The 72,089-nt window shown below is 38.7% G+C and overlaps 6 protein-coding genes and 1 pseudogene across 6 annotated transcripts; all 7 read left to right on the top strand.

The window, feature by feature from the left end:
• The first annotated feature begins 13,984 nt into the window (after nt 1–13,984).
• Nucleotides 13,985–15,304, top strand: LOC141540696 (ran-binding protein 3 pseudogene; annotated as a pseudogene).
• Nucleotides 15,305–18,896: 3,592 nt separating this feature from the next.
• LOC141540695 (ran-binding protein 3-like) lies at nt 18,897–20,216 on the top strand. Its single transcript, XM_074264703.1, has one exon. It carries the CDS (start codon nt 18,897–18,899, stop codon nt 20,214–20,216), a length of 1,320 nt encoding a protein of 439 aa, XP_074120804.1.
• Nucleotides 20,217–23,747: 3,531 nt separating this feature from the next.
• LOC141540694 (ran-binding protein 3-like) lies at nt 23,748–25,110 on the top strand. The gene has a single exon (XM_074264701.1). It carries the CDS (start codon nt 23,748–23,750, stop codon nt 25,065–25,067), a length of 1,320 nt encoding a protein of 439 aa, XP_074120802.1. The 3' UTR covers nt 25,068–25,110.
• Nucleotides 25,111–28,583: 3,473 nt separating this feature from the next.
• On the top strand, nt 28,584–29,946 carry LOC141540693 (ran-binding protein 3-like). The gene has a single exon (XM_074264700.1). It carries the CDS (start codon nt 28,584–28,586, stop codon nt 29,901–29,903), a length of 1,320 nt encoding a protein of 439 aa, XP_074120801.1. The 3' UTR covers nt 29,904–29,946.
• A 3,504-nt stretch (nt 29,947–33,450) lies between these two features.
• LOC141540692 (ran-binding protein 3-like) lies at nt 33,451–34,827 on the top strand. The gene has a single exon (XM_074264699.1). The coding sequence runs from the start codon at nt 33,451–33,453 to the stop codon at nt 34,768–34,770; it is 1,320 nt and encodes a 439-aa protein (XP_074120800.1). The 3' UTR covers nt 34,771–34,827.
• Nucleotides 34,828–38,316: 3,489 nt separating this feature from the next.
• LOC141540691 (ran-binding protein 3-like) lies at nt 38,317–39,679 on the top strand. The gene has a single exon (XM_074264698.1). The coding sequence runs from the start codon at nt 38,317–38,319 to the stop codon at nt 39,634–39,636; it is 1,320 nt and encodes a 439-aa protein (XP_074120799.1). The 3' UTR covers nt 39,637–39,679.
• A 3,503-nt stretch (nt 39,680–43,182) lies between these two features.
• Nucleotides 43,183–44,545, top strand: LOC141540690 (ran-binding protein 3-like). The gene has a single exon (XM_074264697.1). The coding sequence runs from the start codon at nt 43,183–43,185 to the stop codon at nt 44,500–44,502; it is 1,320 nt and encodes a 439-aa protein (XP_074120798.1). The 3' UTR covers nt 44,503–44,545.
• Nucleotides 44,546–72,089: the final 27,544 nt, after the last annotated feature.

The raw sequence follows: 72,089 nt of genomic DNA, 5'->3' as shown, positions 1-72,089 counted from the left end.
ACAAAGTTGTCCTGTGAATGGATCTGGACAAAATTTCAAAAGCAGAGAGATTAAACTGTGAACATTCCATAAAAGAGTGGAGTAAAGGCATAGGGTTGGAATTCTGTTTGAGTAATGTTAAGTAGGGTATACTGAGGAAAGATATAATTAAAACATAAAGGGATAGAGTCAAATTGTATAAATCCTTATAAGAAATTTTAAAGAATTTATACTTTATTCCCTAGGCCATTAAAAGATTTTGAGAAAAGAAATGGCATAATTATTAAACATTTATCAAGTATGTGCCATGCTACAGACACTCTTCTAGCCTAATGGTTAAAAAGATAAAAGGAATCAAATCCATGCTCATCTGCAATTTATATCCTAATGGAAAAGATAAAATAAAAAACAAATATATTAATAACAATAATAATAATACAATTAGCATTTGTATAGACTTTGAAGTTTGCAAAAAAGATGTATAAAATATTCTCTTTTTATCAGATACAATATATACAAGATAACACAATTTGTAAAGAAGGTAACAACAGCCTGAGGAACCAAGAAAAGCTTTATGCAGTTAAAAGGAAACCAGGGATTGTAATTTAAGAATAGGTTAGAACCAGGGATCTTGTTTTTTGGTTTGGTACTTTTTTCCCTCATCCAAGTTCAAAGACTTCTTAAAATATATACATGGACCCTCTCAGAGAGAAGAAGGAGAAATCTGTATACTCCAAATAAAGAACTGCCAGATTAGAGGAATGGAAAAACAAATCAGAGAATTCAGTTAGAAGGCTTTTGTAATAGTCAAGGTAATGAGATTCTGAACCAGAATGGGAATTGTCTGAATGGAGAGGAAGGATATGAGAACTGTTGTAGAAGTAAAATAGTGAAATTTGTTAACTGAGCAGATGTGCGAAATGAGGAAAGAGAAGAATCAAAAATGACTAAAGTTTCAGGCATGGGTGCTTCGGTCAATGACAGTGTTACAGACAAAAAATAGGGAAGTCAGGAGGAGGAATAGGTTTTGATGAAAAAATAAATTCAGTTTAAATTTGTTTCTTGCCTTAAATGATAACTCTTCAGTACTGAGTCCTGAGAAAAATACAATATAACAGTGATACAATACAAAAGTGCAAAGGGTCATCATAGTATAGCCTTTGCATAGATAGTGAAGTGAAAAAAAAACCTGGTTAAAATTGTTTTATCTGGAATTTTATCAACTAGAAATCAGTTCATGCTAAGTAACTGCATTTTTTTTAGTACCTCTGTTTCTCAATTACTTAAGTAGAGACACTTCATTTAGCTCATTGGAGATATGATTTTAAACAAAATCCCTAAATCCTTGAAGGAAAAGTGCTGCATAAATACATATTCAGTTATCTAACAGGTGTTGAAATTAATGCCTGATTTGCTTATTAGCTCCTCAGTGCTATCATTTTCTTATTCCAAAGGTTATTCCTAGAGTCTCTACTCTAAATCTTGTATTATCCTTCCATTTTCAACTAATTGATCAATTGCATATGCAAGACAATCTTAGAACATAATCATTCAATTGATGTTTGTTCCATAAAGAGAAGTAGAAGAAATTGGTATCTAAGAACTTGGTATCTAAGGAGACAGGAGTAATAACCATGAAAAGAATTTGAATATTTAGAGAAAATTTTATTAACAAGTGCAGAGTGGTAAGAAGATGCTGAAAAAAAAGGCATCAAGCAGAGTTGGCTGGATTTAATTGGGAATAATGGCTCACATTTACATGACACTTTAAAATTAACAAACTGTTTTCCCTTTGCAACTCCTCTGTAAAGTAAATGGAGTATCATTATCTCCAGCTTGTTTATATTATCTGTCAGGTCAGATGATAAAGCCAGAGTTCTGAAAGATTAAGTAATTTACCCATGGTTATACGACTAGTATCAGACTCAGCATTCTTGCTTAAGCCTATAAGATCCTAGATTTAAACTTGGAAGAGAGAGATCTTAGAAGTCATCATCTAGTCCAGCTCCCTATTTAGCAAATGAGAAAGCGGAAGAACAAAGGATTAAGAGACTTATCCATTTCACATAGCTAACAAGTGACTAGGTTTTGAATTCAAGTCTTCTGGTTCTTTTGTAAATGAAGATTTTTCCCATTGCACTCAAATCTGGGCAAGTCACTGTGGTAGAGTGGAAAAAAGTGCTATATTTAGTCACAGAATCATAGAAATTCAAGAGTTCCTGAGTAACTCAGACACTGGGTAATCTAGGGATTTTATACCTATAACTTATAAATTCCAAAAAGATCCACAAAAGATTTCAGGGTGTCCATGAATTTGGAAGGATAAAAAGTACATTTTTATTTTTACTAACTTTCAATTTAAATTTATCATTGCAATGGATATAGAATTTGGTCTGAAGCTAGTAAGACCTGAGTTCCAATTCAGCCTTAAAAACTTAGTATTTTGTGTTACCTTTGGCAAATCAGTTAAATTTCTTTGCCTTGGTTTCCTCATCTGTAAAGTGAGAATTATAATATCATCTACCTCCAGGGGTTATTTTGAGGATCAATTAAAGTAATAATTGAAAGATCTTAGTACAATACTTGATAATAGTAAACACTGTATAAATATTATAGCTTTTAAAATCATCATCATTATCATCATTATTATTATTCTGAAAAGGGGTCCATAATGTTTCCTCATACTGCCAAAGGGCTCCAAGACACAAGACATGTTAAATCCCCAGCATATACTTCATCTAATCCAACATATGATCAAACATTTCAACAAATAAATATCAATTCTCCATTGACAGAACCCACTACATCCTAAGGCTTTTCTTACACTTTTTTTACACTTCTAATTGTTGGGTGTCTTATTCTTATAGGTTGGGAATTTGCTTCTTTTCAATTTCTAGCTATTTGTTCTTCATTCTGGCTTCTATGTTGAGGCAAAACAGGTTTAATCCCTCTTCTACAAATTCCTAACCATTGAAAATAGAATAATATTTACTCTGGATCTTCTCCAAACTCAATATCTCCATTTCCTTGAGTCAATTCTTATGAAGGATGACTTCCAGACCAGCACCATCCTACTGTGGATAGTCTCCAGTTTTTCAAAGTGTGGTGCACAGAGATAAATACCAATTCCACAGGTGGTCTCATTACTATTACATGCATAGTATTCTAATTTCCCTCAAATCTGGACTTGTAGCTTTCATAATATAGTCAGTCTAAAGTTATCTTACTTTTGGGGAGCTACTATATTAAACTGTTTGATTCACTTAAGTCTGAAATCCATTAAACTTCCCACATCTTTTTCATATGAAATGTTTATCTACATAACAATATTAACCAGAAAAAAAATATCACAAGTTCATGAGACATGTAACTGGATCTATTATAAAAGGAATGAACATGGATGTAGGAACTCCTACAAAGGAGCATGGAGTTCAGCAGTGCAGGGAAAGTGTTTAAGTTACAGGGGAAAAGATTAAGGGAAAAGAACTAATCCCAAAGGAGAAAAGAAAAGCAATAAAAAAAAATAGCATTTTTTTCCCTTTTGGGAACTGCTTGACCATGAAGATAGGAAGTCTGCTTATCTGAAAAAGTTCCAGCTGCACAATTTTCTCATTCTGGTGCAAACTGACTGGTGTTTGATTTTGTAACTGGTTCAACTGTCAAGGGCATACATGTAGTCCTTACCAGAGGGGTAAAAACAACTAATTGTGTCAGCTCAGGTGGGGAGGTAGGTGTTGTCCTTGATAAGTTCTGGGCCTCCTGCATTATTACTCCAGGTCCAGTGTTTCTGGGAAATATCACAATTTAAGAAGACAAGTTCAACTGATGCTAAGTGAGTAGAACCAAGAGAACATTGCACAGCAAGATTATGTGATAATCAACTGTGATGGAATTGGTTTTTTTCAACAAGGAGGTGAATCACAGCAATTCCAATAGATTTGTGATGGAGAGAGCCATCTGCATCTGGAAGGAGGACTGAATGTGGATCACAATATAGTATTTTCACCTTTGTTGTTGTTGTTGTTTGCTTGCTTGTTTATTTTTCTTTTTTATCTGATTTTTCTTGTGCAGCATGATAAATGTGGAAATGTTTAGAAGAATTGTGCATGTTTAATTTACATTGGATTACTTGCTGTCTAGGAGAGGGAGGAAATGGGGACGGAAGGAGAAAATTTTGGAACACAAGGTTTTGCATCAGTGAATGTTGAAAACTATCCTTGCATGTATTTGGAAAAATAAAAAACTATTATTATAAAAAATAAGACAAGTTCAAGAAGCCCTTAATAATAATAATAATAATAATAATAATAATAATAATAATATATCCCCATCTTATACTTGTCCAGTTCAGTGAAGGACTTTATCCCCGTTAAATTTCATTTTATTAGATTTGTCCTATCGTTGTAGACTGTTAAAATATTTGGGAATTTAAAAGATGGTTGAATTCCAATACTGAAACTTGCTGTCTTTGGGTCCTTGAGAAATCATAATTTCTCTAATCTCTATTTCCTCATCCATTAAAACTAAAGGGTTGAATTTGATGATCTAACTGGTTCCTTCAGGCTCTAAAAGTTATGATTCCTAAAATTTCTTCTCTACAATATTTGTTTTGAGCTAGGTTTATAAAATGAAAGAATAAAGGAGAAAAAAAGGAATGGAATTTCTGAAAGAAGATCATACAACTTGGGCAAAGGACATATAATATATATATATATATGTATGTATATATGTATGTATGTATATATATGTATGTATGTATATATGGCAAATATTATATTATATATATCTAATTATTATCATGGTAGTTATGATAGAACTGAAGAAAGCACTGGATTTAGTATCCTAGGACCAGGTTTTCAAGTCTGGCTCAACTCCTTACTAACTGTAATCTTGGGTAAGGCATTTAATCTCTAAGCCTCTGTTTCCTATAATAGCAGATATCAATATAGTGCTTTAAAATCTGAAAAATTACCCTATATACATTTCCCCCTTTCTCCCTCCTCTCAGCCTCTCCCTATACAATCCATCCTCCAAACAACTGGCAAATTGGTATTACCAAATCACTGGTCTGATCATGTCTACTCTTCATCTCAGGAAGCTTTAGCCACTCCATGATATAATATACAAACTCCTCTGTTTGGCATTTAAAGTCTTTTAGAATCTAGCCCTTGACTATCTTTCCAGGCTCATTATACATAGCTCCCCTTTACTCACTCTAAATCCAGATAGACTGGCCTATTCTCTCCCCTTTAGATTGTAAGCTCCTTGAGAGCAAGGACTAACTTTTACCTCTTTTTTTGTATCTTCACTACTTAGTACAATATCTGGCACATAGTACATACTTAATAAATATTAATTAATTGATTTCCTATATATGATATATCATCTTATATACTTACATCTTCATATAAATTTATCTCCCCTTTTTCTCTCCTCAATTCTGTCTATTGTGATCCTCAGCTCCATATTCAAATATCATCTGCTTTAAAAGGCATTTTCTAATTCCCACCACTGCCACACAATAATTAGTGTCCCACCCCCAGATTACTTTGTTTTATGCTATATATACTCATCAGTAGGGACCTGGCCCAAGAGTCACTAAGATCTAATTTCTGTTCCTGCCTCTGGCTCATGTTGACTGTCTGACCCTAAATAAATCACCAGGAAAGATTTTAATTCACTAAGTTACACAGAAAGTGTTAATATGCATTGATAGAGGAAGTTCCTTACCAAGAAGTCTCTATATTAATGAAATCACAGGTCAAGTCCCAAAGCACTCCTACATTTGCTTATAAATGAAAAATTTTATCAGTTCCTCAGTGGAATATAAGATCATAATAAAAAGTTCTCTGCTTTTTATAGCCTCAGTTATATAATACAATACTTGTCTAATAAATGCTCGTTATCTCGTTTGATCTTTACATCCCTCTAAATAGAAGTTATTATCATTTGGTCAGATAGAATACTGGACTTGGACTCAGGAAGACCTGAATCCAACTTTGATCTCAGACATTGATTAAGTTGTGGGCAAATCACTTAGTGCTGTTTGCCTTGTCTTCATTATAGATAAAATGAGCTTCATAAAGAAATGGCAAACCACTCCAGTGTCTTTGCTCATCAAGAGTTGGACAAATTGTTGAATGACACAACAAAATTTAATCCTAGGAGAATTCATGTAAATTCAAAAATTAAATGACAGAGATTTGGTCTATCTATATAATTGAAAGATGCAGAATAAAATAATTAGCATATAATTGGTTCCCAACATGATTGAATAACTAAATTTAATAAAGTAGAGAAAAATAATCACACTTACATTATTCTGAAATAGCTATTTTAGTCACTTCAAAAATTGGACATGATTGACTATGAAGTGATCCTGATTCTTAAGATTAGTCTTTTTTTAAGAGTTGTATTAGGGATCAATGATTAAGAGGACAATGATTATGAACTTTAACATAAGCATTTGTGAACACAAATTTATACCCATAAATTGAGCTATAGTGATAACTGAATTTTTATATATTCGATTCCATTTCATTCAAATGTATTTTTTTATTTTAAATATATTAAAACTGTATTCTTCAAATAGATCCATAGTCTTCATCAGACTGATAAATATGTCCATAATATAATTTTTAAGTTGCCCTAGACTATAAGGAAGGATACTAAATATTTTGCAAAATATATAATTATTGCTTAGGATATAGAGTCATTTATTACCCTATTCTTTAATCTATTCTCTGCCTAGAACCGCAGATAATTAATTAATTTTATACATCAATGAAAAAATATCATGTGACCTGAATCAGTCATTTAACCTCTCTCTGCCTCAGTTTCTTCACTTATAAAATGGGCATAATAATAGCATCTACCTCCCAAGGTTATTGTGAGGATAATCAATGAAATGATATTTGTAAGTTTCTTGCAAAACTAAAAAATCTATATAAATCCTAGTCTTTGATCATCACCATCACCATCCTCATCTTCCAATGATATCACTGATATAGAAGGAAAGCCCCAGATCCATGATGTTTTACCACATACCTGTCATATTGTTGCCACAGCAGTGTTGTAAATTGATCTTTGCAAGAGCTTAATGTTCCTGGATACTGCCCCTATGGCCAGGCTTAGAAGGCAAGAGAGCTTTGTTAGGGTCACTGGAAATAAATTCTATCTTCCTGCCCTGTGGATCAAGAGATTGCCTATTTTGTTGTGGTAACAACAATGGTGATCAATTTTATCCTATCCTACATACTGAGATTCGGGATAAAAATCTGAACCTGGAGCTTCCTTGTGGGGGTTAAAACCAGGGAAGCAGACAAGCTCAAAAGAGATAAAGAGGGGAAAATGGACATTTAAGGAGGAAAACCTAAATGGCATTCACCGAAAGAGAAAGGAGAAGATTCATTAAGTTATGCATTGTAGGAGAAATAGAGTTCCAGGAGGGAGTACCATTTCTAAAAATTACAGTAATCTCTCACATTGCTGTTCTTACAAAAGAACTAAAGGGTTGGAAGGAAACATAATCCTTCTAGCCCTGCTATATTTTGGTTGTACCTAATCACAAAAACCTCCGAAATATATTCAGAAAATGAAATCTATACTTGGATATCCACAACTCATTAACTGAGAGTGGATATTTTATTCATTCTATGTAAACAAGCAAATGCCTGATTAAACAGAAGGCACCATTCAATACCTTCTTGGGGACTATCCCAGGCCTCAGTAAGAGATTCAACTGAAAAATGAAAAAAAGAAGACTCAACTAAAGCCATTTTATTTATTTCTCCTGATGGGAAAAAATGGATTTATTTTTAATCTTTCACACTACATATTGGTTTCTATCCAGGGCTTGTGTTTATTAGTTAACAATATCTTAAAAGATGGAAAGAACAGTAAGTCAATACTTAGCTGGCAGCTCTAGAAATAGATGAAGGAAGTGTCCAGATGGTTGTCTTGGCCTTAATACCAGGCCTTTTTCTAATAATGAAAGTCTTAGGGCAGTCAGCACATTTTACTCAATTATTTTATATAGTGCCAAGATGGAAATATTTCCCCAGTATTCTGGTGACTAAGATGCAATGCCAAAGGAGAAAGCACCACTAAGAATGCCACTGAAACTATCCTAGACAAATTTCATTTATATGACAAAGAACATTTGGAGACATTCTGACTATAGTTATGGATTAAATGATAGTCACTTTTCCCTAGGATCATATTTTTTCCAAAGTAACTCCCAAACCAGAAAACAATATAAAAAAATCAAGCACATAAATCATACTAAACTATAATTTTACTGACACCTTAAATCAATAAGCTTCCAAGTATCAGTTTGGCTATTCTAGCTAACAACAGACTTCCAACATACTATTCAAAAGCTTATGTTTACTGAAATCATATTGCCTTGGAAAATAATGTGGTATGGTGGGAAAACTATATTAGAATGTGAATCAGGAGACTTGGACTCAAATTATTCCGTTTCTGCTAGTAATTAGCTGTATAACTTTGGGCAAGCCCTTTTATCTTTCTGGACCTCAGTTTTCCCATCCAACAAAAGTTACTAGATAATCTCAAATTTTCTAACACTAAAATTTTGATACCAAAAAATTATCTTCAAATCAATGGCCTGTTGAATTAGGACTTGGAAATTATGTTCTTTACCAAGATGGGTCATTATACAGGAAATGGTTACTGTAATAGAATTAGATTACTTCAATAAATGGTATCTAATAATAGATCACAGAGGAAAGGCAAAAACTGTACAAAGCTCAATAAAGCAAAATAAAGAAGACAAAGCATTAAGTTAGAATGAATAAATGACTTCTTTTTATCCTAGTCTTCAAAGATCATTTACTCCTTGTTTTTTATTTGTTGTTTGGTTTTTGTGTCTTCATATATTTAAGAAGAGGTTTAACAAAGAAAACTTTTAAGTTACCTTTCCAAAATAGACTTCTAAAAGAATATGTAAGTGTTCACATTTCTAGGTGATTTAAGCATCTTCTTGAGTAAATTTGATGCAAAAATTAAAGCAATAAAAATAATAGCTTACATTTCTCTAGAATTTTACTAGTTACAAAATAGTTTATCTTCCATCTAATATGAAACTTGTAATTACCACATTAAAAATGTTATTCTTTTTTAAATCCCCCCCAGTCTTTTGAGGTAAAAAATGGAAAATAGGCTGGGTGACATCTATTTGCTGATTTACTCTTCTGTGAGTCTGTAGAATTCCTAGACTTCTCAGTAATACTTTAATTAGTAAGCACTCAGTAATTAAGTAATTAAATCATTTGATTAGCTGGATTTCTCAAAGTTTTGAAGATACTGATTCTATAAAAATCTTTCATAGCTCTCTTAACTGGTTTATAATTTTCCCCAATATGAAATGTGAGGATCCCCTAATTCTTTATTTTGAGCCCTCTTCTGTTGCTCTCTCTCTCTCTCTCTCTCTTTCTTTTCTTTCTCTTTCTATCTCTCTTCTCAATTTGTCAGAGAGCTTTTTGTCTAAATCTTTCTTTTACATCCATTATATCTACCTATTACCTCTGCCTGTCTGTCTGTCTCTGTGTGTATGTCTCTGTTTCTCTCTGTGTGTCTCTGTCTCTGTCTCTGTCTCTGTGTCTCTCTCTCTCTCTCTCTCTCTTTCTCTCTCTCTCTCTCTCTCTGTCTCTCTCTCTCTTTTTCTCTTATCAAATTGTCAGAGTGCTCTGTCTGGCACCTATTATATATATATATATATATATATATATATATATATACCTTGTATTTCTGAATGTCTATCTGTCTCTGTAATGGGGTGTGAGAATTTGAGGGTTGAGAGATCCCCTGACAGCAATGGGATCCTCTTTGGCTGGTTGCAGGTTTTGTGAAAGAATTCACAAACCCCAATGAATATAGGCTCCAGGTTTGTGGCAAGAACTGTTTATTTACACTAAAAAAAAAAAAACAACAGTAGGCTTTCTTAGGGGGCAAGATCCTGTTAGGACTATTACAAAGATGAGTTTACACTGAGAAGAAAATATCTTCATCAGTGGGCAAAATCCTGTTAGGATTTCTGCGAAGGTTTACACTGAGAAAGACTCAGCGGGCTTAAGTCCAAAAGGACATTAGCTAAAATTGGGGCTCAGAATCGTCTTTTATTAGCCTTCTGAGGTTGGAGGTTGAGGTTAGAGGCTAGGGTGATTAAGAGCTAATTTTTGATTCAAAAGAGGAAGGTGATTATGCCTCAAGCTAAGATCTCCAGTTGAATAAAATTACTTATCTGGGAGTTTCCCTAATGAATGGACAGAAGGGTGGGCTCCTCCCAGAGGCCCAGAAGATTTGAGACTCCAGCTCACCTTTCCCCCCAAGATTAAAGGGGACACAATTTACATCATCTGTGTATATCTGTGTCTCAGTCTCTCTGTTCCTCTGTATGTCTTTTTCTCTGTCTCTGTCTCTGTTTCTCTCTTTCTTTCTCCCTCTCCTTCTACAGAATCATCTTCCAAAAATGATTACCAAATCTATCAAGCATTAATCCCCTCTCCTCTTAATACTAGTCTCACAACTCCAATTGTACACTAGACATTTCCAACAGGACATTCTGATGGTACTGAAACTTAACTTCAAACTGAACTCATCTCCCCTCTACCATTTTAACTGTCCCTCTTCCCAATTTCTCTATTATTTTTTTTTTGAAGACATGACTTTTCTCCTAGCCTCTCAGGCTCAAAATCTCAGTCATCTTTCATTCTTTCCTCTCTCTCATTCCCTCTTTGTTCATGAGTTCCCAAGACGACTACTAATTTATTTTCAAGACTTAAAGATTCTAACTCTAAAACATTTCTAAACATCCTTCCACATGTCCATGCTACTACCTGAGTTCATCTTCAGCATCTGTAGTTTATATTCCTGTAATAACTTGATAATTAACCTCTCTGCTACCTGTTTCTAGACTCTTCTCTTCATATACTTGGCAAAATAATCTTTCTCAGGCACAAGTCTGATGGTATTTTTCCCGATAAGGAGGGAGGGAAGAAGACCTTTCTGCAACAGGACTCCAACCTAATTTTCTACCTTTGTTGAAGTTATCTTTACATCACAATTCTTTTCCAACCAAATTAAACCTACTAGCTCCCATGCCATCTCTTATCTCCTTGCATTCACAAAAGCTATTCTCATATTCCCTGGAATACATTTCATTTTCACTTTTGAGAACCTTTCTCTTCCTTCCCCTTCCAACTCAACTCTTTTGTGAGATATCACATGAATCCCTAATCCCTAGTAGTGATCTTTCTTTTATCTTCTCAATTTGTCAGAGTGCTTTCTCTGGATATTTCCTTTGCACCCATAATATCTACCTTGTAACCTCTAACCTAGTCCTCAACTGAAATAAACTATGATTTCTTTAAAGACAAGAACCATTTTAATTTTCAGTTTTCTATCCCCAGCATCTGGCCTAGAACCTAATATATTAGGAAATATTTAAATATTCAGTAAATTGAATTGAAGTCACAATCCAAATGAAGGGGATGGGGAAGGATATTAAAAACTTTTCAGAAATGTAATAAAAGGCTCATTTATTCTGATTTAATTTTGTGTATGCAAGTACCATTTTAACTCTGAGAATGTCTCTCTATACAATACCACCATGATTAAATCCTAGAAGAATTAAGGGTGTCCTTGTGAGTTCTGGATCTAGTATATATGCTTATTCATAAACCATGGATGAGATTAGAAGAGACAATTACCTTTATTCATTGGCTTAATCTGGGCCAGTCATTTATCTCTATCCACTAATCAACATGGAGGAATGGAAAAGTCTTGGAATTTGAATAACCCAAAGGCCAGAACTATTTGGTGGTCATTGAGGCAATAAAGCATTACTTGGTTCATAGCCTAGCCTTCAGAGATTAAAGTTTGGGAAGTATATGAACTGCTAACTATAAATTCAAATGAAATCTCTGAAAGATGCATGCAAGGAAATCAAGAAGAAAATTTAAAGAAATGTCTAAAGGCATTATTACCTAGATAAGAGAACCTAGATTTTAATCCTAAAAATCTTAATGACCAAGGCTGAGAGTCTCAGAAGGTTAAAGGAACAAGGCAGAAGTGCCTGAGAAAAGTGTAGAAATTTTTATTTATCTTTGTTTTGTTCTCCAGTGTTCAGACCAGAGATTCCATACTTTTCTTTAAAAGATAATCCAAGAAGAGCATTGCAGAGCCTGATCCTTTCTGAATAAAAAATAGCCATGTTCAAGAAAATAATTTAGGCAGCATCTGATGGAGATAATGTGTCCAGCAGAGTCACAACTTGCAAGGGTTTTGTATGCATCCAGAACAGCAAAACCTAGAAGCAGAGAATATGTCCAGGGAACAATGTGCAACAGACTGGTTGATTAGTTAATTGGTTGCTTGGTAACTTGGTTGCTGCCCTTTATTCTTGAAGAGGACCAAAACTATATCACTATGTTGCAGTCAAGGTACAGTTTGTCCAGCTGTGACTGATCAGACCTATATGAGCTCAGAATGTTCTACCAGAGATCAAGGACACATAGTCCATATGAATTTGGAATGAAGATGTCTCTAAATTTGTTTATCTTGAGTTTCTTTTGAGCTACTGTAATTTTTCTTTGCTCATAGAGCACACCTACTTTTTAAAGTGTGTAGCATGTACACTGGACAGTCTTGTGCCAGTGTCTCTCATGTCACATAGATGATTCCAAAGTTCTTCTGGGGGATCCTGAGAATGTCCTTATATGACTCCCTTTAACCACCGTGTAATTGGCTTCAGAGCAGTGGAAAGTCCTCCCACATAATAGCAGAAAAAAATAACAATCCTGAAGCATCAAAGATTTGAATTGCTACTCCTTATATGTGCCTTTGTCCCACATTTTCCCCACATATGACCCCAAAATTAGCCATAAAGTATTAGGATGACCAGGTGAGAATTCAGGTTGTCTGGACAGTGACAAGGTGAGAACTCAGGTTGTCGTGGACAGTGACAAGGTGAGAACTCAGGTGTGTCTGGACAGTGACAAGGGGGAGAACTCAGGTCGTCTGGACAGTGACAAGGTGAGAACTCAGGTCGTCTGGACAGTGACAAGGTGAGAACTCAGGTCGTCTGGACAGTGAAAAGGGGAGAACTCAGGTCGTCAGGACAGTGACAAGGGGAGAACTCAGGTCGTCAGGACAGTGACAAGGGGAGAACTCAGGTCGTCAGGACAGAGACAAGGGGAGAACTGAGGTCGTCTGGACAGTGACAAGGGGAGAACTCAGGTCGTCTGGACAGTGACAAGGGGAGAACTCAGGTCGTCTGGACAGTGACAAGGGGAGAACTCAGGTCGTCTGGACAGTGACAAGGGGAGAACTCAGGTCGTCTGGACAGTGACAAGGGGAGAACTCAGGTCGTCTGGACAGTGACAAGGGGAGAACTCAGGTTGTCTGGACAGTGACAAGGGGAGAACTCAGGTCGTCTGGACAGTGACAAGGGGAGAACTCAGGTTGTCTGGACAGTGACAAGGGGGGAACTCAGGTTGTCTGGACAGTGACAAGGTGAAAACTCAGGTCGACTTGATAGTTCTCTGGCTCAGACCTTTGGTTAGGGCCTTTAAAGGGAGTTTACACCTTAGGAATTCTAGGAGGAGCAAGCTCATTGGTGGAAGTCATGTTTCCCAGAAGCCCTTGCGTTATCCCACGCCCATTCTCTGGGAGGATAAAAGGAGGGCAGCATTGGGTCTGGGAGAATTGACTCAGGGATAGTGTGGTGACGCCAGGCTGAAAGGAGACCAGTTTGATTTGGGGAAAGACAAGAGCTGGAGGAGATTCAGAGCTCCCAAGAAACCTGTGCACAGAGGAAAAGATTTTACAGATCTCCTCCCAGAGAAGGATTATAATTGAGCAGACGACCGGACCCTCACAATTCAAGAACGTTACATATTAGCGCCCCACGTCAATTTTGGCTCCCGAACAGGGACAGACACGATCCTGATTCTGGGACAGTCTCTCTATCCCAGAAGTAAGCATGAGGAAACTGCAATCTCAAAAGAGATCCGCTGAAGGTTCAAGTCCAGGAGATAGAGAAGATTCTGACAGAGAAGATGGAAACTGCTGTCCTCCTGTAAAACGGGAAAGAACTTCTTCATTAACTCCATTTCCTCCATCACAGTCAGAGGAAAAGAGCAATGGATCCCAACTGAAGCCTCCCACACTTATCCATGGTCAGGCACCCAGTGCAGGTCTACCAAGCCAGAAAACTAAGGAAGAGCAGCGAAGTGTGCTGTGCTCAGCAGTATTACAAGCTCCCCAGCCAAAGGTACTTTTACAAACAGTTCCTAACAGTGGCACCAATGGTGCTAAGGTACCTTCAGACTGTCAAGGAGCAGCTCCATCTGAATCAATAAATAATAGTGCATTGAGGAATCCTTCTGAATCTGCTGACAAGCTAGGACATGAAAATGCTGCAACAAGTGACTTAGAGAATGCGGGGCATCCGAGCTCTGAAACACCCTCTCTAACCAACTATTTCCTACAATACATCAGCTCCGGTTTCGAGAACTCAACGAATACTGCTGGTGCCTCCAGCAACAAATTTATATTTGGACAGAACATGAGTGAAAGAGTGCTGAATCCACCCAAACCCAGTGAATCTAGTAGAGATGTCAGCAAGGACAATACTGCTGCTGAATCCGGCTCAGAATCCTCCTCCCTAGAAGCCACCCCTGAGAAAGCTAATAATGTTTCAGAGTCACTGGCAGAGTCAGCAGCTGCCTACACCAAGGCCACAGCCCGGAAGTGTTTACTAGAAAAGGTGGAAGTGATCACCGGGGAAGAGGCAGAGAGCAACGTATTACAGATCCAAGGCAAGTTGTTTGTGTTTGACAAAACATCACAGTCTTGGGTGGAAAGAGGCAGAGGACTACTCAGACTTAATGACATGGCTTCCACAGATGATGGGACGTTACCATCTCGACTGGTAATGCGGACCCAGGGGAGCCTGCGGCTTATGCTCAACACCAAGCTGTGGGCACAGATGCAGATTGACAAAGCCAATGAGAAGAGCATTCGAATCACAGCCATGGACACTGAGGGTCAGGGAGTCAAAGTGTTCCTGATCTCCGCCAGCTCCAGAGATACTGGGCAGTTGTATGCAGCACTGCATCACCGGATCTTAGCATTGCGCAGCAGGATAGAACAAGAACAGGAGACCAAGATCCCAGCTCCAGAGCCTCAAGTGACACAGTCAAATGAGGAGGACAGCGATGATGATGTTCTGGCTCCTTCTGCATCCACTGGAGAGTCCACCGGTGATGAAGGGGATGGGCAGACCGGCGGGAGCACATAGCAGCTGGAAGCTCATCCGCTTGCAAGGCTGCTGCTTGTCCACTCTCCCCCCTTCCCCCAGCAGCGCCGCAATCGTTCCAGGCAGTGTTGGCGGCTCCAGGACTTAGGAACCATGCATCCCTGTTCTGTTTGTTTGGTTTTTTGGGCCTGGATCAGTAGATTCCACACAAAGCAGACTCAGAAAACTGCCTGAATGTGGTTTGGGACACGAAAGCTCATCATATTGATGAGCAGAAAAATAACCTTCCTTCCCCCTTTTTTCATTGAAATGGCATATTGGCTTGTCACTCACAAGCCCTCCTTGGGACGAGTGATTTTATACATGCATATCCTGCCATTGAAGAGATTTACTCTTTAGGGCAAAAAAATCGAAGCCACACTCCTTTAGATTTGAGTAAAATTGGGAGCAGCTAGGTGGCGCAGTGGACAGAGCACCAGCCCTGAATTCAGGAGGACCCGAGTTCAGATCTGGTCTCAGACGCTTAACACTTCCTAGCTGTGTGACCCTGGGCAAGTCACTTAACCCCAGCCTAAAAAAAAAAAAAAAGAATTTTTTTTTCAATAAAATTATGTATCTGAAAAAAAGTTGCGCTATTTATGGGGCTAAATCATCTTATGTTAAAATGTGACTAGATAATTTGTCTTATGAAATCCTAACCTTGAATGATTGGAAATCCATAGCTAGTGAGTGAAATTGAGCAGAACCAGGAGATCATTATACACTTCAACAACGATACTGCATGAGGATACATTCTGATGGAAGTGGATATCTTCAACAAAGAGAAGATCTAATTCAGTTCCAATTGATCAATGATGGACAGAATCAGCTACACCCAGAGAGGGAACACTGGGAAATGAGTGTAAACTGTTTTCATTTTTTGTTTTTCTTCCCAGGTTATTTTTACCTTCCGAATACAACAACAACAACAAAATTCGGTTCTGCACGTATATATTGTATCTAGGTTATACTATAACATATTTAATATGTATGGGAAAGCCTGCCATCTAGGGGAGGGGGTGGAGGGAAGGAGGGGAAAATTCGGAACAGAAGGAGTACAAGGGATAATGTTGTAAAAAATTACCTATGCATATGTACTGTCAAAAATGTTATAATTATAAAATTAATAAAAAAATTTTAAAAAAGAATGAAATCCATAGCTGGGATGTGTTTAGAACCTGGACAAAACTTGTGGCTTTCAGACTTTCATGAATTATGTAGAATTCAAGTCAGACATAATATGGAAACAGGAGTTGACAAACAATTCATTTTTGACCAGCTAGCTGGTGAAGGTCGGTATGGAAAGAATTCAGAACAGATTAATTATCCCATGACAGTGTATGAGCAAATTTCTAAGGCTGCAATAAAAGCTTGGGGTGTCCTCCCTGGACAGAAAGATCAGGGAGAGGCTTTCACTAAAATACAGCAAGGTCTCAATGAACCTATTGCGGATTTTGTAGGACGTCTACAAACTGCTGTCAAAGAACTATTGGAGAAGATGCAGCTACAGAAATAATGACCAGACGTCTGGCTAAGGAAAATGCCAATGAGATTTGCAAAAGAATTATATGGGGATTAGACAAAGATGCTCCTTTAGAGGAAAGACTATGTGCCACAGTGGGAACAAATGCTTTTTACACCCAGACTATGATGAACATGGAAAGACAGGGTCCCTCCTGGCCAGGGATTTCTAGAGAAATTCGTCCATGTTTTCAATGTGGAAAAATTGGACCCCTAAGAGCTCAATGTAGATATGGAGATAGAGTGAGAAGACAGGGTGAAAGAAGACCTAAAACCCCATGTCCAAAATGTCCCAAAGGCTTTCACTGGGCCTCAGAATGCAGATTGACCCAGGGAAATGAGAAGTGGGGCCCAGCTCCAAGATATCAAGCAAAGGATAGGTGGGGAATGATTGCAACTGTGGTTACACCCAAAGAGCCTTTAGGAGGTCAGGACTCTGATGTGATCTATCAGCCGAAAAGCAATCACATGAAAGAAAGGGATTACCTGATCAGTCAGCCAAAAGGCAATCCGATTGCAAAAATAGATTACACTTGGGGAGAATGCAGGCCTTTTAAACCAACAGGGCTATGTCCAGTGCATACAACTCCAATGCAATTGCCAGATGATGAAAAGAGATTTAGAAAGTGGTAAATAGAAGGAAATTAGATAGGTCAACTGCCTGGGAGAGAGGGTTTACTTGTATTTTAATGAAAGAAGGATACAGATGAAGAAGGAAACAGATAGGTGGCAACAAGCACTCAGAGAGAGAGAGAGAAAAAGAGAAAGACCTTAAAACAAAGGAGAAGATCTAAGAAACATCTGACACTGAAAGAGCATGGCTGATAAGAAGACTGTTAAAGAACTTTAAAACCAGCAGGAATCATTGGATTTCCTAACATAAGATGAGATTAATGGACAATGAACTTATGGACATTTATGAATTCTCAATTTATGATTATTTGATCATGTTATTTGTTACATACTTCTAGCATGTATTATGTCACTATGTTACTATATTACTATGTGCTTATGTAATTTATGTAATTATGTGTAATACCTCCCATATTGATGGATTTATGTTTCAAGGTCATGACCACCCTATGTTCTAAATGAAAAGAAAGGGACAGATGTTAGGATTACAAGGTGAGAACTCAGGTCGTCTGGACAGTGACAAGGGGAGAACTCAGGTCGTCTGGACAGTGACAAGGGGAGAACTCAGGTCGTCTGGACAGTGACAAGGGGAGAACTCAGGTCGTCTGGACAGTGACAAGGGGAGAACTCAGGTCGTCTGGACAGTGACAAGGGGAGAACTCAGGTCGTCTGGACAGTGACAAGGGGAGAACTCAGGTTGTCTGGACAGTGACAAAGGGAGAACTCAGGTTGTCTGGACAGTGACAAGGGGAGAACTCAGGTTGTCTGGACAGTGACAAGGGGAGAACTCAGGTTGTCTGGACAGTGACAAGGGGAGAACTCAGGTTGTCTGGACAGTGACAAGGGGAGAACTCAGGTTGTCTGGACAGTGACAAGGGGAGAACTCAGGTTGTCTGGACAGTGACAAGGGGAGAACTCAGGTTGTCTGGACAGTGACAAGGGGGGAACTCAGGTTGTCTGGACAGTGACAAGGTGAAAACTCAGGTCGACTTGATAGTTCTCTGGCTCAGACCTTTGGTTAGGGCCTTTAAAGGGAGTTTACACCTTAGGAATTCTAGGAGGAGCAAGCTCATTGGTGGAAGTCATGTTTCCCAGAAGCCCTTGCGTTATCCCACGTCCATTCTCTGGGAGGATAAAAGGAGGGCAGCATTGGGTCTGGGAGAATTGACTCAGGGATAGTGTGGTGACGCCAGGCTGAAAGGAGACCAGTTTGATTTGGGGAAAGACAAGAGCTGGAGGAGATTCAGAGCTCCCAAGAAACCGGTGCACAGAGGAAAAGATTTTACAGATCTCCTCCCAGAGAAGGATTATAATTGAGCAGACGACCGGACCCTCACAATTCAAGAACGTTACATATTAGCGCCCCACGTCAATTTTGGCTCCCGAACAGGGACAGACACGATCCTGATTCTGGGACAGTCTCTCTATCCCAGAAGTAAGCATGAGGAAACTGAAATCTCAAAAGAGATCCGCTGAAGGTTCAAGTCCAGGAGATAGAGAAGATTCCGACAGAGAAGATGGAAACTACTGTCCTCCTGTAAAACGGGAAAGAACTTCTTCATTAACTCCATTTCCTCCATCACAGTCAGAGGAAAAGAGCAATGGATCCCAACTGAAGCCTCCCACACTGATCCATGGTCAGGCACCCAGTGCAGGTCTACCAAGCCAGAAAACTAAGGAAGAGCAGCGAAGTGTGCTGTGCTCAGCAGTATTACAAGCTCCCCAGCCAAAGGTACTTTTACAAACAGTTCCTAACAGTGGCACCAATGGTGCTAAGGTACCTTCAGACTGTCAAGGAGCAGCTCCATCTGAATCAATAAATAATAGTGCATTGAGGAATCCTTCTGAATCTGCTGACAAGCTAGGACATGAAAATGCTGCAACAAGTGACTTAGAGAATGCGGGGCATCCGAGCTCTGAAACACCCTATCTAACCAACTATTTCCTACAATACATCAGCTCCGGTTTCGAGAACTCAACGAATACTGCTGGTGCCTCCAGCAACAAATTTATATTTGGACAGAACATGAGTGAAAGAGTGCTGAATCCACCCAAACCCAGTGAATCTAGTAGAGATGTCAGCAAGGACAATACTGCTGCTGAATCCGGCTCAGAATCCTCCTCCCTAGAAGCCACCCCTGAGAAAGCTAATAATGTTTCAGAGTCACTGGCAGAGTCAGCAGCTGCCTACACCAAGGCCACAGCCCGGAAGTGTTTACTAGAAAAGGTGGAAGTGATCACCGGGGAAGAGGCAGAGAGCAACGTATTACAGATCCAAGGCAAGTTGTTTGTGTTTGACAAAACATCACAGTCTTGGGTGGAAAGAGGCAGAGGACTACTCAGACTTAATGACATGGCTTCCACAGATGATGGGACGTTACCATCTCGACTGGTAATGCGGACCCAGGGGAGCCTGCGGCTTATGCTCAACACCAAGCTGTGGGCACAGATGCAGATTGACAAAGCCAATGAGAAGAGCATTCGAATCACAGCCATGGACACTGAGGGTCAGGGAGTCAAAGTGTTCCTGATCTCCGCCAGCTCCAGAGATACTGGGCAGTTGTACGCAGCACTGCATCACCGGATCTTAGCATTGCGCAGCAGGATAGAACAAGAACAGGAGACCAAGATCCCAGCTCCAGAGCCTCAAGTGACACAGTCAAATGAGGAGGACAGCGATGATGATGTTCTGGCTCCTTCTGCATCCACTGGAGAGTCCACCGGTGATGAAGGGGATGGGCAGACCGGCGGGAGCACATAGCAGCTGGAAGCTCATCCGCTTGCAAGGCTGCTGCTTGTCCACTCTCCCCCCTTCCCCCAGCAGCGCCGCAATCGTTCCAGGCAGTGTTGGCGGCTCCAGGACTTAGGAACCATGCATCCCTGTTCTGTTTGTTTGGTTTTTTGGGCCTGGATCAGTAGATTCCACACAAAGCAGACTCAGAAAACTGCCGGAATGTGGTTTGGGACACGAAAGCTCATCATATTGATGAGCAGAAAAATAACCTTCCTTCCCCCTTTTTTCATTGAAATGGCATATTGGCTTGTCACTCACAAGCCCTCCTTGGGACGAGTGATTTTATACATGCATAACCTGCCATTGAAGAGGTTTACTCTTTAGGGCAAAAAAATCGAAGCCACACTCCTTTAGATTTGAGTAAAATTGGGAGCAGCTAGGTGGCGCAGTGGACAGAGCACCAGCCCTGAATTCAGGAGGACCCGAGTTCAGATCTGGTCTCAGACGCTTAACACTTCCTAGCTGTGTGACCCTGGGCAAGTCACTTAACCCCAGCCTAAAAAAAAAAAAAAAAAAGAATTTTTTTTTCAATAAAATTATGTATCTGAAAAAAAGTTGCGCTATTTATGGGGCTAAATCATCTTATGTTAAAATGTGACTAGATAATTTGTCTTATGAAATCCTAACCTTGAATGATTGGAAATCCATAGCTAGTGAGTGAAATTGAGCAGAACCAGGAGATCATTATACACTTCAACAACGATACTGCATGAGGATACATTCTGATGGAAGTGGATATCTTCAACAAAGAGAAGATCTAATTCAGTTCCAATTGATCAATGATGGACAGAATCAGCTACACCCAGAGAGGGAACACTGGGAAATGAGTGTAAACTGTTTTCATTTTTTGTTTTTCTTCCCAGGTTATTTTTACCTTCCGAATACAACAACAACAACAAAATTCGGTTCTGCACGTATATATTGTATCTAGGTTATACTATAACATATTTAATATGTATGGGAAAGCCTGCCATCTAGGGGAGGGGGTGGAGGGAAGGAGGGGAAAATTCGGAACAGAAGGAGTACAAGGGATAATGTTGTAAAAAATTACCTATGCATATGTACTGTCAAAAATGTTATAATTATAAAATTAATAAAAAAATTTTAAAAAAGAATGAAATCCATAGCTGGGATGTGTTTAGAACCTGGACAAAACTTGTGGCTTTCAGACTTTCATGAATTATGTAGAATTCAAGTCAGACATAATATGGAAACAGGAGTTGACAAACAATTCATTTTTGACCAACTAGCTGGTGAAGGTCGGTATGGAAAGAATTCAGAACAGATTAATTATCCCATGACAGTGTATGAGCAAATTTCTAAGGCTGCAATAAAAGCTTGGGGTGTCCTCCCTGGACAGAAAGATCAGGGAGAGGCTTTCACTAAAATACAGCAAGGTCTCAATGAACCTATTGCGGATTTTGTAGGACGTCTACAAACTGCTGTCAAAGAACTATTGGAGAAGATGCAGCTACAGAAATAATGACCAGACGTCTGGCTAAGGAAAATGCCAATGAGATTTGCAAAAGAATTATATGGGGATTAGACAAAGATGCTCCTTTAGAGGAAAGACTATGTGCCACAGTGGGAACAAATGCTTTTTACACCCAGACTATGATGAACATGGAAAGACAGGGTCCCTCCTGGCCAGGGATTTCTAGAGAAATTCGTCCATGTTTTCAATGTGGAAAAATTGGACCCCTAAGAGCTCAATGTAGATATGGAGATAGAGTGAGAAGACAGGGTGAAAGAAGACCTAAAACCCCATGTCCAAAATGTCACAAAGGCTTTCACTGGGCCTCAGAATGCAGATTGACCCAGGGAAATGAGAAGTGGGGCCCAGCTCCAAGATATCAAGCAAAGGATAGGTGGGGAATGATTGCAACTGTGGTTACACCCAAAGAGCCTTTAGGAGGTCAGGACTCTGATGTGATCTATCAGCCGAAAAGCAATCACATGAAAGAAAGGGATTACCTGATCAGTCAGCCAAAAGGCAATCCGATTGCAAAAATAGATTACACTTGGGGAGAATGCAGGCCTTTTAAACCAACAGGGCTATGTCCAGTGCATACAACTCCAATGCAATTGCCAGATGATGAAAAGAGATTTAGAAAGTGGTAAATAGAAGGAAATTAGATAGGTCAACTGCCTGGGAGAGAGGGTTTACTTGTATTTTAATGAAAGAAGGATACAGATGAAGAAGGAAACAGATAGGTGGCAACAAGCACTCAGAGAGAGAGAGAGAAAAAGAGAAAGACCTTAAAACAAAGGAGAAGATCTAAGAAACATCTGACACTGAAAGAGCATGGCTGATAAGAAGACTGTTAAAGAACTTTAAAACCAGCAGGAATCATTGGATTTCCTAACATAAGATGAGATTAATGGACAATGAACTTATGGACATTTATGAATTCTCAATTTATGATTATTTGATCATGTTATTTGTTACATACTTCTAGCATGTATTATGTCACTATGTTACTATATTACTATGTGCTTATGTAATTTATGTAATTATGTGTAATACCTCCCATATTGATGGATTTATGTTTCAAGGTCATGACCACCCTATGTTCTAAATGAAAAGAAAGGGACAGATGTTAGGATTACAAGGTGAGAACTCAGGTCGTCTGGACAGTGACAAGGGGAGAACTCAGGTCGTCTGGACAGTGACAAGGGGAGAACTCAGGTCGTCTGGACAGTGACAAGGGGAGAACTCAGGTCGTCTGGACAGTGACAAGGGGAGAACTCAGGTTGTCTGGACAGTGACAAGGGGAGAACTCAGGTTGTCTGGACAGTGACAAGGGGAGAACTCAGGTTGTCTGGACAGTGACAAGGGGAGAACTCAGGTTGTCTGGACAGTGACAAGGGGAGAACTCAGGTTGTCTGGACAGTGACAAGGGGAGAACTCAGGTTGTCTGGACAGTGACAAGGGGAGAACTCAGGTTGTCTGGACAGTGACAAGGGGAGAACTCAGGTTGTCTGGACAGTGACAAGGGGGGAACTCAGGTTGTCTGGACAGTGACAAGGTGAAAACTCAGGTCGACTTGATAGTTCTCTGGCTCAGACCTTTGGTTAGGGCCTTTAAAGGGAGTTTACCCCTTAGGAATTCTAGGAGGAGCAAGCTCATTGGTGGAAGTCATGTTTCCCAGAAGCCCTTGCGTTATCCCACGCCCATTCTCTGGGAGGATAAAAGGAGGGCAGCATTGGGTCTGGGAGAATTGACTCAGGGATAGTGTGGTGACGCCAGGCTGAAAGGAGACCAGTTTGATTTGGGGAAAGACAAGAGCTGGAGGAGATTCAGAGCTCCCAAGAAACCTGTGCACAGAGGAAAAGATTTTACAGATCTCCTCCCAGAGAAGGATTATAATTGAGCAGACGACCGGACCCTCACAATTCAAGAACGTTACATATTAGCGCCCCACGTCAATTTTGGCTCCCGAACAGGGACAGACAGGATCCTGATTCTGGGACAGTCTCTCTATCCCAGAAGTAAGCATGAGGAAACTGAAATCTCAAAAGAGATCCGCTGAAGGTTCAAGTCCAGGAGATAGAGAAGATTCCGACAGAGAAGATGGAAACTGCTGTCCTCCTGTAAAACGGGAAAGAACTTCTTCATTAACTCCATTTCCTCCATCACAGTCAGAGGAAAAGAGCAATGGATCCCAACTGAAGCCTCCCACACTGATCCATGGTCAGGCACCCAGTGCAGGTCTACCAAGCCAGAAACCTAAGGAAGAGCAGCGAAGTGTGCTGTGCTCAGCAGTATTACAAGCTCCCCAGCCAAAGGTACTTTTACAAACAGTTCCTAACAGTGGCACCAATGGTGCTAAGGTACCTTCAGACTGTCAAGGAGCAGCTCCATCTGAATCAATAAATAATAGTGCATTGAGGAATCCTTCTGAATCTGCTGACAAGCTAGGACATGAAAATGCTGCAACAAGTGACTTAGAGAATGCAGGGCATCCGAGCTCTGAAACACCCTCTCTAACCAACTATTTCCTACAATACATCAGCTCCGGTTTCGAGAACTCAACGAATACTGCTGGTGCCTCCAGCAACAAATTTATATTTGGACAGAACATGAGTGAAAGAGTGCTGAATCCACCCAAACCCAGTGAATCTAGTAGAGATGTCAGCAAGGACAATACTGCTGCTGAATCCGGCTCAGAATCCTCCTCCCTAGAAGCCACCCCTGAGAAAGCTAATAATGTTTCAGAGTCACTGGCAGAGTCAGCAGCTGCCTACACCAAGGCCACAGCCCGGAAGTGTTTACTAGAAAAGGTGGAAGTGATCACCGGGGGAGAGGCAGAGAGCAACGTATTACAGATCCAAGGCAAGTTGTTTGTGTTTGACAAAACATCACAGTCTTGGGTGGAAAGAGGCAGAGGACTACTCAGACTTAATGACATGGCTTCCACAGATGATGGGACGTTACCATCTCGACTGGTAATGCGGACCCAGGGGAGCCTGCGGCTTATGCTCAACACCAAGCTGTGGGCACAGATGCAGATTGACAAAGCCAATGAGAAGAGCATTCGAATCACAGCCATGGACACTGAGGGTCAGGGAGTCAAAGTGTTCCTGATCTCCGCCAGCTCCAGAGATACTGGGCAGTTGTATGCAGCACTGCATCACCGGATCTTAGCATTGCGCAGCAGGATAGAACAAGAACAGGAGACCAAGATCCCAGCTCCAGAGCCTCAAGTGACACAGTCAAATGAGGAGGACAGCGATGATGATGTTCTGGCTCCTTCTGCATCCACTGGAGAGTCCACCGGTGATGAAGGGGATGGGCAGACCGGCGGGAGCACATAGCAGCTGGAAGCTCATCCGCTTGCAAGGCTGCTGCTTGTCCACTCTCCCCCCTTCCCCCGGCAGCGCCGCAATCGTTCCAGGCAGTGTTGGCGGCTCCAGGACTTAGGAACCATGCATCCCTGTTCTGTTTGTTTGGTTTTTTGGGCCTGGATCAGTAGATTCCACACAAAGCAGACTCAGAAAACTGCCGGAATGTGGTTTGGGACACGAAAGCTCATCATATTGATGAGCAGAAAAATAACCTTCCTTCCCCCTTTTTTCATTGAAATGGCATATTGGCTTGTCACTCACAAGCCCTCCTTGGGACGAGTGATTTTATACATGCATATCCTGCCATTGAAGAGGTTTACTCTTTAGGGCAAAAACATCGAAGCCACACTCCTTTAGATTTGAGTAAAATTGGGGGCAGCTAGGTGGCTCAGTGGATAGAGCAACAGCCCTGAATTCAGGAGGACCCGAGTTCAGATGCTTAACACTTCCTAGCTGTGTGACCCTGGGCAAGTCACTTAACCCCAGCCTAAAAAAAAAAAAAAAGAATTTTTTTTCAATAAAATTATGTATCTGAAAAAAAGTTGCGCTATTTATGGGGCTAAATCATCTTATGTTAAAATGTGACTAGATAATTTGTCTTATGAAATCCTAACCTTGAATGATTGGAAATCCATAGCTAGTGAGTGAAATTGAGCAGAACCAGGAGATCATTATACACTTCAACAACGATACTGCATGAGGATACATTCTGATGGAAGTGGATATCTTCAACAAAGAGAAGATCTAATTCAGTTCCAATTGATCAATGATGGACAGAATCAGCTACACCCAGAGAGGGAACACTGGGAAATGAGTGTAAACTGTTTTCATTTTTTGTTTTTCTTCCCAGGTTATTTTTACCTTCCGAATACAACAACAACAACAAAATTCGGTTCTGCACGTATATATTGTATCTAGGTTATACTATAACATATTTAATATGTATGGGAAAGCCTGCCATCTAGGGGAGGGGGTGGAGGGAAGGAGGGGAAAATTCGGAACAGAAGGAGTACAAGGGATAATGTTGTAAAAAATTACCTATGCATATGTACTGTCAAAAATGTTATAATTATAAAATTAATAAAAAAATTTTAAAAAAGAATGAAATCCATAGCTGGGATGTGTTTAGAACCTGGACAAAACTTGTGGCTTTCAGACTTTCATGAATTATGTAGAATTCAAGTCAGACATAATATGGAAACAGGAGTTGACAAACAATTCATTTTTGACCAACTAGCTGGTGAAGGTCGGTATGGAAAGAATTCAGAACAGATTAATTATCCCATGACAGTGTATGAGCAAATTTCTAAGGCTGCAATAAAAGCTTGGGGTGTCCTCCCTGGACAGAAAGATCAGGGAGAGGCTTTCACTAAAATACAGCAAGGTCTCAATGAACCTATTGCGGATTTTGTAGGACGTCTACAAACTGCTGTCAAAGAACTATTGGAGAAGATGCAGCTACAGAAATAATGACCAGACGTCTGGCTAAGGAAAATGCCAATGAGATTTGCAAAAGAATTATATGGGGATTAGACAAAGATGCTCCTTTAGAGGAAAGACTATGTGCCACAGTGGGAACAAATGCTTTTTACACCCAGACTATGATGAACATGGAAAGACAGGGTCCCTCCTGGCCAGGGATTTCTAGAGAAATTCGTCCATGTTTTCAATGTGGAAAAATTGGACCCCTAAGAGCTCAATGTAGATATGGAGATAGAGTGAGAAGACAGGGTGAAAGAAGACCTAAAACCCCATGTCCAAAATGTCACAAAGGCTTTCACTGGGCCTCAGAATGCAGATTGACCCAGGGAAATGAGAAGTGGGGCCCAGCTCCAAGATATCAAGCAAAGGATAGGTGGGGAATGATTGCAACTGTGGTTACACCCAAAGAGCCTTTAGGAGGTCAGGACTCTGATGTGATCTATCAGCCGAAAAGCAATCACATGAAAGAAAGGGATTACCTGATCAGTCAGCCAAAAGGCAATCCGATTGCAAAAATAGATTACACTTGGGGAGAATGCAGGCCTTTTAAACCAACAGGGCTATGTCCAGTGCATACAACTCCAATGCAATTGCCAGATGATGAAAAGAGATTTAGAAAGTGGTAAATAGAAGGAAATTAGATAGGTCAACTGCCTGGGAGAGAGGGTTTACTTGTATTTTAATGAAAGAAGGATACAGATGAAGAAGGAAACAGATAGGTGGCAACAAGCACTCAGAGAGAGAGAGAGAAAAAGAGAAAGACCTTAAAACAAAGGAGAAGATCTAAGAAACATCTGACACTGAAAGAGCATGGCTGATAAGAAGACTGTTAAAGAACTTTAAAACCAGCAGGAATCATTGGATTTCCTAACATAAGATGAGATTAATGGACAATGAACTTATGGACATTTATGAATTCTCAATTTATGATTATTTGATCATGTTATTTGTTACATACTTCTAGCATGTATTATGTCACTATGTTACTATATTACTATGTGCTTATGTAATTTATGTAATTATGTGTAATACCTCCCATATTGATGGATTTATGTTTCAAGGTCATGACCACCCTATGTTCTAAATGAAAAGAAAGGGACAGATGTTAGGATTACAAGGTGAGAACTCAGGTCGTCTGGACAGTGACAAGGGGAGAACTCAGGTCGTCTGGACAGTGACAAGGGGAGAACTCAGGTCGTCTGGACAGTGACAAGGGGAGAACTCAGGTCGTCTGGACAGTGACAAGGGGAGAACTCAGGTCGTCTGGACAGTGACAAAGGGGAGAACTCAGGTTGTCTGGACAGTGACAAGGGGAGAACTCAGGTTGTCTGGACAGTGACAAGGGGAGAACTCAGGTTGTCTGGACAGTGACAAGGGGAGAACTCAGGTTGTCTGGACAGTGACAAGGGGAGAACTCAGGTTGTCTGGACAGTGACAAGGGGAGAACTCAGGTTGTCTGGACAGTGACAAGGGGAGAACTCAGGTTGTCTGGACAGTGACAAGGGGGGAACTCAGGTTGTCTGGACAGTGACAAGGTGAAAACTCAGGTCGACTTGATAGTTCTCTGGCTCAGACCTTTGGTTAGGGCCTTTAAAGGGAGTTTACCCCTTAGGAATTCTAGGAGGAGCAAGCTCATTGGTGGAAGTCATGTTTCCCAGAAGCCCTTGCGTTATCCCACGCCCATTCTCTGGGAGGATAAAAGGAGGGCAGCATTGGGTCTGGGAGAATTGACTCAGGGATAGTGTGGTGACGCCAGGCTGAAAGGAGACCAGTTTGATTTGGGGAAAGACAAGAGCTGGAGGAGATTCAGAGCTCCCAAGAAACCTGTGCACAGAGGAAAAGATTTTACAGATCTCCTCCCAGAGAAGGATTATAATTGAGCAGACGACCGGACCCTCACAATTCAAGAACGTTACATATTAGCGCCCCACGTCAATTTTGGCTCCCGAACAGGGACAGACAGGATCCTGATTCTGGGACAGTCTCTCTATCCCAGAAGTAAGCATGAGGAAACTGAAATCTCAAAAGAGATCCGCTGAAGGTTCAAGTCCAGGAGATAGAGAAGATTCCGACAGAGAAGATGGAAACTGCTGTCCTCCTGTAAAACGGGAAAGAACTTCTTCATTAACTCCATTTCCTCCATCACAGTCAGAGGAAAAGAGCAATGGATCCCAACTGAAGCCTCCCACACTGATCCATGGTCAGGCACCCAGTGCAGGTCTACCAAGCCAGAAACCTAAGGAAGAGCAGCGAAGTGTGCTGTGCTCAGCAGTATTACAAGCTCCCCAGCCAAAGGTACTTTTACAAACAGTTCCTAACAGTGGCACCAATGGTGCTAAGGTACCTTCAGACTGTCAAGGAGCAGCTCCATCTGAATCAATAAATAATAGTGCATTGAGGAATCCTTCTGAATCTGCTGACAAGCTAGGACATGAAAATGCTGCAACAAGTGACTTAGAGAATGCAGGGCATCCGAGCTCTGAAACACCCTCTCTAACCAACTATTTCCTACAATACATCAGCTCCGGTTTCGAGAACTCAACGAATACTGCTGGTGCCTCCAGCAACAAATTTATATTTGGACAGAACATGAGTGAAAGAGTGCTGAATCCACCCAAACCCAGTGAATCTAGTAGAGATGTCAGCAAGGACAATACTGCTGCTGAATCCGGCTCAGAATCCTCCTCCCTAGAAGCCACCCCTGAGAAAGCTAATAATGTTTCAGAGTCACTGGCAGAGTCAGCAGCTGCCTACACCAAGGCCACAGCCCGGAAGTGTTTACTAGAAAAGGTGGAAGTGATCACCGGGGAAGAGGCAGAGAGCAACGTATTACAGATCCAAGGCAAGTTGTTTGTGTTTGACAAAACATCACAGTCTTGGGTGGAAAGAGGCAGAGGACTACTCAGACTTAATGACATGGCTTCCACAGATGATGGGACGTTACCATCTCGACTGGTAATGCGGACCCAGGGGAGCCTGCGGCTTATGCTCAACACCAAGCTGTGGGCACAGATGCAGATTGACAAAGCCAATGAGAAGAGCATTCGAATCACAGCCATGGACACTGAGGGTCAGGGAGTCAAAGTGTTCCTGATCTCCGCCAGCTCCAGAGATACTGGGCAGTTGTATGCAGCACTGCATCACCGGATCTTAGCATTGCGCAGCAGGATAGAACAAGAACAGGAGACCAAGATCCCAGCTCCAGAGCCTCAAGTGACACAGTCAAATGAGGAGGACAGCGATGATGATGTTCTGGCTCCTTCTGCATCCACTGGAGAGTCCACCGGTGATGAAGGGGATGGGCAGACCGGCGGGAGCACATAGCAGCTGGAAGCTCATCCGCTTGCAAGGCTGCTGCTTGTCCACTCTCCCCCCTTCCCCCGGCAGCGCCGCAATCGTTCCAGGCAGTGTTGGCGGCTCCAGGACTTAGGAACCATGCATCCCTGTTCTGTTTGTTTGGTTTTTTGGGCCTGGATCAGTAGATTCCACACAAAGCAGACTCAGAAAACTGCCGGAATGTGGTTTGGGACACGAAAGCTCATCATATTGATGAGCAGAAAAATAACCTTCCTTCCCCCTTTTTTCATTGAAATGGCATATTGGCTTGTCACTCACAAGCCCTCCTTGGGACGAGTGATTTTATACATGCATATCCTGCCATTGAAGAGGTTTACTCTTTAGGGCAAAAACATCGAAGCCACACTCCTTTAGATTTGAGTAAAATTGGGGGCAGCTAGGTGGCTCAGTGGATAGAGCAACAGCCCTGAATTCAGGAGGACCCGAGTTCAGATGCTTAACACTTCCTAGCTGTGTGACCCTGGGCAAGTCACTTAACCCCAGCCTAAAAAAAAAAAAAAAGAATTTTTTTTCAATAAAATTATGTATCTGAAAAAAAGTTGCGCTATTTATGGGGCTAAATCATCTTATGTTAAAATGTGACTAGATAATTTGTCTTATGAAATCCTAACCTTGAATGATTGGAAATCCATAGCTAGTGAGTGAAATTGAGCAGAACCAGGAGATCATTATACACTTCAACAACGATACTGCATGAGGATACATTCTGATGGAAGTGGATATCTTCAACAAAGAGAAGATCTAATTCAGTTCCAATTGATCAATGATGGACAGAATCAGCTACACCCAGAGAGGGAACACTGGGAAATGAGTGTAAACTGTTTTCATTTTTTGTTTTTCTTCCCAGGTTATTTTTACCTTCCGAATACAACAACAACAACAAAATTCGGTTCTGCACGTATATATTGTATCTAGGTTATACTATAACATATTTAATATGTATGGGAAAGCCTGCCATCTAGGGGAGGGGGTGGAGGGAAGGAGGGGAAAATTCGGAACAGAAGGAGTACAAGGGATAATGTTGTAAAAAATTACCTATGCATATGTACTGTCAAAAATGTTATAATTATAAAATTAATAAAAAAATTTTAAAAAAGAATGAAATCCATAGCTGGGATGTGTTTAGAACCTGGACAAAACTTGTGGCTTTCAGACTTTCATGAATTATGTAGAATTCAAGTCAGACATAATATGGAAACAGGAGTTGACAAACAATTCATTTTTGACCAACTAGCTGGTGAAGGTCGGTATGGAAAGAATTCAGAACAGATTAATTATCCCATGACAGTGTATGAGCAAATTTCTAAGGCTGCAATAAAAGCTTGGGGTGTCCTCCCTGGACAGAAAGATCAGGGAGAGGCTTTCACTAAAATACAGCAAGGTCTCAATGAACCTATTGCGGATTTTGTAGGACGTCTACAAACTGCTGTCAAAGAACTATTGGAGAAGATGCAGCTACAGAAATAATGACCAGACGTCTGGCTAAGGAAAATGCCAATGAGATTTGCAAAAGAATTATATGGGGATTAGACAAAGATGCTCCTTTAGAGGAAAGACTATGTGCCACAGTGGGAACAAATGCTTTTTACACCCAGACTATGATGAACATGGAAAGACAGGGTCCCTCCTGGCCAGGGATTTCTAGAGAAATTCGTCCATGTTTTCAATGTGGAAAAATTGGACCCCTAAGAGCTCAATGTAGATATGGAGATAGAGTGAGAAGACAGGGTGAAAGAAGACCTAAAACCCCATGTCCAAAATGTCACAAAGGCTTTCACTGGGCCTCAGAATGCAGATTGACCCAGGGAAATGAGAAGTGGGGCCCAGCTCCAAGATATCAAGCAAAGGATAGGTGGGGAATGATTGCAACTGTGGTTACACCCAAAGAGCCTTTAGGAGGTCAGGACTCTGATGTGATCTATCAGCCGAAAAGCAATCACATGAAAGAAAGGGATTACCTGATCAGTCAGCCAAAAGGCAATCCGATTGCAAAAATAGATTACACTTGGGGAGAATGCAGGCCTTTTAAACCAACAGGGCTATGTCCAGTGCATACAACTCCAATGCAATTGCCAGATGATGAAAAGAGATTTAGAAAGTGGTAAATAGAAGGAAATTAGATAGGTCAACTGCCTGGGAGAGAGGGTTTACTTGTATTTTAATGAAAGAAGGATACAGATGAAGAAGGAAACAGATAGGTGGCAACAAGCACTCAGAGAGAGAGAGAGAAAAAGAGAAAGACCTTAAAACAAAGGAGAAGATCTAAGAAACATCTGACACTGAAAGAGCATGGCTGATAAGAAGACTGTTAAAGAACTTTAAAACCAGCAGGAATCATTGGATTTCCTAACATAAGATGAGATTAATGGACAATGAACTTATGGACATTTATGAATTCTCAATTTATGATTATTTGATCATGTTATTTGTTACATACTTCTAGCATGTATTATGTCACTATGTTACTATATTACTATGTGCTTATGTAATTTATGTAATTATGTGTAATACCTCCCATATTGATGGATTTATGTTTCAAGGTCATGACCACCCTATGTTCTAAATGAAAAAAAAGGGACAGATGTTAGGATTACAAGGTGAGAACTCAGGTCGTCTGGACAGTGACAAGGGGAGAACTCAGGTCGTCTGGACAGTGACAAGGGGAGAACTCAGGTCGTCTGGACAGTGACAAGGGGAGAACTCAGGTCGTCTGGACAGTGACAAGGGGAGAACTCAGGTTGTCTGGACAGTGACAAGGGGAGAACTCAGGTTGTCTGAACAGTGACAAAGGGAGAACTCAGGTTGTCTGGACAGTGACAAGGGGAGAACTCAGGTTGTCTGGACAGTGACAAGGGGAGAACTCAGGTTGTCTGGACAGTGACAAGGGGAGAACTCAGGTTGTCTGGACAGTGACAAGGGGAGAACTCAGGTTGTCTGGACAGTGACAAGGGGAGAACTCAGGTTGTCTGGACAGTGACAAGGGGAGAACTCAGGTTGTCTGGACAGTGACAAGGGGGGAACTCAGGTTGTCTGGACAGTGACAAGGTGAAAACTCAGGTCGACTTGATAGTTCTCTGGCTCAGACCTTTGGTTAGGGCCTTTAAAGGGAGTTTACACCTTAGGAATTCTAGGAGGAGCAAGCTCATTGGTGGAAGTCATGTTTCCCAGAAGCCCTTGCGTTATCCCACGCCCATTCTCTGGGAGGATAAAAGGAGGGCAGCATTGGGTCTGGGAGAATTGACTCAGGGATAGTGTGGTGACGCCAGGCTGAAAAGAGACCAGTTTGATTTGGGGAAAGACAAGAGCTGGAGGAGATTCAGAGCTCCCAAGAAACCGGTGCACAGAGGAAAAGATTTTACAGATCTCCTCCCAGAGAAGGATTATAATTGAGCAGACGACCGGACCCTCACAATTCAAGAACGTTACATATTAGCGCCCCACGTCAATTTTGGCTCCCGAACAGGGACAGACAGGATCCTGATTCTGGGACAGTCTCTCTATCCCAGAAGTAAGCATGAGGAAACTGAAATCTCAAAAGAGATCCGCTGAAGGTTCAAGTCCAGGAGATAGAGAAGATTCCGACAGAGAAGATGGAAACTGCTGTCCTCCTGTAAAACGGGAAAGAACTTCTTCATTAACTCCATTTCCTCCATCACAGTCAGAGGAAAAGAGCAATGGATCCCAACTGAAGCCTCCCACACTGATCCATGGTCAGGCACCCAGTGCAGGTCTACCAAGCCAGAAACCTAAGGAAGAGCAGCGAAGTGTGCTGTGCTCAGCAGTATTACAAGCTCCCCAGCCAAAGGTACTTTTACAAACAGTTCCTAACAGTGGCACCAATGGTGCTAAGGTACCTTCAGACTGTCAAGGAGCAGCTCCATCTGAATCAATAAATAATAGTGCATTGAGGAATCCTTCTGAATCTGCTGACAAGCTAGGACATGAAAATGCTGCAACAAGTGACTTAGAGAATGCAGGGCATCCGAGCTCTGAAACACCCTCTCTAACCAACTATTTCCTACAATACATCAGCTCCGGTTTCGAGAACTCAACGAATACTGCTGGTGCCTCCAGCAACAAATTTATATTTGGACAGAACATGAGTGAAAGAGTGCTGAATCCACCCAAACCCAGTGAATCTAGTAGAGATGTCAGCAAGGACAATACTGCTGCTGAATCCGGCTCAGAATCCTCCTCCCTAGAAGCCACCCCTGAGAAAGCTAATAATGTTTCAGAGTCACTGGCAGAGTCAGCAGCTGCCTACACCAAGGCCACAGCCCGGAAGTGTTTACTAGAAAAGGTGGAAGTGATCACCGGGGAAGAGGCAGAGAGCAACGTATTACAGATCCAAGGCAAGTTGTTTGTGTTTGACAAAACATCACAGTCTTGGGTGGAAAGAGGCAGAGGACTACTCAGACTTAATGACATGGCTTCCACAGATGATGGGACGTTACCATCTCGACTGGTAATGCGGACCCAGGGGAGCCTGCGGCTTATGCTCAACACCAAGCTGTGGGCACAGATGCAGATTGACAAAGCCAATGAGAAGAGCATTCGAATCACAGCCATGGACACTGAGGGTCAGGGAGTCAAAGTGTTCCTGATCTCCGCCAGCTCCAGAGATACTGGGCAGTTGTATGCAGCACTGCATCACCGGATCTTAGCATTGCGCAGCAGGATAGAACAAGAACAGGAGACCAAGATCCCAGCTCCAGAGCCTCAAGTGACACAGTCAAATGAGGAGGACAGCGATGATGATGTTCTGGCTCCTTCTGCATCCACTGGAGAGTCCACCGGTGATGAAGGGGATGGGCAGACCGGCGGGAGCACATAGCAGCTGGAAGCTCATCCGCTTGCAAGGCTGCTGCTTGTCCACTCTCCCCCCTTCCCCCGGCAGCGCCGCAATCGTTCCAGGCAGTGTTGGCGGCTCCAGGACTTAGGAACCATGCATCCCTGTTCTGTTTGTTTGGTTTTTTGGGCCTGGATCAGTAGATTCCACACAAAGCAGACTCAGAAAACTGCCGGAATGTGGTTTGGGACACGAAAGCTCATCATATTGATGAGCAGAAAAATAACCTTCCTTCCCCCTTTTTTCATTGAAATGGCATATTGGCTTGTCACTCACAAGCCCTCCTTGGGACGAGTGATTTTATACATGCATATCCTGCCATTGAAGAGGTTTACTCTTTAGGGCAAAAACATCGAAGCCACACTCCTTTAGATTTGAGTAAAATTGGGGGCAGCTAGGTGGCTCAGTGGATAGAGCAACAGCCCTGAATTCAGGAGGACCCGAGTTCAGATGCTTAACACTTCCTAGCTGTGTGACCCTGGGCAAGTCACTTAACCCCAGCCTAAAAAAAAAAAAAAGAATTTTTTTTCAATAAAATTATGTATCTGAAAAAAAGTTGCGCTATTTATGGGGCTAAATCATCTTATGTTAAAATGTGACTAGATAATTTGTCTTATGAAATCCTAACCTTGAATGATTGGAAATCCATAGCTAGTGAGTGAAATTGAGCAGAACCAGGAGATCATTATACACTTCAACAACGATACTGCATGAGGATACATTCTGATGGAAGTGGATATCTTCAACAAAGAGAAGATCTAATTCAGTTCCAATTGATCAATGATGGACAGAATCAGCTACACCCAGAGAGGGAACACTGGGAAATGAGTGTAAACTGTTTTCATTTTTTGTTTTTCTTCCCAGGTTATTTTTACCTTCCGAATACAACAACAACAACAAAATTCGGTTCTGCACGTATATATTGTATCTAGGTTATACTATAACATATTTAATATGTATGGGAAAGCCTGCCATCTAGGGGAGGGGGTGGAGGGAAGGAGGGGAAAATTCGGAACAGAAGGAGTACAAGGGATAATGTTGTAAAAAATTACCTATGCATATGTACTGTCAAAAATGTTATAATTATAAAATTAATAAAAAAATTTTAAAAAAGAATGAAATCCATAGCTGGGATGTGTTTAGAACCTGGACAAAACTTGTGGCTTTCAGACTTTCATGAATTATGTAGAATTCAAGTCAGACATAATATGGAAACAGGAGTTGACAAACAATTCATTTTTGACCAACTAGCTGGTGAAGGTCGGTATGGAAAGAATTCAGAACAGATTAATTATCCCATGACAGTGTATGAGCAAATTTCTAAGGCTGCAATAAAAGCTTGGGGTGTCCTCCCTGGACAGAAAGATCAGGGAGAGGCTTTCACTAAAATACAGCAAGGTCTCAATGAACCTATTGCGGATTTTGTAGGACGTCTACAAACTGCTGTCAAAGAACTATTGGAGAAGATGCAGCTACAGAAATAATGACCAGACGTCTGGCTAAGGAAAATGCCAATGAGATTTGCAAAAGAATTATATGGGGATTAGACAAAGATGCTCCTTTAGAGGAAAGACTATGTGCCACAGTGGGAACAAATGCTTTTTACACCCAGACTATGATGAACATGGAAAGACAGGGTCCCTCCTGGCCAGGGATTTCTAGAGAAATTCGTCCATGTTTTCAATGTGGAAAAATTGGACCCCTAAGAGCTCAATGTAGATATGGAGATAGAGTGAGAAGACAGGGTGAAAGAAGACCTAAAACCCCATGTCCAAAATGTCACAAAGGCTTTCACTGGGCCTCAGAATGCAGATTGACCCAGGGAAATGAGAAGTGGGGCCCAGCTCCAAGATATCAAGCAAAGGATAGGTGGGGAATGATTGCAACTGTGGTTACACCCAAAGAGCCTTTAGGAGGTCAGGACTCTGATGTGATCTATCAGCCGAAAAGCAATCACATGAAAGAAAGGGATTACCTGATCAGTCAGCCAAAAGGCAATCCGATTGCAAAAATAGATTACACTTGGGGAGAATGCAGGCCTTTTAAACCAACAGGGCTATGTCCAGTGCATACAACTCCAATGCAATTGCCAGATGATGAAAAGAGATTTAGAAAGTGGTAAATAGAAGGAAATTAGATAGGTCAACTGCCTGGGAGAGAGGGTTTACTTGTATTTTAATGAAAGAAGGATACAGATGAAGAAGGAAACAGATAGGTGGCAACAAGCACTCAGAGAGAGAGAGAGAAAAAGAGAAAGACCTTAAAACAAAGGAGAAGATCTAAGAAACATCTGACACTGAAAGAGCATGGCTGATAAGAAGACTGTTAAAGAACTTTAAAACCAGCAGGAATCATTGGATTTCCTAACATAAGATGAGATTAATGGACAATGAACTTATGGACATTTATGAATTCTCAATTTATGATTATTTGATCATGTTATTTGTTACATACTTCTAGCATGTATTATGTCACTATGTTACTATATTACTATGTGCTTATGTAATTTATGTAATTATGTGTAATACCTCCCATATTGATGGATTTATGTTTCAAGGTCATGACCACCCTATGTTCTAAATGAAAAAAAAGGGACAGATGTTAGGATTACAAGGTGAGAACTCAGGTCGTCTGGACAGTGACAAGGGGAGAACTCAGGTCGTCTGGACAGTGACAAGGGGAGAACTCAGGTCGTCTGGACAGTGACAAGGGGAGAACTCAGGTCGTCTGGACAGTGACAAGGGGAGAACTCAGGTTGTCTGGACAGTGACAAGGGGAGAACTCAGGTTGTCTGAACAGTGACAAAGGGAGAACTCAGGTTGTCTGGACAGTGACAAGGGGAGAACTCAGGTTGTCTGGACAGTGACAAGGGGAGAACTCAGGTTGTCTGGACAGTGACAAGGGGAGAACTCAGGTTGTCTGGACAGTGACAAGGGGAGAACTCAGGTTGTCTGGACAGTGACAAGGGGAGAACTCAGGTTGTCTGGACAGTGACAAGGGGAGAACTCAGGTTGTCTGGACAGTGACAAGGGGGGAACTCAGGTTGTCTGGACAGTGACAAGGTGAAAACTCAGGTCGACTTGATAGTTCTCTGGCTCAGACCTTTGGTTAGGGCCTTTAAAGGGAGTTTACACCTTAGGAATTCTAGGAGGAGCAAGCTCATTGGTGGAAGTCATGTTTCCCAGAAGCCCTTGCGTTATCCCACGCCCATTCTCTGGGAGGATAAAAGGAGGGCAGCATTGGGTCTGGGAGAATTGACTCAGGGATAGTGTGGTGACGCCAGGCTGAAAAGAGACCAGTTTGATTTGGGGAAAGACAAGAGCTGGAGGAGATTCAGAGCTCCCAAGAAACCGGTGCACAGAGGAAAAGATTTTACAGATCTCCTCCCAGAGAAGGATTATAATTGAGCAGACGACCGGACCCTCACAATTCAAGAACGTTACATATTAGCGCCCCACGTCAATTTTGGCTCCCGAACAGGGACAGACAGGATCCTGATTCTGGGACAGTCTCTCTATCCCAGAAGTAAGCATGAGGAAACTGAAATCTCAAAAGAGATCCGCTGAAGGTTCAAGTCCAGGAGATAGAGAAGATTCCGACAGAGAAGATGGAAACTGCTGTCCTCCTGTAAAACGGGAAAGAACTTCTTCATTAACTCCATTTCCTCCATCACAGTCAGAGGAAAAGAGCAATGGATCCCAACTGAAGCCTCCCACACTGATCCATGGTCAGGCACCCAGTGCAGGTCTACCAAGCCAGAAACCTAAGGAAGAGCAGCGAAGTGTGCTGTGCTCAGCAGTATTACAAGCTCCCCAGCCAAAGGTACTTTTACAAACAGTTCCTAACAGTGGCACCAATGGTGCTAAGGTACCTTCAGACTGTCAAGGAGCAGCTCCATCTGAATCAATAAATAATAGTGCATTGAGGAATCCTTCTGAATCTGCTGACAAGCTAGGACATGAAAATGCTGCAACAAGTGACTTAGAGAATGCAGGGCATCCGAGCTCTGAAACACCCTCTCTAACCAACTATTTCCTACAATACATCAGCTCCGGTTTCGAGAACTCAACGAATACTGCTGGTGCCTCCAGCAACAAATTTATATTTGGACAGAACATGAGTGAAAGAGTGCTGAATCCACCCAAACCCAGTGAATCTAGTAGAGATGTCAGCAAGGACAATACTGCTGCTGAATCCGGCTCAGAATCCTCCTCCCTAGAAGCCACCCCTGAGAAAGCTAATAATGTTTCAGAGTCACTGGCAGAGTCAGCAGCTGCCTACACCAAGGCCACAGCCCGGAAGTGTTTACTAGAAAAGGTGGAAGTGATCACCGGGGAAGAGGCAGAGAGCAACGTATTACAGATCCAAGGCAAGTTGTTTGTGTTTGACAAAACATCACAGTCTTGGGTGGAAAGAGGCAGAGGACTACTCAGACTTAATGACATGGCTTCCACAGATGATGGGACGTTACCATCTCGACTGGTAATGCGGACCCAGGGGAGCCTGCGGCTTATGCTCAACACCAAGCTGTGGGCACAGATGCAGATTGACAAAGCCAATGAGAAGAGCATTCGAATCACAGCCATGGACACTGAGGGTCAGGGAGTCAAAGTGTTCCTGATCTCCGCCAGCTCCAGAGATACTGGGCAGTTGTATGCAGCACTGCATCACCGGATCTTAGCATTGCGCAGCAGGATAGAACAAGAACAGGAGACCAAGATCCCAGCTCCAGAGCCTCAAGTGACACAGTCAAATGAGGAGGACAGCGATGATGATGTTCTGGCTCCTTCTGCATCCACTGGAGAGTCCACCGGTGATGAAGGGGATGGGCAGACCGGCGGGAGCACATAGCAGCTGGAAGCTCATCCGCTTGCAAGGCTGCTGCTTGTCCACTCTCCCCCCTTCCCCCGGCAGCGCCGCAATCGTTCCAGGCAGTGTTGGCGGCTCCAGGACTTAGGAACCATGCATCCCTGTTCTGTTTGTTTGGTTTTTTGGGCCTGGATCAGTAGATTCCACACAAAGCAGACTCAGAAAACTGCCGGAATGTGGTTTGGGACACGAAAGCTCATCATATTGATGAGCAGAAAAATAACCTTCCTTCCCCCTTTTTTCATTGAAATGGCATATTGGCTTGTCACTCACAAGCCCTCCTTGGGACGAGTGATTTTATACATGCATATCCTGCCATTGAAGAGGTTTACTCTTTAGGGCAAAAACATCGAAGCCACACTCCTTTAGATTTGAGTAAAATTGGGGGCAGCTAGGTGGCTCAGTGGATAGAGCAACAGCCCTGAATTCAGGAGGACCCGAGTTCAGATGCTTAACACTTCCTAGCTGTGTGACCCTGGGCAAGTCACTTAACCCCAGCCTAAAAAAAAAAAAAAGAATTTTTTTTCAATAAAATTATGTATCTGAAAAAAAGTTGCGCTATTTATGGGGCTAAATCATCTTATGTTAAAATGTGACTAGATAATTTGTCTTATGAAATCCTAACCTTGAATGATTGGAAATCCATAGCTAGTGAGTGAAATTGAGCAGAACCAGGAGATCATTATACACTTCAACAACGATACTGCATGAGGATACATTCTGATGGAAGTGGATATCTTCAACAAAGAGAAGATCTAATTCAGTTCCAATTGATCAATGATGGACAGAATCAGCTACACCCAGAGAGGGAACACTGGGAAATGAGTGTAAACTGTTTTCATTTTTTGTTTTTCTTCCCAGGTTATTTTTACCTTCCGAATACAACAACAACAACAAAATTCGGTTCTGCACGTATATATTGTATCTAGGTTATACTATAACATATTTAATATGTATGGGAAAGCCTGCCATCTAGGGGAGGGGGTGGAGGGAAGGAGGGGAAAATTCGGAACAGAAGGAGTACAAGGGATAATGTTGTAAAAAATTACCTATGCATATGTACTGTCAAAAATGTTATAATTATAAAATTAATAAAAAAATTTTAAAAAAGAATGAAATCCATAGCTGGGATGTGTTTAGAACCTGGACAAAACTTGTGGCTTTCAGACTTTCATGAATTATGTAGAATTCAAGTCAGACATAATATGGAAACAGGAGTTGACAAACAATTCATTTTTGACCAACTAGCTGGTGAAGGTCGGTATGGAAAGAATTCAGAACAGATTAATTATCCCATGACAGTGTATGAGCAAATTTCTAAGGCTGCAATAAAAGCTTGGGGTGTCCTCCCTGGACAGAAAGATCAGGGAGAGGCTTTCACTAAAATACAGCAAGGTCTCAATGAACCTATTGCGGATTTTGTAGGACGTCTACAAACTGCTGTCAAAGAACTATTGGAGAAGATGCAGCTACAGAAATAATGACCAGACGTCTGGCTAAGGAAAATGCCAATGAGATTTGCAAAAGAATTATATGGGGATTAGACAAAGATGCTCCTTTAGAGGAAAGACTATGTGCCACAGTGGGAACAAATGCTTTTTACACCCAGACTATGATGAACATGGAAAGACAGGGTCCCTCCTGGCCAGGGATTTCTAGAGAAATTCGTCCATGTTTTCAATGTGGAAAAATTGGACCCCTAAGAGCTCAATGTAGATATGGAGATAGAGTGAGAAGACAGGGTGAAAGAAGACCTAAAACCCCATGTCCAAAATGTCACAAAGGCTTTCACTGGGCCTCAGAATGCAGATTGACCCAGGGAAATGAGAAGTGGGGCCCAGCTCCAAGATATCAAGCAAAGGATAGGTGGGGAATGATTGCAACTGTGGTTACACCCAAAGAGCCTTTAGGAGGTCAGGACTCTGATGTGATCTATCAGCCGAAAAGCAATCACATGAAAGAAAGGGATTACCTGATCAGTCAGCCAAAAGGCAATCCGATTGCAAAAATAGATTACACTTGGGGAGAATGCAGGCCTTTTAAACCAACAGGGCTATGTCCAGTGCATACAACTCCAATGCAATTGCCAGATGATGAAAAGAGATTTAGAAAGTGGTAAATAGAAGGAAATTAGATAGGTCAACTGCCTGGGAGAGAGGGTTTACTTGTATTTTAATGAAAGAAGGATACAGATGAAGAAGGAAACAGATAGGTGGCAACAAGCACTCAGAGAGAGAGAGAGAAAAAGAGAAAGACCTTAAAACAAAGGAGAAGATCTAAGAAACATCTGACACTGAAAGAGCATGGCTGATAAGAAGACTGTTAAAGAACTTTAAAACCAGCAGGAATCATTGGATTTCCTAACATAAGATGAGATTAATGGACAATGAACTTATGGACATTTATGAATTCTCAATTTATGATTATTTGATCATGTTATTTGTTACATACTTCTAGCATGTATTATGTCACTATGTTACTATATTACTATGTGCTTATGTAATTTATGTAATTATGTGTAATACCTCCCATATTGATGGATTTATGTTTCAAGGTCATGACCACCCTATGTTCTAAATGAAAAGAAAGGGACAGATGTTAGGATTACAAGGTGAGAACTCAGGTCGTCTGGACAGTGACAAGGGGAGAACTCAGGTCGTCTGGACAGTGACAAGGGGAGAACTCAGGTCGTCTGGACAGTGACAAGGGGAGAACTCAGGTCATCTGGACAGTGACAAGGGGAGAACTCAGGTTGTCTGGACAGTGACAAGGGGAGAACTCAGGTTGTCTGAACAGTGACAAAGGGAGAACTCAGGTTGTCTGGACAGTGACAAGGGGAGAACTCAGGTTGTCTGGACAGTGACAAGGGGAGAACTCAGGTTGTCTGGACAGTGACAAGGGGAGAACTCAGGTTGTCTGGACAGTGACAAGGGGAGAACTCAGGTTGTCTGGACAGTGACAAGGGGAGAACTCAGGTTGTCTGGACAGTGACAAGGGGAGAACTCAGGTTGTCTGGACAGTGACAAGGGGGGAACTCAGGTTGTCTGGACAGTGACAAGGTGAAAACTCAGGTCGACTTGATAGTTCTCTGGCTCAGACCTTTGGTTAGGGCCTTTAAAGGGAGTTTACACCTTAGGAATTCTAGGAGGAGCAAGCTCATTGGTGGAAGTCATGTTTCCCAGAAGCCCTTGCGTTATCCCACGCCCATTCTCTGGGAGGATAAAAGGAGGGCAGCATTGGGTCTGGGAGAATTGACTCAGGGATAGTGTGGTGACGCCAGGCTGAAAGGAGACCAGTTTGATTTGGGGAAAGACAAGAGCTGGAGGAGATTCAGAGCTCCCAAGAAACCGGTGCACAGAGGAAAAGATTTTACAGATCTCCTCCCAGAGAAGGATTATAATTGAGCAGACGACCGGACCCTCACAATTCAAGAACGTTACATATTAGCGCCCCACGTCAATTTTGGCTCCCGAACAGGGACAGACAGGATCCTGATTCTGGGACAGTCTCTCTATCCCAGAAGTAAGCATGAGGAAACTGAAATCTCAAAAGAGATCCGCTGAAGGTTCAAGTCCAGGAGATAGAGAAGATTCCGACAGAGAAGATGGAAACTGCTGTCCTCCTGTAAAACGGGAAAGAACTTCTTCATTAACTCCATTTCCTCCATCACAGTCAGAGGAAAAGAGCAATGGATCCCAACTGAAGCCTCCCACACTGATCCATGGTCAGGCACCCAGTGCAGGTCTACCAAGCCAGAAACCTAAGGAAGAGCAGCGAAGTGTGCTGTGCTCAGCAGTATTACAAGCTCCCCAGCCAAAGGTACTTTTACAAACAGTTCCTAACAGTGGCACCAATGGTGCTAAGGTACCTTCAGACTGTCAAGGAGCAGCTCCATCTGAATCAATAAATAATAGTGCATTGAGGAATCCTTCTGAATCTGCTGACAAGCTAGGACATGAAAATGCTGCAACAAGTGACTTAGAGAATGCAGGGCATCCGAGCTCTGAAACACCCTCTCTAACCAACTATTTCCTACAATACATCAGCTCCGGTTTCGAGAACTCAACGAATACTGCTGGTGCCTCCAGCAACAAATTTATATTTGGACAGAACATGAGTGAAAGAGTGCTGAATCCACCCAAACCCAGTGAATCTAGTAGAGATGTCAGCAAGGACAATACTGCTGCTGAATCCGGCTCAGAATCCTCCTCCCTAGAAGCCACCCCTGAGAAAGCTAATAATGTTTCAGAGTCACTGGCAGAGTCAGCAGCTGCCTACACCAAGGCCACAGCCCGGAAGTGTTTACTAGAAAAGGTGGAAGTGATCACCGGGGAAGAGGCAGAGAGCAACGTATTACAGATCCAAGGCAAGTTGTTTGTGTTTGACAAAACATCACAGTCTTGGGTGGAAAGAGGCAGAGGACTACTCAGACTTAATGACATGGCTTCCACAGATGATGGGACGTTACCATCTCGACTGGTAATGCGGACCCAGGGGAGCCTGCGGCTTATGCTCAACACCAAGCTGTGGGCACAGATGCAGATTGACAAAGCCAATGAGAAGAGCATTCGAATCACAGCCATGGACACTGAGGGTCAGGGAGTCAAAGTGTTCCTGATCTCCGCCAGCTCCAGAGATACTGGGCAGTTGTATGCAGCACTGCATCACCGGATCTTAGCATTGCGCAGCAGGATAGAACAAGAACAGGAGACCAAGATCCCAGCTCCAGAGCCTCAAGTGACACAGTCAAATGAGGAGGACAGCGATGATGATGTTCTGGCTCCTTCTGCATCCACTGGAGAGTCCACCGGTGATGAAGGGGATGGGCAGACCGGCGGGAGCACATAGCAGCTGGAAGCTCATCCGCTTGCAAGGCTGCTGCTTGTCCACTCTCCCCCCTTCCCCCGGCAGCGCCGCAATCGTTCCAGGCAGTGTTGGCGGCTCCAGGACTTAGGAACCATGCATCCCTGTTCTGTTTGTTTGGTTTTTTGGGCCTGGATCAGTAGATTCCACACAAAGCAGACTCAGAAAACTGCCGGAATGTGGTTTGGGACACGAAAGCTCATCATATTGATGAGCAGAAAAATAACCTTCCTTCCCCCTTTTTTCATTGAAATGGCATATTGGCTTGTCACTCACAAGCCCTCCTTGGGACGAGTGATTTTATACATGCATATCCTGCCATTGAAGAGGTTTACTCTTTAGGGCAAAAACATCGAAGCCACACTCCTTTAGATTTGAGTAAAATTGGGGGCAGCTAGGTGGCTCAGTGGATAGAGCAACAGCCCTGAATTCAGGAGGACCCGAGTTCAGATGCTTAACACTTCCTAGCTGTGTGACCCTGGGCAAGTCACTTAACCCCAGCCTAAAAAAAAAAAAAAGAATTTTTTTTCAATAAAATTATGTATCTGAAAAAAAGTTGCGCTATTTATGGGGCTAAATCATCTTATGTTAAAATGTGACTAGATAATTTGTCTTATGAAATCCTAACCTTGAATGATTGGAAATCCATAGCTAGTGAGTGAAATTGAGCAGAACCAGGAGATCATTATACACTTCAACAACGATACTGCATGAGGATACATTCTGATGGAAGTGGATATCTTCAACAAAGAGAAGATCTAATTCAGTTCCAATTGATCAATGATGGACAGAATCAGCTACACCCAGAGAGGGAACACTGGGAAATGAGTGTAAACTGTTTTCATTTTTTGTTTTTCTTCCCAGGTTATTTTTACCTTCCAAATACAACAACAACAACAAAATTCGGTTCTGCACGTATATATTGTACCTAGGTTATACTATAACATATTTAATATGTATGGGAAAGCCTGCCATCTAGGGGAGGGGGTGGAGGGAAGGAGGGGAAAATTCGGAACAGAAGGAGTACAAGGGATAATGTTGTAAAAAATTACCTATGCATATGTACTGTCAAAAAATGTTATAATTATAAAATTAATAAAAAAAAATTTTAAAAAGAAAGAAATCCATAGCTGGGATGTGTTTAGAACCTGGACAAAATTTGTGGCTTTCAGACTTTCATGAATTATGTAGAATTCAAGTCAGACATAATATGGAAACAGGAGTTAACAAACAATTCATTTTTGACCAGCTAGCTGGTGAAGGTCGGTATGGAGAGAATTCAGAGCAGATTAATTATCCCATGACAGTGTATGAGCAAATTTCTAAGGCTGCAATAAAACCTTGGGGTGTCCTCCCTGGACAGAAAGATCAGGGAGAGGCTTTCACTAAAATATAGCAAGGTCCCAATGAACCTTTTGCGGATTTTGTAGGACGTCTACAAACTGCTGTCAGAGAACTATTGGAGAAGATGCAGCTACAGAAATAATGACCAGACGTCTGGCTAAGGAAAATGCCAATGAGATTTGCAAAAGAATTATATGGGGATTAGACAAAGATGCTCCTTTAGAGGAGATCATAAGACTATGTGCCACAGTGGGAACAAATGCTTTTTACACCCAGACTATGATGAACATGGAAAGACAGGGTCCCTCCTGGCCAGGGATTTCTAGAGAAATTCGTCCATGTTTCCAATGTGGAAAAATTGGACCCCTAAGAGCTCAATGTAGATATGGAGATAGAGTGAGAAGACAGGGTGAAAGAAGACCTAAAACTCCATGTCCAAAATGTCACAAAGGCTTTCACTGGGCCTCAGAATGCAGATTGACCCAGGGAAATGAGAAGTGGGGCCCAGCTCCAAGATATCAAGCAAAGGATAGGTGGGGAATGATTGCAACTGAGGTTACACCCAAAGAGCCTTTAGGAGGTCAGGACTCTGATTTGATCTATCAGCTGAAAAGCAATCACATGAAAGAAAGGGATTACCTGATCAGTCAGCCAAAAGGCAATCCGATTGCAAAAATAGATTACACTTGGGGAGAATGCAGGCCTTTTAAACCAACAGGGCTATGTCCAGTGCATACAACTCCAATGCAATTGCCAGATGATGAAAAGAGATTTAGAAAGTGGTAAATAGAAGGAAATTAGATAGGTCAACTGCCTGGGAGAGAGGGTTTACTTGTATTTTAATGAAAGAAGGAAACAGATGAAGAAGGAAACAGATAGGTGGCAACAAGCACTCAGAGAGAGAGAGAGAAAAAGAGAAAGACCTTAAAGCAAAGGAGAAGATCTAAGAAACATCTGACACTGAAAGACCATGGCTGATAAGAAGACTGTTAAAGAACTTTAAAACCAGCAGGAATCATTGGATTTCCTAACATAAGATGAGATTAATGGACAATGAACTTATGGACATTTATGAATTCTCAATTTATGATTATTTGATCATGTTATTTGTTACATACTTCTAGCATGTATTATGTCACTATGTTACTATATTACTATGTGCTTATGTAATTTATGTAATTATGTGTAATACCTCCCATATTGATGGATTTATGTTTCAAGGTCATGACCACCCTATGTTCTAAATGAAAAGAAAGGGACAGATGTTAGGATTACAAGGTGACAACTCAGGTTGTCTGGACAGTGACAAGGTGAGAACTCAGGTTGTCTGGACAGTGACAAGGTGAGAACTCAGGTCGACTTGACAGTTCTCTGGCTCAGACCTTTGTTTCCGGCCTTTATAGGGAGTTTATACCTTAGGAATTCTAAGAGGAGCAAGTTCATTGGTGGAAGTTTTTCCCTACGCCCTGCTGAGTTCTTACAGGCACATTCTCTGGGAGGATAAAAGAAGGGCAGCCTTGGGTCTGAGAGAATCTACTCTGGGATAGAGTGGTGACACCAGGCAGGCTGAAAGGAAACCAGTTTGATTTGGGGAAAGACAAGAGCTGGAGGAGATTCAGAGCTCCCAAGAAACCTGTGCACAGAGGAAAAGATTTAAAAGATCTCCTCCCAGAGGATTATAATTGAGCAGACGACCGGACCTTCACAATTCAAGAACTTTACAACTGAAACAATTCAATAACTATTTGGAAAATTAACCCCACGTTTATGGGGAGAAATTATTATTCCAACTTTTCTTAGGCATGTTTCACTGAATGCTTTTATTTGACCTTGCTTTTGCTCTAGCTCACAATTTAAAAGCACATATATTGTAAGAGCCTCATGAATTATGGCTTTAGGGGATGTGTACCCACAGAAACTTTGAAACTAGGATGTTCAATCTCTGACATACACAGTTTTCTGTTTTACATCTTTCAAATTGTAGATTTTATTGACAGCATCTTTTTTTTCTCTCCATTTATAATGGCTTTTGCTTTGGCAATGTATGGTGCAGTTGTAAAACTTCTTTCTATGAATTTATTTTTATATACTTAGACACTTAGAAATGCTTTCCCTGATTCTTGTATTTTTGATTGATTGATTCCATTTCATTCACATTATAGAGTAAGTTTTTTACAGCCTTCATTTGAAAAAAAGCTTCTGAAAAATCCAATGTGATATAAGCAACATTTTCATAAGACAAAATAAAACACTTGACAATCTTTTTAAATAAAGCCAAATGTACCTTTCCAAGAAAGCTGAAATGAACAATTATTTATGTAGAAATGGATAAATTTTCCTAATAATCTAAATCTCTCAGCACTCCCTCTGTTTAGAATATGAAAGGAAATTCAACAAGAGCAGCCACCAACCAGAAAGATCCTTATCTGATTTTTGCTACCATTTATTGTTCCCATCACATGGCAAGAGTTTGATAAATGCTTGTTTCCTTCTTCTAATTTGATTGTTTGGCTAAGATTCTACTCCGATAAATATATCCTTTCAAGGTCTTTTACCTTTCACTTCTTTTGGAATCTTTCTCTTCCACTGCAGTATGAGATAATAAGGATGATCTGGTTCAAACCACTACAGACATTTACTAGCTATACGAGAATGATCAAATTCCTCTTCTCTAAAAAGATTTTAATAAAACCTATAGCACTGACCCCAGAGGATTAGTGCAGGGCTCAACAAATATACGTAAAATCCTTTGCAAACTTTGAAGCAGTTAACTGTTAATTATTATTACTACAACAATAAGCAGTCAGGTACAGCCATAATGATTCCTTGCTTTTGACAATGTATTTTCATAAAAATGGATTCTTAACTCAGGACTTCTAAATCTCAGTCAGATCACCCTAAGGGTTCTTCCATTTTTCTTTAAATGCCACACAGTTTTTCAAGTTTGTCTCTTCACCTCCCACACATAATCTAAAATCCCTGCCCATTTTCTTTGGATGAAGTACCACTAGACTTTTCAGAGTTTGATTGTCTTTTTTCAGATAAATATTAACTAACCTTCCATGTATTTATATCTCAATTCCTTTAACCTCTATCAGATAGAAAAAAAGAGGGAAGTTGTTGTGGCAACCAAATGAGATAAAGTCTATTAAAGGAATTTGAAAGTTGTCAAGTTTTATACAGATAAGAGATTTTATTAAAATAAATGGTACATACAAGAACACTGGTTCTCATTGGGCTCTATCTCACTTTAGACCTTTAAAAGCTAGATATACACTTGTCATACATAGGTTTAGAAGTAGGACTTAGAAACTAGTCCAACCCCATCATTTTACAGATGAGGGCATTGAGGCTTAGAAAAACGAAGTCACTTGGTCATAGTTCTACATTTTCTGACTCCAAAACCAGAACTTTTTCTACTATACAATGCTGCCTTCCTTCAATTTGCCTGATATGTAGAGATATTTATATGTTGGTGGTTGACATGTAAAAGTTAATATGCAGCTATAGAGAAGTTTATTTACTTCTATGGTATAGATTAGACTCTGAGGACTTTTGCACCTATGGTCTTATGACCATTTTGGGGGAAAATAATATACTTGGTCAAATATAAGTAAGATTACATGGTTCCCTCATAACACTGAATATATGATTCTGTGAAACTTTTTTTTTCCCTTCTAGAAGGGGTTCTTGGTCAGGTAAAGGTTGAACTATATGACCTCTGATAGCCATTTCAGTTCTGATATCTTATAATCCATATGGACATTCTCCCTAAGTCTCAAATGGTGTCATAAAAAATATCACATACTCAATATCTAAGCAAAGCACCAATACTACTAATATTCTCCTGAAATGGAGGCATGAGATCCCCAATGGAAATTTACTTTGAAAAATTACAGCTAAAATGCTTGCTTTACTAATTCATTTAAGTGATGGTATTTCCTCTTCTCAGGAATTATAGGGCTGAATTTAGACATGTAAAGGTTCTTATATGAGACTTCTGCTGCTGAAATCTAAGTTAATCAGAGCCTCTGTCCTACGTTCTGTGGAATACCCTCTTTTAATCATTAATCTTTTCTCTTTAAGTGGTTCTTCTGGGAAGCATGTATGCCAATATATATAACTTCTGAAATGATGAAAGCCTTTGCTACATTAATTACCATGAAGTTCTTAGTCATCATGAGCCTTCCTTTGCATCCCAAAGTTTTATTTAATTCTCCACAAAGATCTTTCTCATGCCTTTCAGCAAGGAGACCAAACTAAAATTAGCTCTCAGACATGTTCTTGTCATCATGAAAGCTGCTGCAGCTTTCCCATTTCCTATCATCACTACCTGACAATTAAACTGAGACTCATTAGACCTTTGAACAAGTAAGTGGCTGTTTGAGAACAGGGAGTTTCATTGTCTTTATGACTTGCTAAAGATCATTTCAAGATAGCTTTTAGCAATAACATGGCAAAACCTCCTGGAATTCTTATTAAAATCATTCTAATTATATTTACATGAATAGTATTTTATTTTAAAAGTACCTTAGGTAATGACCAAAATGAACAATAAAATATGCATATACTCCATATGACCAAAATGAGATAACTTTTTTCTCTAGTAAAACTAATTAGGGACTTTTCATTACAAAAGCTAATAATGAACAAATTTTTAAAATATACTTTAGACATATTCACAAAATCCTACTCCTAAAATCAATTAAATGGGTGACCTAAGTTCCCTTAGAAACTTAAGAAAGTTTCTTAACTTTTCTGTGACTCAGTTTCTCAATCTGTCGACTAAAGAGGTACATTAAATGTTCTTTAAATTTTAAATATCCCATCTTGAGTTCAATGAACTTATGATTATGAAAAGGTGAATAATGTTATAATGGGTAAAGGGCCATGCTCAGAAATATGAAGACATGAAAAAATCAAGGTAGAAATATCTATTAAACAGCTGTTGGAAGCTCTCTCAGTAGAGATTTGATTTAGGGATGAAATAAGTCATTCTTAAGTCATTAAGGATTAGAAAAAATATTTATTTTTCCATAGCAGGACATGAAACCGGATAAGCAAGCATTTATCTTCAGTTTTGCTAGTTTTTTCTCCCCTCTTCACAGAAATGGGTCTAAGTCATCAAATCATTAGGGTAAGCTGATTTGTTTGGTCACAAGCACTCACCATATCTGAAAATCCTAAGCTCCATGTGGTTGGGACTTTTAATGGGCTTAGGCACTTGTGTATTGTCAAATATTTAATATTTGGTTCTCAAAAAGATATATATGTATATGTAAATTATGATAAACTTTGTTGATATAAAGAATATGTAAAGCACTATTTACAAATAATAATAAAGTATATAATATTCTTTATTGTGAACTTCATAAAGATAATTGATTTTATTGATTTTTGTAGGAGTTTCATATGCATAACCAATTTATATACATAACCAATATACATAAACAACATAACTAAATGGAGTTTCATATCAGTATACAGACTTTTAAAAATATATTTGTTATTAAATATGATCTGTGATCTACTGTTATGCCATTTTTCAGTCATACAAATTATATTCGTTAAACTGAGACCTTTTTCAGTATCAGCACTGCTGATTGCAATGCTGACATTTTTTTAACTTTTTGTGCAATACCAGGATTTGTAATATTTTTTTGATTATTCAGTATTGTCCTGAAAATCATTCCCTTTAATTTTATGTTTTAAAATGTAATTTATAATATCTTCTAGGTATTCACAGTAAAGTTAGTTCTTTATAAGACCAAGGAGATGGTTCTAATAAATCAAAATAATTCAAAATACTTTCATCATTGTTCCTGTCTAATAAAAGATATAATTTCATGTGTTGAATTATATTTTCTATGAACATATTCCTAGAAAGAGCATATTATTTTTTATTAAATGGAATGTCTTTAAACTTATCTGAGTTAATCAAATCTTCTACTTGAGTCATGCTTTCCAATCTTTATCAATCTTTAAATTTTCCAAAGCTCTTATTGTGCATTTGATTAATTTTCACACTTTCTGAATGTTAGTTGATCTGGACTTCAGTGCAAATGAAAGTAATGAAAATTCTTTGAAAGTGTCAATCATTAGAGCAATGTCTTGCAAGAAATTAATGTTAGCTAATCCCTTTGCCAAACCAGAATGAGAACAAGAATAATGCATATGTAATGCAGGATACGTATGTCATTCAGCAATAGCAGCTCATAAACTACATGCTACCCATCTCAGTACTAGCCCTCAACCAATTTTAATAATTTCAATTTCAAATTCATAACTTACTGTTTCTAGCTCAATTTGGTTTTTATTAGATTGATAATAAATAGAATAATTTCATCCAGAAATTATTAACTTGTTTTATTTAAAATATTGAATTGCTAAGTGAAATCATGATCAATGATTTAAATTAATGCCAAATGTTGATCTCAGGAAGACTTTTTAAGAACTTTATAGGTCCTCTAGTATTTCTTCTCAGTATTATATTAACACCATTAATGAAAACAATGCAGTTAAGCTCAATTTTAAATATTCATTATTAAAACCCTAACATTTAAAGTTGACAATAATGTATAAAAAATTCACTGTATTGTCAACACTATAAAGCAACAAATAACTATCAGTGCAGGCACTCAATGAACTTGTTTATGGACTATGTTAAAACAACCAGTTTCCAAAATTCCTGAAAATTTAATAATCTGCTTTTTTGAGCTGAAATAAGTCAGCTCTGGTATATCTACTAACTTTAAGTGACTTACAGTTTCAACTTGGAAACTGGAGCCAATAAGTTTCTAGGAAATGTATTTTCTTCTTTTAAGGAAACTAATGCCTGAGTGCAGGAGAAGAGGCCTAATCCTATTCCATGCTGAGAGTAGTTAGATATTAGTCCTATCACAAAGTTCCTAGATAAAAATCTAGGAAGATAGTATAAGGGTATGCCCTATATGGATTTTAAGAATTATAAAGGAGCAAAAACAGATACTGAAATATTTTTTAAATGTTTCAAATTTAAAAGAAATATTCTACATTCTAAGAAGTGTAGGAAGCTTGAATAGCTCAATTGTTTTTGAAGAAGACATTCTCTAAGAGAAGCTACCACTGAACACTAAGTTTTGTCAACCAAGAAAAGAGATAGAGACAGAGACAGAGAGAGAGACAGAAAAAGGGAATAAGAGAGAGAGAGAGACAGAGACAGAGAGAGAGAAAGAGAGAATGAGGAAGGGAGAGAAAGAGACAGAGAGAATATGCTTTAAACTGTATACAGACACAATCAGTTTCTTTTCTAATATGGATAGGATTTTTCATCATAAATTCTTCAGAGTAGTCATTTATTATGACCCTGCCAAGAATGGCAAAGTCATTTGTAAGTGGTAATCCCAGAACATTGTTCTTATTTTGTTTATAGTACATTTTATTTTACTTAAGTTCATGGAGGATTTTCCAAGTTTGTTTGTTTGGTTTTTTTAGAGTATTCTGATCATCATTTCCCATAGAACAATAATATTTCATGGCAATCACATATCACAATTTATTCAGCCATTCCCCAATTGATGGGCATCCTCTCAATTTCCATTTTTTTGCCCCTGAGAAGAGAGCTGCTACAAATATTTTGATACATATAGATCTTTTTCCTTTATTAAAAATCTCTTTTAGTATTCATTTCTAGTAGTGGTATTGTTAGGTCAAAGGATATGCATGCCTTTGGGGCATATATCATATCTTTTGATTATTTACCTATTGAGCCATGGCTTCTAATTTTTTAAAATAAATTTTGACTCAGTTCCCTCTATGTTTGAGAGAGATAATTGCTTCAAAATCATTTTTACAATTATTATTGCTAACTATATCCCCCCCATTTATTCTATTTTCTCTCTCTTTTTACCTTGCCTGTCCTCAAAAGTGTTTTGCTGCTGATCATTCTCTCCCCTAGTATGCCTTCTCTTTTATCATTCTCCCCCTTCCAGTATCCCATTCATTCGCCCCCTATTTTCCTACAGGGTAAGATAGATTTCTATACCCCTGTTAAGTGTGTATAGTATTTCCTCTTTGAGCCAATTCTGATGAGCTTTAAGTTTATTCACTTCTCCTCCTCTTCCACTCCACTGTAAAAACTTTTTATTGTCTCTTTTTTATGGCAGATAGTTTACACCATTCCACTTCTCCCTTTTCCTTTCTCCCAGTATGTTCCTTTCTTACCTCTTAAGTTAATCCTTTTTAGGTATTATCCCTTCTTATTCAACTCAAATATGTGCCCTCTGTCTATATATACTCTTTTAAGCTGCCACAATAATGAGAAAGTTCTAATGTATTACAAGTATCATCCTCCCATGTAGGAAAGTAAACAGACAAAGTCTTATAAAGTCCCTTATATCACTTTCCTGATTACCTCCTTATGCTTCTCCTTTTTTTCATCTTGAAAATCATCTATTTCATTGAATATCCACTTTTCCCCCTAAAGGATGTTACTCAGTTTTGCTGGGTAGGTAATTCTTGGCTGATGTCCTAGCTCCATTGCTCTCCAGAATATCATATTCCAAGCCCTCAAGTCCTTTAATGTAGAAGCTGCCAAATCTAGAGTTATCCTGATTGTGGCTCCACTACACTTGAATTGTTTCTTTCATGATGTTTGCAATATTTTCTCCTTGATCTGAAAGTTCCAGAATTTGGTCATTAATATTTCTGGGAGTTTTCATTTTGGGATCTTTCAGGACGTGATTGGTGGATTTTTTTTCAATTTCTATTTTACCCTCTGGTTCTAGAATATCAGGATAATGTTTTTTGAAAAGTTGAAAATTTCTTGAAAAACAATGCCCAGGCTCTTTTTTTTGATCATGACTTTCAGGGAGACCAATAATTTTAAAATTATTCTTCCCTGACTTATTTTTCCAGGTCAGTTGTTTTTCTAATGAGATATTTCAATTTTTTTCCTTTTTATGATTTTGTTTTATTGTATCTTGATTTCTCATAAAATCATTAGCTTCCATTGCTCAATTCTAATTTTTAAGGGATTATTTTTCTTAATGAGCTTTTGTAATCCCTTTCCCAGTGAGCCAATTTTGCTTTTTAAACTTCTCCATATCTTCCAAAAAACAAACAAACCTCACACCTGATCCTTTCATCATTGATAGATGTCATTTTGTATCTTTTTTGTATCCTTTCTGTGGGCTAAAATTCTTGAAAAGGTTTTCTATAATTGATGCATTCACTTTTCCCCCTCTCATTTTATTCTTAACTGCATGCAGTCTGGCTTCTGACCTTATCATTCAGTTCAAACTGTTCTCTCCAAAGATAACAATGATTTTTTAATTGCCTAATCTAATTGACTTTAATTTGTCTTCTTTCTTGACCTTTCAGCAGCATTTGACACTGCTGATAATCTTTTGACACCATCTACTCACTTTTTCCCCTTCTACCTGACTACCATTTCTGAATCTACATCCAGGTGGAGCCCATTTCCAGTAAATATCCCCAAGCTCTGCCTTGGACACTATTCTCCTTTTTCTATACATTTATTTAGTAATTTTATCAGTTCCCATATACTCGGCTTTAGTTCTTTACAAATGATTCACCAATACATTTATCTACCTTTCTACTGACCTCTATATTGCATCTCCAACTATTGTATATTTTAAGCTGTTATGTCCCATAGCCATCGTAAATTGAATATTTCATTAGCTTCCCCCCACATTCTACCCTAGAGAGAAGGGAAAAGAGTGGGATATCTTTCATATATGGAATCAAATGGATCTAATATAGTGAGTGAGATAAAGAGATAAAAGAATAGCTATGTTTGTAAATATGACATAAAAATGATATATCACAGATAGAGATAATGAACAGAAGACAAAGTAGATTTGAAGGAAAAATAATGATTTCAGTTCTGCACACATTGAATTTGGGGCTCTTGTAGGACATTCAGGGAGTATATTTTAAGATTGAATGATAGAGTAATATTTTAAACTGAGTCCTGACTTTTTTACTTACTTTGCTGCATGACTATAAACTAATCACTTTATTTCTATGGATGCTAGTTTCTTCATCAATAAAGTAAAGATATTGACATTCATGGATTCTAAATTTCTTTTACATAATTCACTTATAGCAGTTGAAAATGTAGGCCTGAAATTTAGAAGGAAGGTCAGGACTAGAGATATAAATTTAAGCACCATCTACATGGAAGTAATAGATGAAGCTATGGAAAGGGACAGAAGGAAACAGAAAGAAAAGAACAGAAAATAGTAAATGAGAGAACCTTGAAGAACAGTCACATTAAAGAGGTTAGGAATAAAATTAGGAAAAAGTAAAGGAGGCAAAATGATTGGTTAAAGATGTAAGAGAAGAATTAGAAGAGTGTCATGTCTCTAATGCCAGGGTGATGGGGATGTGGTATTCAGTAGGAAAAGCTGATCCACAGAGTCAAAATCCAAAGGATTAAAGGTATATGTAGAGTATGAGCCAAGTGTTGCTGAGTATATTGGTACATGTGGTCCAAATTCTATGCATTGCTAAGTCAAAGAAGTTAGGAACTAAAAAAAGCACCATTGGATTTGACCAGAAAGTCATTAGTAACCTGAAAGAGCAATTGCAATAGTATTCTTCCTGTGAGCTTGTCATATTTTAAATTGTGTTATACTTATCTGCAGGTTACTTACCTCTTCTGTATAAATATTCTAGTAGACTAAGAATCTTGAAGATAAGAACCATGTGCTATTTAACTTTAAATATTTTATTTATCATAGCATAATGCATATAATAATTATTTATTGACAAGTAGGGCTAGGGAAGATAAGAAGAAAGATTTTTGTTGATTAAATATATATATATATACATATATATATGTATATTATACATATATATATATAATTTTTAGAAACATTTAGTCTATGAATAGTTGTCCCTAAAGCTGCCATAAATTTAGAACATTTCTCCTACTGTGAATATGAACAGAGATTGAATTGAATCTGTGATTTCAGTGGTGAAGGGAATTCCCAGTGAGGAAATACCCTTAACCAATATTTAATTTATAATCTTAGAAATGTATCTAGACTATTGAGAGGTTTAAGTGATTTGCCCAATGTCATGAAGTCAATATATGTCAGAGATGGGCCTGAGATTGTGAATATAAATATAGTTCCATGATTTGGTTTTCTTGAATCTTCCAAACATCAATTTACTGAATTTCTAAAGAGACAAGCAAAATTTATTTCCAATTTTCACTTAGGTTTCCAATTTCAAGTCACATTTTATAGGACTATAAATATTTTCATACTGAAAGCATTCAGAGACTGCTTTGGGAAATAGGAGAGATTAGTGGAATAAACAAACTGCAATATGGGAAATGAGGCAGGTACACACATTAACTTTTCTCATAAGTAACTGCTTCTGGCACTAACACTCTAGAAAACACGAGTCTCCAATGTACCTATTAGAGTTCCTGAATTCATTCCAATTAATCACTTGGAAGAATTCTACTGAAAAAAAAATGTAATATTTATTACAAGTTGAAGCACGGGAGCTTCAAAATTCCATAGGATTTTGGAAATGAGATCCAAATAATGATAAAAGGACACAAATTGTACTATTAAGTATGTGTCACAAAACATTGTAATGTGCCCAGAAAGGGGGCAAATTGGATATACTGAGAATTCCAATACATCTTATTGCTTTTATTGCTCCAAACTTTTTTCTTTGACTAAGAATCATAGAACATTTGTCTTGGAAAAGACTTTAAACATAATTTAATTCAATTGCCATGTTTTATAGATGAGCAAACTGAGGCCCAGAGAGATAAATTCATTTGTTCCAAGTCACATTAGAGAGTCTCTAGGTGGAGTCCTAGCTAGAGGCAAACTCCTTGGGTACCTAAATCAATTCTCTGGTAAGGGAATTAACATAAAATCCTTCAAGTTTAATCTATCTCCCTTCCTAAGGTAATACTGTTTAAACAATATTATTGTTTACAATAATATGAAAATTCTTCTTAATTGTTTCCATTGCAAATTGACTAATAAATATCTCTATTTCTATTTGTCAATTCTAAGATTCTTAAATGAGAATCTAGGCTATTGATTTTTAATTTTACTCAAAATTCTTTAAACATGTACTCTTTACAAAACACTGTATTGAGTGAGCACTGGGGACACAATAAGAAAACAAAAAACAGACTTCCGGCCAAGATGGCGGTGTAGAGGCAGACAGCTGCTTGAGCTTCATGTTTTCTCTCAGGACTTATTTCATGATAAGCCTCGGAGTTAATGCTTGACCGGAAAAGAAACCCACAAATAATCACCAACAGACGACATCCTTGAAATTCGCCAGAGAAGGTCTGTGTTTGCTTGGGGGAGGGGACAAACAGACTGGGTGCAGGCTGAGGACAGGAGTGAGAGCGAGACAGGCAGCTTACACTGTAGACCAGAGGGAGGGGGGTATAATCTCTGCCATTTCTGTGAAAAGACTTTTACTCCAGTGTGGATATTCCATTTTGGCAGCAAGCCAAGATCAGCAGAGAAGGTGTAAACACCAGAGGTGAAGAATAAAACCCCAGAAAGCTAGCGTCTCTCGGGACTGGCCACTCCCACCACCACCCAGAGTGACTCAGCACATTCTTAGAGCCTCACAGTGCAGACACAGCATAGCCATCACTGTCCTGTTAGTGCCTCGCTTCTGTCTCCCCCAGTCTGTAGGGGAAGCCTGGTAACACCATCCAGCCCCATCCCCCCTCCAAAACAGACCAATTATTTCTCTTGTCAATTTGTTTTCTTCAATTCTGCTCTTGACAAAATGAACAAAAAATTTAAAAGGGCTCTAACCACTGACAGCTTCTGTGTGGAGAGAGAGCAGACTTCAAACACTGAGGACACTAAAAGCAGATTGTCTCCAGAGGAATCCCCTAAGGGGGATATGAGCTGCTCCTCAATACAAAAGAATCTCATAGAGGAAATCAAAAAGGCTCTCACAACAGAGCTAGAAGAGAAATGGGAAAAGGAAAGGGAAGCTTGGCAAGAGAGTCTGGAGAAGTTATCCAGAGTGGATAAAGAGATCAAATCATTGAGAAATAAAATTAGTGAGCTGGAAAAAGAAAACAGCTCTCTAAAAAATAAAATGGATGAAATGGAAAAAAATTCCATAGGAGAAAAAACTCACTTAAAAACTCAATTGGACAATTACAAAAAGATATAAAAAAGTGAGTGAAGAAAATACATCATTGAAAATTAGACTCGAACAAGTAAAAATGAATGACTCAAGGAGAAACCAAGAAGTAGTCAAGCAAAACCAGAAAAATGAAACAATTGAAAAGAATGTCAAGTACCTTATTGGAAAGACAACAGACCTGGAAAACAGATCCAGGAGAGACAATTTGAGAATAATCAGACTCCCTGAAAAATGTGAGGAAAAAAAGATCCTGGACACTATTTTCGAGGAAATTATCAAAGAGAACTGCCCAGACATTTTGGAAACAGAGGGGAAAATAGACATTGAAAAAATTCATCGATCACCTACTGAAAGGGACCCTAAAATCAAAACGCCAAGAAATATATTGGCCAAGTTCAAGAACCATCAGACAAAGGAAAAAATACTGGAAGCTGCTAGAAAAAAACAATTGAGATATGGAGGAGTCACAATAAGGATAACCCAGGATCTAGCAGTGTCCACATTAAAAGAACGAAGGGCCTGGAAATATTCTGAAAGGCTAAGGAACTTGGTATGCAGCCAAGAATAACTTACCCAGCAAAAATGAGCATCGTTTTCCAGGGAAGAAGATGGACAAAATAAATGAATTCCATCTATTCTTGATGAAAAAACCAGACCTACACAAAATGTTTGATCTTCAAATACAGAATTCAAGAGATTTCTAAAAAGGTAAAAAAGAAATCTTGAGAAACTATGTTTCTTCCATAAAGATATGTAAAGAACACAAGTATAATTTGTCCTAGAAACTAGAGGTGGAAAGGAAATTATATCATAAAAAAAGGGTAAAGTGGTGGTACTACATCTCATGAAAAGGCAAAGGTAACCTATTATATCTGAGAGAAAGAAAGGAGGGGGATGAACATAGTGTATATCAATAGACATATTCGATTTATGGTAAAACTTCTTCCACTTCATTGAAAAGTGAGAGGAAAGGAGTAAGCTAAGGGGAAGGGAATACAGAAATTGTGAGGAAAAGGGGTAAAATAGGGGGAGGAACTTTAAGGTGGGGGAGGGATACTAAAAAGGCAGGGCTGTGAAAAGCAAGTGGTGCTCACAAGTTTAATACTGGGTAGGGGGATAAGAGGGAAGGAAAGGAGAAAAGCATAAGCATGGGTTAAGAGGATGGCAAGCAATATAGAATTAGTCATTCTAACCATAAATGTGATTGGGGTAAACTCCCTCATAAAGAGGAAGCAGTTAGCAGACTGGATTAAAAGTCAGAATCCTACTATATGTTGTTTACAGGAAACACACCTGAAACAGGGTGATACATTCAAATTAAAAGTAAAAGGGTGGAGCAGAATCTACTATGCTTCAGGGGAAGCCAAAAAAAGCAGGGGTAGCCATCCTCATCTCAGATCAAGCAAAAACAAAATTGATCTAATTAAAAGAGATAAGGAAGGACATTATATCCTGCTAAAGGATAGCATAGATAATGAAGCATTATCAATATTAAACATATAAGCATCAAGTGGTGCAGCATCTAAATTCTTAAAAGAGAAATTAAGAGAGCTACAAGAAGAAATAGACAGCAAAACTATAATAGTGGGAGATCTCAACCTTACACTCTCAGAATTAGATAAATCAAACCACAAAATAAATAAGAAAGAAGTCAAAGAGGTAAAAAGAATACTAGAAAAGTTTGACATGATAGAGCTTTGGCGAAAACTAAATGAAGACAGAAAGGAGTATACTTTCTTCTCAGCAGTTCATGGAACCTATACAAAAATTGATCATATACTAGGACATTAAAAACCTCAAAATCAAATGCAGTAAGGCAGAAATAGTAGATGCATCCTTTTCAGACCACAATGCAATTAAAATTACATTTAATAAAAAGCCAGGGGAAAATAGACCAAAAAATAATTGGAAACTAAATAATCTTACACTAAAGAATGATTGAGTAAAACAGCAAATCATAGACATAATTAATAACTTCACCCAAGAAAATGACAATAATGAGACATCATACCAAAATGTGTGGGATACAGCCAAAGCAGTAATAAGGGGAAGTTTTATATCTCTAGAGGCCTACTTGCATAAAATAGAGAAAGAGAGGGTCAACAAATTGGGCTTACAACTAAAATTGCTAGAAAAGGAACAAATTAAAAACCCCCACACAAACATGAAACTTGAAATTCTAAAAATAAAAGGTGAGATTAATAAAATTGAAAGTAAAAAAAAAACTATTGAATTAATTAATAAAACTAAGAGTTGGTTCTATGAAAAAACCAACAAAATAGACAAACCCTTAGTAAACCTGATTAAAAAAAGGAAAGAGAAAAAGCAAATTGTTAGTCTTGTAAATGAAAAGGGACAACTCACCACTAATGAAGAGGAAATTATAACAATAGTTAGGAGCTACTTTGCTCAACTTTATGCCAATAAATTTGATAACTTAAATGAAATGGAAGAATACCTTCAAAAATATAGCTTGCCCAGATTAACAGAGGAAGAAGTAAGTAGTCTAAATAGTAGCATTTCAGAAAAAGAAATAGAACAAGCTATTAACCAACTCCCTAAGAAAAAATCCCCAGGACCAGATGGATTTACATGTGAATTCTACCAAACATTTAAAGAACAACTAACTCCAATGCTATATAAACTATTTGAAAAAATAGGGATTGAAGGAGTCCTACCAAATTCCTTTTATGACACAGACATGGTACTGATACCTAAACCAGGTAGATTGAAAACTGAGAAAGAAAACTATAGACCAATAAATGAATATTGATGCTAAAATCTTAAATAAGATATTAGCAAAAAGACTTCAGAAAATCATCCCCAGGATAATACACTATGACCAAGTGGGATTTATACCAGGAATGCAGGGCCGGTTTAATATTAGGAAAACTATTAGTATAATTGACCATATTAATAATCAAATTAATAAAAACCATATGATCATCTCAATAGATGCAGAAAAAGCATTTGATAAAATCCAACATCCATTCCTACTAAAAACGCTTGAGAGTATAGGAATAAATGGACTATTCCTTAAAATAATGAGGAGCATATATTTAAAACCGTCAGTAAACATCCTATGTAATGGCTATAAACTAGACCTTTTCCTGTAAGATCAGGAGTGAAACATGGTCTCCCACTATCACCATTACTATTCAATATAGTACTAGAAACGGCATATATATATATATATATATATATATATATATATATATATATGGCCTCGGCAATAAAAGCCAAGAAAGAGATTCAAGGAATAAGAGTAGGAAATGAGGAAATCAAACTATCACTCTTTGCAGATGACATGATGGTATACTTAGAGAACCCCAAAGGCTCTGCTAAAAAGCTATTAGTAATTATTCAGAACTTTAGCAAAGTTGCAGGATACAAAATAAAGCCACATAAATCCTCAACATTTCTATACATTATCAACACAATCCAAGAGCAAGAGATACAAAGAGAAATTCCATTCAAAATAACTGTTGATAGTATAAAATATTTGGGAATATATCTATCAAAGGAAAGTCAGGAATTATATGAGCAAAATTACAAAACACTTGCCACAAAAATAAAGTCAGATTTAAATAATTGGAAAGACATTCAGTGCTCTTAGATAGACCGAGCAAATATAATTAAGATGACAATACTCCCTAAACTAATCTATTTATTTAGTGCTATACCAATGAATTCTCAGCCCCCTACCTTGTTTTTCATCTTCCTTTTCTGTGTGCACTAGATTGTAAATAAACTTCTTGAAGGCAGAGATTAATTATTTTGTCTTATTTGTATCCCCAGCTCTTAGCATAGTGACTGGCACATAGTTGGCACTTGATAAATAGTTATTATTACTGAGATACAACATTTAAATAGAATTTTCTACTGTATTTGTGATATGATAGGTTTAGGGAGCTCTTGAGAATGCAGATCAGCACTTTGTTTTGTTTTGTTTTGTTTTGTTTTGTTTTTTGTTGAGGAAATTGGGGTAAGTGACTTGTCTCCAGGGTCACACAGCTTGGCAATGTTAAATATCTGAGGTCAAATTTGAACTCAAGTTCTCCTGATTTTAGACCTGGTGCTCTCTATCCACTGCTCCATCTGGCTGCTCTGATCAGCACTTTCTATGTAACTTACATCTTAGAAAGATTAAATGACTAACTGAAAGTTACTTGGCCAATATGCGTCAGAAATGAGACTTGAAACTCAAGTTTTTATGACATATAAATTAGGCAATCAGACATATAGATATGATTTATGAACATATAAACACACACAAATATGTCTATCTGTATATGTATATATCTACATGCATATATCATCTATCTATCTAAAATAGATAGATAGATATAGATATAGATATACACATCTTTCAGAAGAAGTAAAAACTAAGAACTACAGTGTTTAGGAAAGGTTTCTTGCTGAACATTGAACTTGAGATGAGCTTGGAAGAAGGTTAAAGATACTGATAAATGAGGAGTGAGTACATCTCAACTGGTCTGAGACAGTTTGTAACAAAACACAGAGGCTAGAAATGGAATGAGGACTTAGGAAAATTATAAACAGGCCAATATGACTGGAAGTATAGTATATGTGAAAAGAAGTATAGTAAGAACAATTGTGTGGCTTGACATGTATTAATTCACTATTTTGTGTTGATGTGGTTTGATGTTTGTTTTTCATGACTTGTTCCTCATTAGTGAAATATGCATAACTGCGGTATAGTTTGGCAAACAACATGTATGTGTTCATATGTCATTATGAATCAATCAGATTCCTAGGTAAGTAATTTAAATCACTAAACAGTAATCAAAACTTGGGTATAGTCAGCTATCCACTATCCTACTTAGATGTTCTAAATAATGTTTATATAAATAATGTTTGATTGCTAGCATTGAAAAAGATAAGCTTTTAATGTAAATAGTATTTTGTTTTTCCAATTATATGTAACGACATTTTTAACATTCATGTTGTAAGATTTTGAGTTTCAAATTTTTCTTCCTCTATTCTTTTCCATCCCTCTCCTCAGGATGACAAGCAATATGATATAGATTATATGTGCAATCATGTAAATAAAATTTCCACATTACTCATATTGTAAAAGAAGAAACAGAATAAAAAGGAAAAAACAAAGAAAGTGAAAAAAGTATCCCTTGATCTGCATTCAGACTACATCAGTTGGTTCTCTGAATGTGGATGCATTTTCTATCATGATTCTTTTGAAATTATCTAGGATCATTGTATTGCTGAGAAGAGCTAAATCAATCATACTTGATCATATAATGTTACCATTGCTGTGCATAATGTCCTCCTGGTTCTGCTCACTTCTCTCAGAATCAGTTCATATATGTCTTTCCAGATTTTTCTGAAATCCACCTACTTACCAATTCTTATAGTGCAATAATATTCCATTATACCTATATACCACAATTTGTTCATCCATTCCTCAATTGATGGCATCCCCTTAATTTCTAATCCTTTGTCACCACAAAAAGAAGTGCTTTCAATATTTTTATACATTTATGTCCTTAGAGATAATTCTAATTGCATCCATTTCACTAGTCAACATAAGAAATGGTAAATTGTTTGAGCATCTTACTAGATAAAGAGTAATATTAATTAAGTCTGCAAAGGTGAGCAGTTGTCGGTTTTGCAATAAGTGGTCATAAAGATAATTGAGCAGGAGGTAGAGATACTTAGGAAGAATATTTTGAAATTATATGGAAGCTAGATAAGATAGAGTGGAGACTGTGGATAGTGAATCCATTTAGAAGAAAATTACATTAGTACAGGCAATGGATAACTAGTCTCTGAACAAGAGTGCTGTCTATGTGAGTAAAAAGAAAGAAGATGCAAGGTTTTTTTTTGTTTTTTTTTAACACAATTGACAAAAAATTAACTGATTATATAGAGGTTGAGAAAAGGTGAAGTGTCAAGAATGATTCTGAGATTTCAAACAAAAGTAATTAGAAAGGTGGTTGTATTCTCAGTAACAATAGGGAATTTTGAAGTGATGGATTTAGGAAGGCATAATGAATTCTGATTTAGGTTAGGTATGTTGATTTTGAGATGTCTAGAGGACTTTATTTCAGAGGTAGCCAGCAGAAAGTTGATGATAGACTGTAACTCAGGAAAGAGGGTAAGAGTGGACACATCTGAGTATCATCTCCAAAGAGATAAGTTGTGGTATCAACAAGAGAAAGAATGTAAGAACAAAAGCAAAGAGGGATAGGTACAAACCTTGACATAGTGCTTTAACTTTATTAATACTGTTTTTTCAAAGTAATATGTCTATTTGATGTCTAACCAGCAAGATATATTTTAGAAATAACTTCAAAATTGACAGACAAATATTTTCCCTTCCCAGAAACCTAGGAAGTCTTCAATCAGGCAGTTTACAAACAGCAAAGAGAATCATGAGGACATTTATTTCTGATATATGTACTACTTTGACATAAGCAAAAATACAATCTCTTGTGATTTTCTTCTCAAGAAAGGAAGTTACCTCTGAGGAGATAAACATCTCTAAAAATGCTGCACTTGAATCTACATATTGGTAGATTTATGATATGACTTATACTTAATATTTTCAAACGTTTACATTGCTAGAAAAGTTTACTATGCTGTTTTGATATTTTTAATCAACTAAGATTCTGGATTATTCTTTAATAGACTAGTAGTGGGAGATGAGCTTTTTCATTTACTTTAAATACCCAAGCCAAGAGGTCAGAGTTGGACTTTAAATTGTCTATAGTATTTTTATTGCAATTCTGAGATTGAAAATTGTAAACAATCAGCCAGAAAAATCAACCAAAAGTAGAATCAAATAACTTTCCCTATGGAGTTATTCTCTTCTTATTTTTGGATACCCAACATAATTCATAATTTCCAAAGGTAACATTGAAGATAAAAATATGCTAGTGACATGCAACATCTTTAAGTTTTTTCAAGTATGTTCAAGAAGTCTGCACTCTTTATGACCAATCAAACTTTCATATGTTTCAGAAGTTAAAACTGAAAAAATGTTTATGTGTTAATAAAAAAGCCTCCATTTTAACTAGTCACTTATGAAAAATAATCATTCACTTCCCACATGGTATCACATTTACTAATGCCTACAGGACAAAGAAAATTAATTACTCCAGGCCACAAGCACAAATATACTATTCTATATAATGGAGTAATGAAAAATATATAAAGATATTTCAACAAAAAAAATCAGAGAGAAAAAACATATTATCAACCATTATCTTTCTTCCTTTCTCTTTCTCATCAACAATCATATACTTTGCTTCCAAAGTACTATATAGTCTTAGAGAATTACATGGGGTCCATAACCTACCCACAATCACACAAGTACTATGTATCAGAATCATCTGAGCCAAAGTCCTGCTGACTCTAAATCACTGCAACATACTTCCTCTCACTTACAGATTAACATAAATAAAAATTCATATGTATCATAATATATGCTATAATATATACATTTTATTAATATCAATTACCTCTCTGGCCTCCTATTTTTCAGTATTATAGCATTATAATAGAATTACCACAAAAAACTTCAAAAATACATAGCTAAAAATATAAATATAAGACTCCATATCTAGAGTCTAGAGATAATAGGATCATAGATTTAAAACTGGAAAGAACTATGGAATTTTCTAGTTCAACATCTTCATTTTACTGATAAAGAATTAAGGTTCATTAAGCAAACGTATCCAAATTCACATAAGTAGCAAGTGGCAAGACAAGTATTCAAATTCATATTTCTAACTCCAAATCAAACACCTTTTCCACTGCACTCAACCAAAATATGCTCTATAATATTGACTTTTTCCTTTTTGACATCCAGAATGATATTGACAAATACTGCCCTACACAAAAAGTGGGAAGAAATATAGATGGACAACTGAAAATTCAAATTACTTTGCATTTTTCCTTTCAATGTGGCATAAAAACCAACCTGGTGAGGAGAAAAGCCAAGTAGTTCAAAAATCCCCTGATGTCCTTCCTGTCTACTTAGTACAAAGAGATATAGTCTGTTTAAGACATGACCTTCCCAAATGTGAACAATTTTCAGACAAAGAAATTAAAGTCATTTCTAGTCACATGAAAAAATGCTCTAGATCACTTGCTTAGAGAAATGCAAATTAACAACAATTCTGAGATAAATTTGGCTAAAATGACAGAAAAAGATGATGAATGTTGGGAGGTACATGAGAAAACTGAGATACTAATGCATTGTTGGTAGAGTTGTGAACTAATCTAACCATTCTGGAGAGCAATTTGGAACTATACCCAAAAGTATATCAAACTGTGTGAAGTGTGTGTGTGTGTATGGGTGTGTGTGTGTGTGTGTGTGTGTGTGTGTGTGTGTGTAGAGCAGTGTCTCTCATGGGTCTGGATCCAAAAAGATCATAAAAGATGGAAAAGGACTTACACATGCAAAAATATTGTAGCAGCTCTTTTTGTTCGGTGGCAAGGAACAGTTTAATTGTATAAGATGCTCCTCATTTAAGAAATGGCTGTATAAGTTATGGTATATGGACTATAATGAAATATTACTGTTCTCGTAAGAAATGATGAGCAGGCTGATTCAGAAAAGCCTGGAAAGACTTATAGGAACTGATGCTAAGTGAAATGAGCAGAACCAAGACATTGTACACAGCAACAAGATTACACGATGATCAATTGTGATGGACTTGGTTCTTTTCAACAATAAGGCAATTCAAGGCAATTCCCATACTCTTGGGATAGAGAGAGCCATCTACATCCAGAGACAGAATTATGGAGACTAAATGGTGATCAAAGCGTAGTATTTTTATTCCTTTTGTTTGCCTGTTTTTTCCTCTTTTTTCATGTTTTTTTCCCTTTTTGATCTGATTTTTTTTGCCCAGCATGACAAATATGGAAATATATTTAGAAGAATTGCATGCTTAATCTATATAAGATTGTTTATGTCTTGGGGAGGGGGAAAGGAAGAGGAGATGGAGAAAAATTTGGAACAGAAAATTATTCAAGGGATACCTTTGTCAGTATTTAGAAAAATAAAACACTATTAAATGAAAATTTTAAATGACCTTTCACATTGTAGCTGTTCATCCTTCTATATGTACCCTTGATGATGTCCTGTCTTCAGTCTTTCCATATCTACTTGTCCCTTCTTTCCTGCCTATAACCTCAAATGTCCTACTCCTTAAAGAATCATTATTAAACACCATTTCCAAAAGTTACCCTCCTATATTTCCTCTCTTTTTCTGTCAAACTCCATACTACAGGTTCTCCCTTCTCTTTCACTCCTTTAATGATCTTCCAAATATTCCTCAGCCTGATTTCCAATCTTATTGTCCAAATGAAAATGCCCTTTCAAGGTTCCCAATGCTTTCTCAATTCCCACATTGAATGTCTTTTCTCAATCTTCATTCTTATCCTGAAAAAGATTCATTCAATCTTCATTCTTATCCTGTTGCTCAACTTTTCCTAGATACTCTTCTCTCTGAAGAGACCCTCCTTCTTCTCTTTTCAGTTTCTTTTGGCAGACTGCCATCTATACTATGGCTCCTAACTATAGACAGACCTCTAGGTCTTCTAGGTTTTCTAATTTTTCTCTTTATCTATTCCCTTTGCAATATCATCAGCTTCTATTGTGCAGATGACTCACTGATTTATATATATCCAAAACCTACCCCTTTTTCCAAGCTCTAGTCTCTGAATAACTATATACTGAGCATCTCAAACTGGATGTCCCATAAGCTTCTTATACTCAACATGTAGAAATATAATTCATTTACCCCAACACGCACACACATACATACATACATACATACATACAACTCTCTTTTGAATCTTATTACTTTCTAGGAAACTTTTACTCAGGTTTTCAATCTTTCTATCGTTCTCTATTCCTCACTTTCCCTTAAGTCACATATACATTGTGTTGCCTAATCTTGTCATTTCTGATTCTATATTACATATAAACAAAACCTTCTTTCCACTTGTAGAGCCAACAACCTATTTCAAAATCTTAGTACCTTTCTTCTCGACTTTTTATAGTAGCTTCTTAATTGGCCTTCCTATCTAGTCTTTCTCTCCTGTAGTTCATCCTCCACTCAATTGACAAAATGTTTCTAGCAACTTTAGGAATACCTAAGCATAGTATCATATCACATTCCTACTGGATAAGGTCCAAGGGTTCCCTTTTACCCCTAAGATCAGATATAAACTTCTCTGAATTGAAAATTCTTCATAATCTGACTGCTTTTTGCTTTTCTTGATCCATTATCATTTCTCCCCTTCCTTAATTCTACAGTTCAGTCAAGCATTCTTATTATACCTCACTCCTGTCACACCTTGGCTCCAAATGCCCCCCATGCCTGGAATACCCTCCTTCCTTCCTTTCACCTCTTATACTCCTCTTTCTTTCAAATGTTGTTGTGTTGCTCTTGCTCTTGCTCTTTTTCTTGCTGTTCAGTCGTTTCAGTCATGTTCAATTTATAGTGACCCCATTTGGGGTTTTCTTGGCAAAGATACTATAGTGATTTACTGTTGCCTCCTATACTCAACTTAAATACTATTCTTTTACTTCCTATAGTATACTTGATAGTATACTTCCTCTCAAAGTTCTGCTTTGTATCTGTTCTATATATGTATGTGTGTATATTGCATGTGAATAGATATGTATATGTATACATAAGCATACATGAGTATACATATACATATACATTCATGCCTTCTGTTCCATTATATTATAGAATACATGAAGGCAGTACTGTGGTAGATCTGTCTTCATATCCCCAGTGCCCTTGTGCAGGAACTAACACATAATAGGCATTTGGTAACTATTTGTTGAGGCTGATTGACTATTAAAAGATTCCCCTTAAATCATTGTCTCTGTCTTACACAAAGAGCTATAGAGTAGTAGTCTCTAAAAGTCTCAATATCTGTGCTTCAAACCCCTAGTCTAACCTCTGACCTCTACTTCTGATCTCAAGGCTAAACTTCTTTGATAGAATCATATAATTCATTAAATTAAGTGTCTTGTTTTTATATGTGTCTTGTGAAAACTGAGTCTCTCCAATATGTCTAGTCTTATTTCCCAAATAAATGTAAGTGTATTTCATATATGAGCATTTTGGTTGCTAGAAAGGGTAACATAAAATTATTAAAGTCCATGTATAAAGATAAATGTGTGTAATGCTAATGTATGCTGTGTCCCCCACTGTGTCCATGTGTTGCACATATATATGTACACATGTATTTTTGTGTACACTGTGTACTATGTGCCTATTGTATACCTTCTGAGTGTATTGCCCACATATACATATGGGTATATTCCTGTTAGCATGTGAAAAGAGAGATTTGGATAAACAATCTTACTAAAAAAGCAAGTAAATGGTCACAGACTGTTTAGGTACTATATTATACTATATTCTTACATTTTTATTTAGCCATATACAGTTCACTATGCGTACATAATGTATTTATGAGAAAGGAAGCCTGAAGTTTTCCTTTTAAAGTTATAACCTTATTGCACTTACTATTAGCTGGTATAATAGCTAACAGAGAAAAATGTGTATATATGTCCTCTTCAGGCCATATGTTAATTCAGGAACTGCAACTGGAAAATCAGAGCAATTAAAAAGCATTCCATTCCACTTTAAAGCAGACATTGATTGGCACAGCACAAATGGCATGTGAGTATTTCAAATCTGTCATTCCTACCAGCTTGAAAAGAAATATATTTCAATTGATTTTAAATGGTCAGCATGAATAACAAATGCTGAGTAGAAACATATTTTGTGAAGCTTTCTCAACACTTTTTTCCCTCAATGATTTTCAGCAAGTTTTAATATCAGTCTAATTGAATAAACTATTTATTCAGGGTCTTCTCCATTCAAAGGAGTGGGATAGGAGGTAGGGATACAAAGACAAAAATGAAAAACAATCTCTGTCTTCAAAGAGCTTACATTCTATTGGGAAAGTGTAACACAATTAGAGCAACAGTAACTTAATGAAATCAAATACAGCAAATGTATTCCAACTTTAAAGAAATAAAGAGTGAATAATTTAATTTATCACAAAAAGACTTCAAGGACATGGTATGATAGATTGTTCTGTTCAGTTAGCAAAAAGAGCAAAAAGAGATTAGTAGATAATTAGCAATATTTTTTAATATGCAGTAAGTAGACTCCAAGGTTAACCAGTGGACTAAAGGCTAACCAGATTCTTTTTTCTGAACCTCTTGAAAAATAGGATTGGCTCTGACAAACTGGATAAGTTTAATTGTTGTTGCCAATGTGTATAAAACCTATGTGTTCAGAACCCATAATGAGAAGGACCTCTATATTTATGGAGGAATTTCTCATTCCTTTTTTGTTCAGAAGCTTCAAAGACCTAAGAAACCAAGAAATATAGCTGGATTCCCATTAACAGTGTTAGACTAACCCTGTACTTGCAAACATTCAATTCCAAATGCTGGAGGTAAAGAGCACTGCAACCAATGTATGATCCCGTTCAGCAGTAGATTGCTTGACCAGGTCGCTCACTATCACTTAATTAATATGACCTTTGCCTTCTTGTGTACCGTAAAATACAGAGGAAGCCCTGGAATAAACACCACATTGTTTGTGTCTATCTCTAGTTCTCAGTGGATTTTAGATCTTCATAGTATTTCTGTCTTCTCAGCTGTATAAAAGTACCAATAAGTGTTCCCAATATTCAACAAGCAGATCTTGTTTACCTGCTCACTTTACTTTTGGAGTTATCCAAAGATGGAGAAGACATAGACATTCACAATCAATACATATTCTTAGCTAATTTAAATCATCTACACATGGATGACCTCAGCTCAGAAAAGTTCTAATAAAATCCAAAATAATATGATTATTGAGTTCATTGTTAATGTTTGCAGTGAGGCCATAGAGTTCTTCTAAGAAACCATGTCAAATGGGGTACACAAAATATTAGACTATTAAAAAGACATAGTGAATTCAGATTTAAAACTGAAAAGATTTCAAAAGTCCACACTTTTCATTTTACATTTACTGAGGCTCAAAGAGAGGAAATTACTT

Source organism: Sminthopsis crassicaudata, chromosome 4, assembly GCF_048593235.1.
Source record: "Sminthopsis crassicaudata isolate SCR6 chromosome 4, ASM4859323v1, whole genome shotgun sequence".
Lineage (NCBI taxonomy): Eukaryota > Metazoa > Chordata > Mammalia > Dasyuromorphia > Dasyuridae > Sminthopsis > Sminthopsis crassicaudata.
Note: the sequence above shows the minus strand (reverse complement) of the source record. Positions and strands in the feature narration are given on the sequence as shown.

Excerpts from the sequence above, each read along its gene's own strand:
- LOC141540695 (XM_074264703.1), top strand. The coding sequence starts at position 18,897 with ATGAGGAAACTGAAATCTCAAAAGAGATCCGCTGAAGGTTCAAGTCCA.
- LOC141540691 (XM_074264698.1), top strand. The coding sequence starts at position 38,317 with ATGAGGAAACTGAAATCTCAAAAGAGATCCGCTGAAGGTTCAAGTCCA.
- LOC141540690 (XM_074264697.1), top strand. The coding sequence starts at position 43,183 with ATGAGGAAACTGAAATCTCAAAAGAGATCCGCTGAAGGTTCAAGTCCA.
- LOC141540693 (XM_074264700.1), top strand. The coding sequence starts at position 28,584 with ATGAGGAAACTGAAATCTCAAAAGAGATCCGCTGAAGGTTCAAGTCCA.
- LOC141540694 (XM_074264701.1), top strand. The coding sequence starts at position 23,748 with ATGAGGAAACTGAAATCTCAAAAGAGATCCGCTGAAGGTTCAAGTCCA.
- LOC141540692 (XM_074264699.1), top strand. The coding sequence starts at position 33,451 with ATGAGGAAACTGAAATCTCAAAAGAGATCCGCTGAAGGTTCAAGTCCA.